The 59,737-nt window shown below is 41.4% G+C and overlaps 1 protein-coding gene across 6 annotated transcripts; it reads right to left on the reverse strand.

Moving 5' to 3' along the window:
- Positions 1 to 16,942: 16,942 nt before the first annotated feature.
- GNB1 (G protein subunit beta 1) lies at positions 16,943 to 59,200 on the reverse strand. 6 transcript variants are annotated; one of them, XM_057417521.1, is made up of 12 exons: positions 59,077 to 59,165; positions 40,777 to 40,828; positions 33,995 to 34,102; positions 32,152 to 32,190; positions 31,357 to 31,463; positions 30,756 to 30,819; positions 28,858 to 29,020; positions 27,115 to 27,181; positions 22,698 to 22,899; positions 21,741 to 21,957; positions 19,053 to 19,164; positions 16,943 to 18,674 (listed from the first exon to the last, which is right to left on the reverse strand). In XM_057417521.1, the coding sequence occupies exons 3-11, from the start codon at positions 34,049 to 34,051 to the stop codon at positions 19,058 to 19,060; spliced, it is 1,023 nt and encodes a 340-aa protein (XP_057273504.1). In that variant the 5' UTR covers positions 34,052 to 34,102; positions 40,777 to 40,828; positions 59,077 to 59,165; the 3' UTR covers positions 16,943 to 18,674; positions 19,053 to 19,057. The 6 variants fall into 6 exon arrangements, with proteins under 6 accessions (XP_057273504.1, XP_057273513.1, XP_057273521.1 ...); XM_057417530.1 differs by lacking the exon at positions 40,777 to 40,828 and adding an exon at positions 58,286 to 58,463 and having other exon boundaries at positions 59,077 to 59,091; XM_057417538.1 differs by lacking the exon at positions 59,077 to 59,165 and adding an exon at positions 58,286 to 58,545.
- Positions 59,201 to 59,737: the final 537 nt, after the last annotated feature.

Below are 59,737 nucleotides of genomic sequence, written 5' to 3' on the forward strand. Positions count from 1 at the left end.
AGAAGGCAAAGTAGGGTTAGAGAAGAGGCTGGCATCGATGGCTGGGGTGGTGGAGATGACGGCCTGCGCAGCATGTTACCATTTTTTTTCTTTGTTTTTGGCGGATGATGAAAAGGAACTTGGCAGTGGCTGAAACATGGCTGGTGTCTGCCGTGGGAGTTCTGAGAATGGAGGCTGCCTTGAGACACATGGCACTATGCACGCTAAGTAGAGGGACTCTTTTGCGAGGCGAGGGGGTGGGGGACAGTGTCAGAATGGCAGGACGGGGTTTGAGACGTAGCATTCCAATGTAGTATTTGAGCCAGAATGTCTGAGAAGACGCTTGGAGGTGCCTGGGAGGGGAATGGTCAGTTTCAGCGTAGGTAGTGCCTGGGAGTTAAATGCCAGGATGAGAAGGTGCCATTTGTGGGGCTTAAATCTAGGGTGTCGTGTCAGGGGCAATTGGCAATGGTCCTTGGTGAAACACGGAAAGATAGAAAGTGCTGTTTGTCCTCTTTGGCTCCTTCTGGGCTATTTTTAACTCTTTTTTTTTTTCCAAATTCTAATGCTATTTGGGCCATTTCTAAAACTTTTTTGTCCATTTCTTACCAATTTCTTGCCATTTCTAACTCATTTTTGCCCTTTCCTATCCTTGTTTAGCCTATTTTTGCCCATTTTTATTTCATTTTTGCCCATTGTTAACCCAGTCTAAGTCTTTTTTGGCTATTTCTAAACAATTTATGACCATTTCTATTTTATTTTTGCCCATTTCTTACCCCAGCATTGCCCCCCATTATCCTTGATTAACTCCCTAAATTCCCCATTGCCTTCCATTACCCCCGCTCCCCCCTAAGCCCCCCCCTCCCCCCATTGCCCTATATGGAATTTTGTGTGGGCATTTTGGGGGTCTGGAGTCTCATTATGAAGGTCTATGGGGAGATTAGGGAGAATATGGGGGTCTGGAGTCCCTATACGGGAGTCTATGGGGGGATTTGTGGGTCTGGAAACCCTACATGGGGGTCTATAGTGGTCTGGAGACCCTTCATGGGGTTCCATGAGGGAACATGGGAGGATATGGGGGGTCTGGAATCACATTATGGGGGTCCATGGGGGTAACATGGGCGTCTGGAGTACCTACATTGGGGTCTATGGGGTGATTAGGGGGCATATGGCTGTCTGGAGTCGCTACATGTGGTTCTGTGGTGGTTTAGATACTCTTTATGGGGGTTTGTGGGGTGATATGATGTGTCTATGAGGTGATTAAGAGGGACATGAGCATCTGGAGTCCCTACATGGGGGCCTACAGTGGTCTAGAGACCCAAGATGGGGTTCTATGGGGGAATGTGGGAGGATATGGGGGGAATTCGGGGGTCAGGAGTTGCTCCATGGGGTTCTTTGGGGAAATATGGGAGGATATGGGGGATTTGGGTGTCTGAAGACCCTACATGGAGGTCTATAGGGGTCTGGAGCTCCTCCATGGGGGAATATGGGTTGTCTATGGGGGTCTGGAGTCACATTATGGTGGTCTATAGGGGAGATTTGGGGGTCTGGAGTCCCTACATGGGGGTCTATGGGGGGATTAGGGGGTATATGGCGGTTTGAAGTCACTACATGGGGTTCTGTGGTGGTTTGGAGACCCTTTATGGGGGTCTGTGGGGTGATATGGTGTGACTAGGGGGGGATTAAGGGGGAAATGGGCATTGGGAGTCCCTACATGGGGGCCTGTAGTGGTCTAGAGACCCTTCATGGGGTTCTGTGGGGGAATTTGGGGCTCTGGAGTCGCTCCATGGGGTTCTGTGGGGGAATATGGGGGGATTTGGGGATCTGGAGTCCCATTATGGGGGTCTGTGGGGGAATATGAGGGGAATTTGGGGGTCTATGGGGGAATATGGGAGCATCTGGCGGTCTGGAGACCCTACATGGGGGTCTATGGGGGTCTGGAGACCCTACATGGGGGTCTATAGGGGTCTGGAGACCCTTTGTGGGATTCCATGGGGTCTATGGGGGTCTGGAATCACATTATGGTGGTCTATGGGGGGGATTTGGGGGTCTGGAGTCCCTACATGGGGTCTGTGGGGGGATTAGGGTACATATAGCGGTCTGGAGTCACTACATGGGGTTCTGTGGTGGTTTGGAGACCCTTTATGGGGGTCTGTGGGGAGATACGGTATGTCTAGGGGGGGATTAAGGGGGACATGGGCGTCTGGATTCCCTACATGGGGGCCTATAGTTGTCTAGAGACCCTTCATGGGGTTCTATGGGGAGATTTGGGGGTCTGGAGTCCCATTAGGGGGGTCTGTGGGGGACTATGAGGGGAATTTGGTGGTCTGGAGTCCTATTAGGGGGGGCTGTGGGGGAATATGGGGGACAGGAGTGCCTACATGGCATTCTGGGGGGGATACGGGCTGTCTATGTGGGGATATGGATATCTGGAGTCCCTAAATGGGATTCTGTGAGGTCAATGCTGGGGATATGGGGGGATTTAGGGGTTTACAGACCCATAATGGGGTCTTTCAGGGTCTATGGGGGGGGGATTAGGGGAGATACGGGGGTCTACGATGATTCAGAGAAAACTCGAACAAATTCGCCAACAAAGGTTTCAAGTTTCAAGCAGGTATTCTTTATTGCAGTGCCAGGAGACACAGGAGACAGCTCTCCTAACCTGTGTCTCTGAATTGCTAAACAAGCCATCCTTATATAGTCACTAAGCATACATATTCATTACATACAGACATGCATATTCATGAGGATACTTACATCATTCTTCTAGAACATTTCCCCACAGGCATACAAAAACGTGGTGCGGGGCGCTGAGGGTCCTTTACTTCTTCCAACAATCTTCAGCACTTCTAGCAGCCCTGGAAGCACACACAGTAGCCATTTATACCAGCTTAATTGGTTACTTAACACCACAGACACAGCAATCATCCTGTCCTTCTGCTCACCAGTTAGTTTAACTGCAGCCCATCCTGGACACCTGCCATTCCCAGATACTCCTTATCCTTACCTCCTGTTTTTCTATCCTCTTTTTCTTTGTCGTGGTTTAAACCCAGTCAGGTAACTTGTTCACTCACTTCCCCCCTTCTTTCTCTCCCCCTACTCCCGGAGGGACGGAGAGGAGAATCAAAAAGAATGCAACTCTCACGGGTTGAGATAAGAACAGTTTAGTAACTAAGGTATAACACAAATCACTACTGCTACCACCAATAATGATAAGGGAAATAACAAGGGAAGAGAATACAACACCTCAGCACCAGCCGACCTATAACTCGCCTTCCCCCCAGCCCCACCAAGCACTGGCCGATACCTCCTCCAACCCTGCAGTCTCCCAGCCCTCCTGGCTAACTCCCAGTTACCCCCCACCCCAGGCATGATGTGCTGTGGTATGGAATACCTCCTTGGCTACCCTGGGTCAGGTGTCCTGTCTCTGCTTCCTCACAGCTTCCCCTCCTCCCTGGCAGAGCATGAGCCTCACAAAGTCCTTGATCAGGGTAAACATCATTAGCAACAACCGAAAACATCGGTTTCACCGACACTGTTCCCAGGCTGGAAGTCAAAACACAGCACTGCACCAGCTACCACAAAGGAGAAACATGGCTGCTACTGCTGAACCCAGGACATTCGTACACTCATTTTGTACTAAGATCATAAGGGCCTAAAACTACGTTGACTACAATGGTTTATACAAGGACTCTCAGGATGTTCTCTAGCTGTACTCTATACTTTTCCTCTGTGAATCGTGCACCTCAGTCATTTTCCATTGCTACTCTTACAAAGGCTTCAAACTTAACATTACTTAAAACTGATTCGAAAGGTTTATGTATTTCATTTGGTGATTTTGTGCCCCCTTGTCTCACTATGGAGTTTCTATGGGGTCTCTATGGGTCCCAGCACCCCCAGCGTCTCTCTCTGAGTCCCTATGTGCCTCTACATGCATAGCCCCCCCAACTGTGTCCCTATAGAGTTTCTATAGGGTCTCTATGGGTCCCAGCCCCCCCAGTGTATCTGTGTGTGTCTCTATGTCCATATCCCCCTCCCCAGTGTGTCCGTATGGAGTTTCTGTATGCTCCCCATGGGTCCCAGCACCCCCCAATGTATCTCTATGTGTCTCTATGTCCCTACCCCCCTCCCCAGTGTGTCCCTATGGAGTTTCTATGTGCTCTCCATGGGTCGCAGCCCCCCCCACAATGTCCGTACGTCGAAAGCCAGGGGGGTGGTGCCGTGCAGGAGCTGGATGCCGGGCCCGGGCAGCAGCGGCGGCAGCTCCCGGAGGAGGGGGCGGCGATGCCGGGGTAGGTGCCCGGCCGGGTCCCGAGACGCTGCGAGCCCCGGGAGGAGGGATGGGGACGGGAGCGGAGCCTCCGCCCGCATCACGCTCGCCAGCGCCATCTTGGGACGAAAAATGGCAGCGGCTCTGGCGAGGTGCGGCCGTTACCACGGCAACGCGGCCGCCATGATGGGTGAGGGCATGAGCCGGCAGGAGGAAGGGGCCGGGCTCAAATGGAGGAATGGCGGGTACACAATAGCGCCTCACCAACATGGCCGCCCCAGGTGCCGTACCTCAAGATTGCGCCTTACCAATATGGCTGCCGCCACGTGCCGTACTCAAGATGGCGCCTACCCAGTGGCGCCAACGGCACCCCACCAATATAGCCGCCCCGTGTCTCCCACTCCCAACATGGCGGCGCAGAGCCGCACTCCCGATGGCGCGGGCCATGAAGTACTCCCACCAAGGCACCTCCCGCCGCCTCCCCTCACGTCTCCTTCTCCCGCACCTCCCTCTTCGCCTCTTCCACGGCCGCCCTAGGGCTGCGGGCGGTGCGAGGCTGGAAGCGCCAGACCTGCAGGGAGGGAGGAAGAGGAAGAGCAGAAGATGGCGCCGCCATCGCCCCCCCCTTCCCACCGCTTTATGCTGTAAAAGTGATGCACGTCCCTCTTTCCCGACACTTTCTAAGGCAAGTGAGGGAATACCGGCTTTTGCCGGAATGGAGCCGACCCGAGCCGAAGCCGCCCAAAGGGCACGGAGCCACCCAAAGGGAACCAGGGCGGAGCTGAAACCACCCGAAGGGGGCAGAGCCACCCGAAGGGAACCGAGCGGAGCCGAAGCCACCCGAAGGGATCGGAGCCGCTCTGAGGCACCCGAGGGGGTCCCAGGGGAGCCGCCACCTCCCGTTGCCCCTCTATTACCCTCCATTTCCTCCCATTACCCCCTAAAACTGGGCACAGCTCGGCACAGAACGGCTCGGTTCGGCTCGGGAGAGAGCCGAGGAACCAGGGCACCGAGGGGGTCTGAGGCAGGCCGGCAGCGGGAGGGGGGTAGTCGCGGCGGGGAGGAGCTGCTGTCACGAAGGGAGCCGAGCGGAGCCGAAGCCGCGCAAAGGGGCGGAGCCGACCGAAGGGAGCCCGGGGAGCCGAAGCCTGCCGAAGGAGCCCGAGAGGCTCCGATGGCGTTGGAGGGAAGCGGCTTCCTCCCCCCATTACCCCCCATTACCATCTATTAACTCCCTGTTACCTCCCCATTGGCTCCCATTACCCCCTGCTCCCCCCTAAGCTCCCCCCCATTGCCCTACATGGGATTCTGTAGCAGGATTTGGGGGTCTGGAGTACCACTGGGGGGGCTATGGGGGAATATGGGAGGATATGGGGGTCTGGAGCCCATTACAAGGGGTTCTAGGGGGAAATGGGGGACAGGAGTGTTTCTTGGCATTCCGTGGGGGGATATGGGGGAAGATAGGGTGTCTATGTGGGGATATAGATGCCTGGAGTTCCTAAATGGGATTCTATGAGGTCTATGGGTGGGATATGGGGGGATTTGGGGGTCTGGAGACGCATAATAGGGTCTGTGGGGGTCTATGGGAGGATTAGGGGAGATACGGGGTCTACAGTGATTTAGAGAAAATTGGAGGAACAAACTCGCCAACAACGGTTTCAAAGTTTGAAGCAGGTATTCTTTATTGCAGCGCCAGGAGACACGGCGCTGCTTTATTAACAGCTCCTCCTAACCTGTGTCTCCGAATTGCTAAACAAGCCATCCTTATATAGTCACTAAGCATACATATTCATTACGTACAAACATGCATATTCATGAGGATACTTACGTCATTCTTTTAGAACGTTTCCCCACAGGCATACAAAAACGTAGTGCGGGGCGCTGAGGGTCCTTTACTTCTTCCGACAATCTTCAGCACTTCTGGCAGCCTTGAAGTACTCTTTCCAGTCAATTCCCTCCTTCCCAGTACTTTCTGAGACAAAAGTGAGGGAACATCGGCTTTTGCCCGAAGGGAGCCGAGAGGAGCCGAAGTCGCCCAAAGGGGGCGGAGCCGACCGAAGGAATCCGAGCGCAGCCGGAAGAAGGCGAAGCCTCCCGAAGGGTGCCCAGCGGAGCCCAAGGCACCCGAAGGGGATGGAGCCGCCCGTAGAGGAGCGAGCGGCTCCGAGGGGGTCCGAGACGAACTGATGCCTCCCATTACCCCCCTATTACCAGCCACTGCCTACCAAACTCCCCTCCCTAACCCCCTATTAACGCCAGTTACCCCCCCCCCCCATTGAGCCCTATTACCCCCTCAACCCCCATTCCCCTCTATTAGAACTATAGAATCACAGAATACCAGAATACTCAGGGTTGGAAAGAACCTTAAGATCATGCACTTTCAAGCCCCCTGCCATGGGCAGGGACAGAATTTTTACCGCACTGTACGGCTCGGCTCCGCACGGGGGAGAACCGAGGAACCGGGGCACCGAGGGGGTCTGGGGCAGCGCGGCAGCGGGAGGGAGGGAGTCGCGGCCGGGCTGCTGTCCCGGAAGGCAGCGGTGACCGTGTCCCCCTTGCCATCCCTCCCGCCGGAGGCACTCGTGTTCCCCGCGGCCGCGCAGCGTCCCGGTCTCCAACGGCGAGAGGAGCCCATGCCCTGGCTGCTGTGTACCAGCACCCAGCAGAGCCGGGCGCTCCTCTTCGCAGCTCCCAGACCCATCGCAGGAGCATTCCTGGGAGAGGATTTTGTATTTAATGGAATTCAGGCTTTGGATGATGGGGGGGCTCTTTAATTTTGGAATTGCTGAACAAGGGAATTCTGTTCTGGCAAATCGGAGTTTCAGAGATTATTCTCCTGCCATCTGGGAAAATCCGGTTTAGCACAGTTCAGACCTATTTAGCCTACCCCAAACCAGTTTAGCCCAGCTCAGACCACTCCAACCCAGCCCAGTCTGGCTTCCCTCAGTTCAGACCAGTTTAGCCAAGTTCAGGCAGGTTTAGCACAGTTCCATCCAGTTTAGCCCAGTTCAGACCAATATAGCCCAACACAGCACAGTTCAGACCAGTTTAGCCCAGTATACTCCAGTCTAGCCCTGTTTATCTCACTTCAGACACTCACCCCAGTTCAGCCCAGCCCCCTTTGGCTCTGTCCAGCCCATTCCAGCTCATAACAGCCCATTTAGCCCTCTTTAGCCCAGCGCAGCCAACTTCAGCACAGTCCATTTCAGTTTAGCCCAGCCCAGCCCACTGTAGCCCAATTCAGCCCTGTCCAGCCCAGTTCACCCTAGTTCACCCCAATTCAGACCTGTCCAGACCCATTTAGCACAGTTCAGCAGGGTTTAGCCCAATTCAGAACAGTCCACCACACCTTAGCCCTGTTCAGCCCAGCACACTTTAGCCCACTTCAGCCTAGTTTAACCCAAGTCACATCTGTTCAGACCACTTTATCACTGTTAAGCCCAGTTTAGCCCAGTCCAGCACAGTTTATCCCAACATAGCCCAGCCCAGTAGACTTCAGCCCACTTTAGCCCTTCATAGCCCAATGTGGCACACTTTAGGCCAGCTCAGTCCAGCCAAGTTTAGCCTAGTCCAGCCAAGTTTAGCCTAGTCCAGCCAAGTTTAGCCTAGTCCAGCCAAGTTTAGCCTAGTCCAGCCAAGTTTAGCCTAGTCCAGCCAAGTTTAGCCTAGTCCAGCCAAGTTTAGCCTAGTCCAGCCAAGTTTAGCCTAGTCCAGCCAAGTTTAGCCTAGTCCAGCCAAGTTTAGCCTAGTCCAGCCAAGTTTAGCCTAGTCCAGCCAAGTTTAGCCTAGTCCAGCCAAGTTTAGCCTAGTCCAGCCAAGTTTAGCCTAGTCCAGCCAAGTTTAGCCTAGTCCAGCCAAGTTTAGCCTAGTCCAGCCAAGTTTAGCCTAGTCCAGCCAAGTTTAGCCTAGTCCAGCCAAGTTTAGCCTAGTCCAGCTTAACCCAGCCCAATTTACCCAGTTCAGCCCACTTTAGAGCCCAGCCCAGACATGCTGAGCCCAATTAGGCCCAGTTTAGCACAATTCAGTCCCATTTAGCTCAGCCCAGCCCAGAACATGAGGAAGGCTCTATTCTAAGGGCATTCAGAAGGGAAGGAGCAGGAGAGGGGAGTGGAGCCTTCAGAGGCAATGGGACAAGTGCTTCTCCACTTCATGAATCCTGACTTCTGAATGGATGTTTCCATCAAGAAAACACAAGAGCATAAACTCTTTTCTATAAAAAGAAGATTATCTGTATTTTAACATGGGCATAAAATTAAGACGTAACTTCCACTAACCTTCACCTACAGCAAGACAGTATGTATAAATGCTCCCTGCTTTCACAGCTACATTAGCAGTGTGAAGCTGCAGGGGGTTCAATGGTTATATGTGCTGGCTTCTGCCTACAAATTAGTAGGAATCAAAATTCATAGCTAAAAAGCTTCTGACAAATTTTAGGGTGTTGTGCCCATATTTGTTTCCTTTCAGAAAATACACCAGAAAATTCATGCACACTGTGTCATGATGCACACATCATATCGAAACCAAAATTTCAAATTTCAACATGTGACCAAAAATCAAACTACTGAGTTAACATGATAGCAAATTACATAGTTACGTTTACAAGGTCAGAAGCCAGACCCCAAATGTCATACAAGTCTAGGAAAAGCATTATTTAGTGCTCAAATATGGCATGATCTTCAACACTCAGCATCTGAAGAGACTGCACCCGATCACTCATGTAAACTGTGAATGAGCTCTTAATGCACATGCTTCCCATCACGATCATGAGTCTCTTGATTTCAGTCGGCAATAGTGCGGGGAGCCATTCTGTTTCATCAATGGATCCTAAACAGTGCTGGACTGAATGAAAGTTGCTGGCTTTATGCCATGGAAAAGTTGGGGGAGAGGGAAGAAAGATCCAAGCAACTTCCAGATGTGATGCAGCTGCCCAGTTGCATAACTTTTCAGAGAGCCCAGACAATTATTTTATGGTCCGGTCTGCCTCCACAGAGTTGAATTTCCATACTGCAAAGCATTAAAACCTCTCAAACAATACCAAGAAAAAAAAGGCTATCATTTGAGTAGGAGGAATAGGCTCATAAATCCCGGTCAAACACAACTAGCTCCTAAGATGATCTCTCTACACTAGAATAAACTAAAAGAATATTTATGCTTTTCCTGGTTTACACCCAAATGCATTACAGTTGACATTGCCTCCAACAACATGAGAACATCATGCTAATCCCACTGTGATCCTGTTGCCATCATCTGCTGCTGCTCAATAGAGTGATTCTGCATGACAGGAAACGATGGCAACTGCCAAGAGTCAACAGCCTGAGCAAGAGGATGTTAAGCAGCAAGAGCTAAGGCAAACGAATACACTTCATATGAACACAGAACTCGCCTGTATTCCAACTCAGCCATTATGTGACCTGGGTAAATCACAGGCATTTCCATGCCACAGACTCCCTGCATACAAAATGGAGAAAACTCCTTCCTCATGGGAGTGTGAGGAACTCTACTGGGAGGTTTTTGCCTTTTTAGCTGGAGAGACATGAGCAAGCATTGCATTATCAAGTCAACAAGGTTGCTCAAAGGAGCACATGCAGATTTAGCAAGGGATTTCATGTTTGATTCCTTAAAAAGGTTGAAAGTGGTTCAGATAAAGAGGCTTCTTTACAAACATCATGCTACTGCATACTGCAATACAGTTGCAAAAGAAAGCTAAACTGCCTGCTGTTGCTAGCAATGCTGATTGCCATTCAAAATGTAAGGAGCAAAGCATAAAAAATAGTGTATTAATAAGTTAAACTATTTAGAACCAACATGAGGACAAAAAAGTTTTGAAGTTCTTGGCAGTTGCACTGCTAACCTTAACTGCAGTTAAGGCTACACACTTTTCCATTCAGTGTGCACCACAAATACTAACTGATGATTGATAGCTGAAGCACAAAGAACTGACATAATAATTTGGAATTAAGGGTAAGGAGGATACAGCTGCCACACTGTAAAACAGGCCCAACAGTATTAATTTATGTCTTAGAAGAGAATGAGAAGCTATCCCTGTTAATTTAAGCTCCACAACTTGTGAGGAACATTCTCTTTTACCAGGATGAGAGCTGAGCTTAGAGGACTGCCTGGCTCCCAGCTGGTATTTCTGGTTAAGTTACTCATGATGTATAGAACAGTGACAAGCTTCAAAGAACAAGAATAATCCTTCTGCTTATGAAAGTTTAACCTTCAATTCTGATAAGCTGTTCCTTGAAGTCTTTCTATAATTGCTCCATTTCCTGTCGCCGTGTCTGATACCATCACTTGATTGAAATAAGCCACAGGAAGAGGAAGATATTCTGTTGAGCAGTCCTCATTTTTTAATTTCAACATCACTTTTTAGAACTGCAACTGACACCATCCTGGCCAATGCACCTCATTCATTTTCTTCCACAGTCAATGTTCTTAGCTCTTTAGCCTTCCTTTGTAAGTAATTCAGTAATACCTCATATGCTAGGAAATTCTTTCACATTACTTGACAGCATGAACCTGGGACAACATTTGACAAGATTTTCAGATTGAACACATCTGATGCAAGCAGCAGATGAAATACAGAATTGTTCAATTAAATGATACAGTCATCCTTGGAAAAGCTCCCAGCTCTTTCACTACTGCAAACTGGTGTCCATCACTCCCCAAGACATCATACCTATTGTTCATTCAAGAGCTCAGATCCCCACTACAGAAAGAACAGCTGCTGTTTAACAGTTAAACAGTTCATGTTCTACAAGAAAACTTGGAGGGGGCTGGAGAAGCCAGAGGGAAGGTAAAAATGGTGCTCCTAAGGAGAGCTCAGTACCTCACCTTCTGACTCCTCCCTTCACCTATTTTTTTGTTGCTTTCAGAAAGAAGCCACCAGGGTGAAAGTAAATGTTAAATGCTTAAACACAGGAAAATACTTATCAGTGTAAGGCTGAATTTTCATTGACTCAAGGAGAGTGATGGTATTTGCTGGAGCTGAAGGTCACCCACTTGCCAGTTTCACTTTTCTATTGCCAGAAGGTGTGACGAATTTTGTCCTCCCAAGCCCTTCTGAAGAAGATAAGGGAAGGTGAGACGGTGAAGAAGGCAAAAAATAAAGTCGGGTAAAAGATACTATTTGAAGAAGGTTTATATTCCCAGGATTTTATTTTTTTCCCCTTGTTTGATGATGTGAGCTGATGCATTCATGATTTCTGGCCTCAAACTGTAAGACTTAACTTACATAACATACTTAGCAACAAAACAAATTATATACACAAATGAGATCCTGTCCCCTCCTGTTGCAGTTGGAGAGGTAGAAGTAATATGTCATAGCCCAGGTGATGAAAATGAAATATCTAAATAGGTTCACAAGATCCACTTTCACAGGGAAGGGTCCACAGGAAAGAGTTTATTTGTAAATGCAGGCATAGATCTGTTAATGCCGCAGGCACCATTTAATGTCCTCTGGGAACTGACACGGTATTCTGAGCACCTTCAGTGGATGAGAGAACACAGTGAAAAAAAAAATATCATGCAGTTATATGGCTTGACTAATTTTAAATGCCAGATTTTGTCTGCCTCTCACTCTAAATGTTGTCTTGTCATGGAATTAAGCACCAGCTTCAGGAAGGTAAGAATCAAATGTGGTTATTCCCATTGGGCCTTGTTTCAGTGTTGTTTATATCATTAGAGAAAGTAAATCACTAAAAAAGGATAAGGAACTATGGTGAAAAAACAATGAAAATTTAGATAAATATATGCAGCTATGTATTATTACAGTATGACTCACCCTGTCAAGCACCAGCCAGTGTAGAAAAGGATCTGCTGCTGCCTACTTGCTCTTCACTCAACATGAATCGTTATTTTGCAAAGGAGACAAAAACTCAATATTAGAATTCTACAGACCTTAAAATACTTTTGCTTTTGTAAACAGGGACTTGGAATTTATGTGATTGTTCTATCAGATACAAGCATATAGCATAGCAATACTCATTTGTACCACAGAAAGTTACTTCACTACACCACTGAACAGAAGCGGACGTCATCAGAATCCAATCCCAGCATGAATACCTTGTCAATCAAACTATCTTAATTAGAAACTTGATATCCCAATTCCTACTTAAAGCAGAGGAGGAAAGCTGAAAAGAGCAAACACCTGCAATTACAGCTGTGACAGGGTGTGTCAAAAATGGTGAGAGGGAGCTCAGAAATTCTGTGAGCAAGGAGAGAGAAGGGCAGGGAATTACCAAGGCTCTTCATGATCTCCATCCATTATTTTCTCAACAAAACTTGGATTTAAAATTGTCTAAAAGACCCTGCTCCAGGTAACACTGGCTGACGTTCAACCCCTTCATCACCTCTGCCATCTCAAGTTTTCACATAAACAAAATTAGAAAATCCACATCAAAGGAAACATTGGGGAAAGCTTGGGGTATTTTTAAGTGCTTATGGAAAAATCAAAACATCTCCAATGGGCTCTGAAGATTTACAAAGGAAGGATTACCTGGGGGTTACCTGGAACATATAATACAGCCAAATTCAGTACAGGCTTCGTCATCCACTGACCATCCACCTTCAGGTTTTATACCACCAGATGGAGCTGCACTGTTTGTACTTCTGTACGCAATTTTCACAGGAACACAGCTTTTTGAATAGTTCATCCTTTTTAACAGACTTTTTCCTCCCTTATCTATTTTGTCATTTAAAAATCTGTTACAGCAAATAAACTTTTCATTTTCCACTTCCAGCTCCACAGATTACATTTTGGGGTCAATCACATCTCACTGCACTAATCTAGAACAAATGGTTTATGAATAATTACAAGAGGAAAAGAAAAAAGATTCTCTTTTTTCTATTCCATGACAAAATTGACTTGGTTTAAGCCTGAATGAGCATTTTGCAGGGCCCATGTTTCTAAAGCGTGAGCTTTAAGCAGCCAGCTCTCGAAGCAATGAGAAGCTCACCCAGCTTTTATTCACATTTCAGTGGCTTCCATTTCCCCCATGGAAGCGACATACTGCATAATTTTACAAATACAATCTGTGTTACTGTCCCATACACATTCAAAATACTCCTTAGAGACTTTTTAGTATGAACATTTGAAGGAAAAGCTGAGTAGACAGTTTCAGAATGATTCAATTTTGGCATCCTTTAATGAACATATTTGAATGGGCCACAATTGTCAGAGAGGAACCACTCCCTAACACCAGCCCCTGATCTGGGACTCCACAATTTCTCTATATTTGACAAAAGAATTTAAAAATCTGAAAGCTAAAAGAGAGTAGATTTAGGTATTAGGAAAACATTCTCCCTTGTGAGGGTGCTGAGGCGCTGGCACAGGGTGCCCAGAGAAGCTGTGACTGCCCCATCCCTGGCAGTGTTCAAGGCCAGGTTGGACAGGGCTTGGAGCAAGCTGCTCTAGTGGAAGGGGTCCCTGCCCATGGCAGGGGTTGGAGCTGGATGAGCTTTAAGGTTCCTTCCAACCCAACCCATTCTAGGAGCCTAGGAATCACCACAGAAAGCAAGAGCTCAAGCTTTCCTGCTTCCACTAAAGTGATTTAACCCACAGAGTAATTGCTACATGAAGAAACAGCTCCCTTGTCTGCATTTCAACACTCTTAAATAAGCAGACATTACAAACTAGCAGGCAGCTAATGGTCACAAGGCCATAAATCTGCCTGTCACACCCCATCTCCTGTCAGGAAACAGAACTTCAGATTGTCTCAACAGTGTTTCCTGGGGCAATGGTTTAACACAAGCAGTAAAGCCTGGAACGACATCCGGCCATGCCAGAAGCAAGGCCTTCAATTTCTCAGTAAAAGTAAATGATAGACCAGACCCACAGGCAATGATTTACCAGCAGATCTGGTTTCACAAGAACAGTAAGAGAAGACAAGACTGCACCCAGTTATGTTTAAGAAAAGTCTGGAAAGAGAGCAGGAATTTTTTAACTCATCAGGTACCAAAAGTAGTAATATTTGAATCAACAAATAACACTGCCAGAAAAAGCAGCATATCTGACACAATGCAAGCCGCTGCCATTCAGGATACAAAATGTCTGCTCCCATCTTTGAGTATATTGGGAATTTTCATGTGACAGGGCCATTCCGAGCAGGGTTGACAAGGGAATAGGCTAAGAATCCCTGTTCCAGAACATTAGAAATGAAATGTATTATTTATTCTCTCCAAACTTTCTCCAGCTCTTCTTCCTCCCTTTCTCATAAAGCCCTAAACCAGACAGATCATATACTTCAGAATTCTCACACATCAGAATGTTATAAAGTGATCAACTCAGATCCACTGAGGAGCCTGATGCTTAAAGCAGAAACAAGACTTTTAAAGATTACATGAAGAGAAAATGAAAAACCAAAAACCAACAACAACAACAAAAAAAAAACCCAGAGCATCACTACGCAAAAATAACCAATTGCTGTTAAAACTTGTTCATTTAGTCAGTTCTTTGATTCTTTCCCCTCAAAATCTGAATTCCTGATTACACCTACACTAAAAACAGTATTAATCATAATATCACACAAGATCCTGGTTTGTTTCAGTCCAAGTTACACAGCAAGGGTGACAGGTTTTATTATTCTTATTTACTTTGCCACTTCCCAGAAACCAGATAATTCTATTTTTAGCTGTTGTGGGCCACGATTCTATCAGTAATTTTAAGTATGTTTCACAGCTGATTTTAAGCATACACCCCAAGGCACTGAATGGTTTGAAGTTAGGATGCCCAGCTCAGATCTTTTCTTCCACTAGCAGTATAACCTCAGATCTTTTAAAATACATTTAATATACAAGGAAATTAAAGGCCATGAAAGCCACAAAAAACATTATAATTAAAAGTCTTAACACTAGGTACTGAAATTAAGACATTTGTTATCTCTTCCTTCACTTGACTCCTTCCCCCCAGCTCCATGAGAAGATTCCAATCCCATGGAAGTCCATGCTATTACCATGACACACTTTCCCAAGCCAGGACCAGACAACTGGAACTCTTTTTCCCACCCCCCACTTATTACTTGAATACCTCAGCTCCATCAGTGCTGTCCAGCATCATCTAACAGGCTTCTTAAACTCATAAATTTTACTCCATCCTCCTTTGCAAAGACTCCACTCCTCACCCCTTCACACATCAAACACTCACGAGCCCACAAGCAACAAACTGCAAGCAGTGCCACCAAGACCAAGCAGAGACAAATCTCTCTCACATATCAAAGTTCTCAGTTTAGGATACCTTGCTCTACAAGTTTCCTAGCAGCCAGGTGAAGCTGCTCTTTTGGAATCACATCTCAGAATTATCTTTAAGTCAGAATCTTTCTGAAGCCCACAGGAGGAGCTACTATATTACTATGACTGCTATAGGTAAGATTACAGACGCCATTTTGAACTGGGTACTGACCCAAGCCCCCCTAAAATTAAAGGCTGTCAAAACCCCAAAGTCAACGACACAAGAGTTCAGTGCTTCCTGCCTTGCATACCCATTCTTCCTCAGCTACAGCTCTCCGAATAACTAAGCATGCAGATTTTAGATATTTAAATAATATAGCTTAAAGCTTCATATTTAACAGAAGCACTGTCTGCAACAAGATGCATTTGCAACTGTTTGTATTTCAAATATATCACACTGCACGTTAGCCTCTTGACACAAAAAGTTGCTATCTTGGCAGGTATTTTATTACCAGCAAAGGCATTCTCAGCACAAGCAAACAGCAATTTAACATATGGATAGAGATTAAGGAAGGTAAGACAGATCATGTCTGCACTGATTTTATTCTAGACTAGACAAAGGCACATATGAAACATCTGTTGGAATAAAAGTATATCACGTGCAGGGAAAAAATAGCTATACCATTTGGAATTGGAAAAGGTGAAATTTGAAATTCCCAAATTTAAGCATTTCCATCCATGAACTACTGACCAGTATTCTGCTGTCCAAAAACCCTAAGCTCACAGTTAAAGGCTGCTAGTTAAGTACTATATCACCATCATATTTTCCATACTCACAGCTTTTAAAAACTTCTCCATTAAGGCCAGGAATTACCATGTTTGGTATGAAACCAAGCCATGGCATTGGAATCTCTCTTGGCTGATGTGAAATGAGGGAAAAAATTCACTTTTGTTTAGGTCAGAACAAGAGAAGAGACTTTACTTACTAAAAATGCAAAATAAAACCCTAGAGTGGCCCAATACCAAGTTGTTAAACCAACTGCCTTTCAACACCTCGTGTTGCAGGAATTTGCTTCTGTTGGTATAAAGTCCTTTTTTTTTTCTTCTGGATATAATTCTGCCTTGTGGAGAGTTTGTTCTTACTGAGCATTAAAATGACAGCTACTTCCCCTTCTCAATACCTACAGTAAGGACAGCTAACAATGACAACATCCTGAAATGGCAATAACACAAGATGTTCCACTCAATTCTTTCCTTATTAAAAGGGCACAGAAACTTTAAAACAAGTTACTGAACATTTTGCTCTAATTTCCTACTTAAGGTGTTGCACTTATATCCCACAAAGCATTTTCATGTTCATATTATGTATACCACACGAACCATTAAAGATCAAAGCCAACTGAAAATACCTAACAATTTGGTTTTGGGCATCACACACTTTTCTCTCATGCTTGTTTCATAACTCAAATCCTGCCAGAAGTCATTTTGTGGGTTGAACAAAAAGCTGCAGAACAGATCAGTCAAAACTCATGTCAAACTGCTTTATTACATCTTAAATAACATTACATTTTAATATAGTATCTATCTTGCATCCAGCTTTCTTGAAGTACACTGACTTTAAAATTAAATACAAAAGGTGAAGAGGGATACAGGGCGTGGAGAAAGCTCTACAGAGTAGTTTCATGAAAGAGAATAAGAGGGAATTCATCTTTTATGCCAAATCCAGGCCTAACGCACAATTACAGCACATTTTTGTACAGAATGTTGCAGAAAAAACAAAATGGAGAAAGCTACTACTGCTGCTAGAAGGAGCATTTCTGGATACAGTGAGAAGATAGGAAAGTTTAACAGAACAATCTGCTGTCCAAACACTGCTGCTTTTAACATTTTATTTGAAAAGAAAGCCAGGAAAACCTGCTCATTACAAAAATGACTCTGATCAGATGCAAAGGACTCATCCTACAAGAGGAACTGGCTGTGAGGATCTCATTTATAAAGAAGATGGTCTAAGTTCCCTCCTCCCACACCCCAGAATCTTTGACAGCGATTGTTTGAACAGGCCGTTTCCTTAAAATAAAAAGAAAAAAAAAAAGAAAAAAGAAAAAAGTGACTTACCACGCTACTCCAAAACGTGCATAGCTTGTACTGGAGTTCTTCAGAGACTTATGCACAGAGTAGCAACAATAAATGAATACAGCGACAATGGTTACAGTTTTTAAACAGGTTATTTCTTCAAAGAAAAAACATCTAAGGACTTAGTCCAATATGCACTTTTTAGCATTTCTACAGCATGCGATTCTAAGAGTAAACCCACCCAATATGGCAAACAATCAAAAAAATTTTTTTTTCCTGTTTAACTTAGAAAGTTCAAGATCATTATTTTCAAAACATTGATTTGTACATCATTTCATACACAAAGAATTGACTTAATACCCAGGTGTAGGACAGGTCTCTTTTGAAAACAGAGATTCCTGGTTGATGAGACTTATAGGATAGTGTTAAGGATATATAAACTGCCCTTTCCAGTGGACAAATCCAAAACAGATAAAAAAAGAAATAATAAAGGGGGGGGATGGGGGGGACAGGAGGGACCAAGGATTGCATTTGTTATCCATAAAAGGTGAAAGGATTCTTTAAACAAGCATTCATTACCTTTTACAGCATGTGCTTGGTTACCTTACTGCTTAACATTATCCTATATATGCCAAGTTTTGTGCAACAATTATCTGTGACACTAGAAAAAAAAAAAAATAGGGACTAAATTTACAGTGTTAACAACCCCCAGATGCTTTGGGCTAGGACTTCCTTGGTTTGCTCAATTAAATACTTAAAGAAATGTATTTAAAAAGGAAACTTGAAAAAAAATCCTGCTACAAACATGACTTTAAAATTTGCAAGTGTGTAAGATAAAGTCCTTAACCTCAACTTGGAAACTACAGTGAAAGCTAACTGTTTCACAATTATGCTCAAGTTTATTTTCTGGTCATGCTTTTATGATAGTGTTTCATTTTTTAATTCTCAAGACAGAAAAGAAAAAATGGTCCCAGAAGGAATGCACAATTTCATTTTGCTTACAACACAAAAATTCTTCTTGGAAAGGTAATTGTGCTCTTCATTTCAGCAACAGGAGATGGAAAAGATCTTGCCCTTTGAAGTTGGGAGGATGGGGGTCCAAGTTAGTATGGTTGGATTGGATATGCTATCATTTTTAATTTTCAACTGTTGGAAACTTCTTCCAGTCATGGAATCCACCGCTCTTCTGACACACAGAAAGACTGATTAAGAGTTGCGCTTTGATAAAGTGTAAGCAAGCGTCAAGCTTTGCCCTCACTAAACTGACACATTTAGACATTATCTCACTATTTTCAAGAATGCTATTTATTTACCAGCCCAGATTCAAAAGACTGTATAGTCATCCCTATCAGGAAAATAAAACATGCCAAAATAGCTTATCACAAAAATGACATTGCATACATTAAACAAATAGCCTTCTGTAATAAGTTGATTTCTTTTTTTCTTAGTGACTTTCCTAATCTGAACTATAGGCTGGTAGCATCAGTAAAACAGCATTGTTTAGCCTGGAAATAAACACTCTGAAATCCCAATCAAGCACAGCCTTAATTAATTGGATACCTACCTACTTCAGTTCCAGATCTTGAGGAAGCTGTCCCATGATCCTGTTGCCACTGCCATACCATCATCAGTCACACCTAAGCAACTGACACGGTTATCGTGACCAGCAAGGACACCTGTAAGTAAGAATATGTAACAAATACGTATATTACTTTGAGACACATGTGACTGGATTATTCAACCAATACATTAAAAAATCCTGAACAGGCATGCTTGGAATTTTTAAATGCTTTTGATTTAATAATCACAAACTTGGATACAACTGGATGGCTCCACAATAGAATAATTCAGTAAACGCATTACTCCAAATTTTTCCTTGTATATTCCCCACATTATGACCTGTACTGATTTCTCATGAGTTGTAAAATCACAGCCCCAAAAACTCTGCTGACAATGTCATAGCAATAAATACAGTATAACCATGCATTGCATAGCTCTATGTATTTCCTCTACACAGTGATAAAGATCAGTTAGATTTTAATTTTTTTAGTGTGCAAAATTGTCAATTAAGCTGAATTATGCTATGAACACTAAAGCATTTTTTCAGCTAATTTTATCTTACTATGTTTACAAGCACTTGCAACACAAACTCCTACATACAATGTATTTGTCAATACTGAAATATGTTACAATTATAGTACTATAAAAAAAAATTACAACCAAGCAGAAAAACTAAATAAGCAACATTTTCCTCTATCCTCTCAATTTAACAGTTTCAAGTAGGTAAAAAGAAAACCTAATTATATTCAAGTGCTTTTCAGTCCACGGCACTCAGGTATTTGTACACTTAAAATTAATCTTTATACATCAATCACATTGTGTTTCGAATTCTCCTCGTTCATATTTTGGGCTTCCTCCTTTCTTTTACCAATCTTCAGTACAAAACATGAATTAAGTCAGTTGTTTTTAAACTAACATGTTTAAAAGTTAGTATTATTGTTAATTGCAGTGTACAAGTGACTAATTCATAGACAAGGATGCTTGATGTTTGAAGAAGTAATTTTTGTGATATACTTGATAAAAGCAATAATGCTGTGTGAGTAACACCATGAATCTCCAAATCCTATTAAATTCATCAAGTGTCTAAGCCTCAGGACAGCATTGTGCACTTCTGCCACATCAGAAGCCAAATCCTGAGTGCTGAAGCACACTATACATTCTTTGGAAATTCAGTGCAATACAGAAGCCTGCTGCCAGAGCTAACATGAGTATGTAGGAGTTACCTAAAATTTACTCTGGAAAAAGCATTAATATATCAACATTCTCTCTACCATCAACATTAATAAGCACTGCAATATTGTAAAACAAAGACAGCACTGAGAAGTCTTATGCATTTGAGCTAAATACATAATCACAAAGGCACTTAATATAGAACCAGGTATGATAGAAGTGTCCAAGTGTCAAATCTGACCAGCAACTTGAAGTCTCAGAACATTTCAGTATGCAAAATAATCAATAAAGTAGTTTAAATCAATTCTAAAAGTTGGTAATAAAGAATTGCACTTGACACGTACATGGACTGTAAACCCAGATCAGTAGAAAAAGACTTGTTTCTCATTTCTATAGGCAAGCAAGATCACCACCTCCTTTTTCTTACTGAAGGTCTTTCAAAGAACAGAAATACAGAAAGACCCACATAATTGTTCTTACAGTACTTAAACACAGTCATTTGTAAACTAACCTAGACATTAACCAAGAGAAATTTCTCAATTCATTTCCACTTGTATACACATTTATGTCTCAATAATCAAAGCATAAGAATCTGGAATTGTAAATCTCAACACACAAACTGATTCATAAAATGCATTCCAGTACTGAAATAGTTGTATCTGGCAAATAGAACCAGAAGTTATTTTAGAATATACAAACCAAGAGTCCACAGCTTCAACTTCTGAGCATTGACAAAAACTATCATAAATTTTAGGAGAAACAAAGAATAAATTCTGGTTGCTGGAGAAAGGAATTAACAAACCCAATGGAAACTATTTCAGTAAAATCATACATTTCTTTACGTTTGGCTTGGTTCCCCCCTCTCCCCCACCTGTGGTGTAACTTGGCTGGTGCTTTTTGTTTGCTTTTAAAATCCACCTAGGATAATTTTAAGAGCCTTCCTTGGGCAGCACAATAGGTTCTTGTTCTTATCCCCTGTTCTAATGAGAGTAGCAAAACATTTGAGACTCAGTTTGTATCTTTTCTTTTTTTTTCTGATAACAATTTTCACTTTTAAAGAGCTGAAGTTAAATTACCTAAATCTTCGTACAATAGATTTCATACTCATTTCCTCAAAAGTTGATCTCCACAGTGCATGCTGTTTTGCTGGTTGTCTCTACAGCTACTGCTACAAGTTATCAGGGGAAAAAGAAACACAACCAACTTTTCTATGAACAGCTATGCTAATATCGAATTGCTTTGAACAGTTAATACAAACAATGCCATAAAGCCTACAAATATAGCCACCAAAACCTTGTTTTTAGTGGCAATATTCCTGTTTGCAACCATCCATTGTTCCTTTCTATCCTTAAGCAGTATTCCATTTTATTTGTTATCATCATTAATCTACTTTCATCACTGGTCATCCTGAAACAGGTTATCACAGAATTTTAAAGTTGAGGCAGGAAACACTCAATGACAACTCACATTCAGAGTGTCCCACTGTGTTTATAACATACCCCAAAAAAAAAAAAACATTTACCTGCTCTATCAGCTTTCAGCGTGTCCCAGACATTGCAGTTGAAGTCATCATAACCAGCTAAGAGGAGACGCCCACTCTTGGAAAATGCTACAGAGGTGATGCCACAAATGATGTTATCATGTGAATAAACCATAAGTTCCTGATCAGCCCGAAGATCAAAAAGCCTGCATGTAGCATCATCTGAGCCTGTGGCAAACGCATTGCCATTTGGGAAGAACTTCAAGGAGGGAGGAAAAGAGACACAATTTCAGACTTGATTCCTCTGTCTCACTGAACTCATCATTTTGTGCAGAGCAAGTAAAAAAAAAAAATTAAAGCTGCAAAGAAGAGCATACACCTCCCCAGAACAGGATTTTTCCTCTTATTCTTTTCTTTTTCTCCACACTGGTTTCATTTGTTTAAGCAACATCATCATATTCCTGCCCCTACCTGCAAATGACTACACCAGAGCTGATCTTAACTCACCATCTCCAATTCTATACCAATCATTTATGTGCTTTTAACAAAGTGTGATGTAGACCCAGTGATAAAATAGGAGAGGCCTTTCTATATGTTTAGCTTTTAAGGAACTTTCATTATTTTTAACAATTTTAGGGTAAACCAAATGTTGAGCTTAAATAACGATTTCCATTAGCCAAAGTCCATCAGTTTTGCTTCCCTTTTAAACCATTACATTTAAATGTATCAGAAGCATAAAATATAATTTATCCAAATGCGTAAAGTGCGGTCACTACTACTAGTAAGTAAGAGAGCATGTGAAGAACAGTCAGTTTTCATTTACCTCAAGTGAACTCAAGCTGTACAAGTTTCAGGTACATTCCCCAGCCATAAAAATTATCAATTAGAAAAACATGCCATAATACCACATCATACAGTACATGCTTAAGAGCTGAGACTACTGAAATGTAAAAATACGAATTGAAATCCCATGGGGTCTCTGCTCAAGTCGATACATACACAGATGGCGTTGATGTCCGACTCATGGCCGGTGAAGGTTTGCCGACACATTCCTTCTCTAACATCCCACAGTTTGGCAGAGGCATCACAGGCACCAGAAACAAAACACCGGGCATCAGGAGCAAGAGACAAACTCATGACATCTCCAGTGTGCCCAGTAAATGTAGTTGTCTGCTGGCCAGTTTCTATGTCCCAGAGAGCACTTGAAAGAATTAAGAAGGCAGATATTAACACAGCAGTGTTCCAAGGTGAAGACAGCAATTCTTGTCTAAACCTGTTAATTTATTATCATTGCTAAAAAGTAAAACTCCTTAAAGTATTAATAAAAAAATAAACCAGTGGTAGAAAAACCAAGTGAAATGATTTAAAGCGGCAATGGCAAGTTTACAGCAAAAGCTGAGTCAGCATTTCCCATTTTTAAAAAGACACTGAGGATGTGCAACCTTAAGTTATGTCTGTGATCTCTGAGCTTTTCTGAGACAGCAAAATCACCAGTACAGTGATAATCAAAGAGTATAAAAGTATGAAATAACACTATTATCTCCCTAACAAGAGGTCTATACACTGAAGGAAGATGCAGACTTTTCAATTTCTGTAATTTCTAGGTAAAGCAGAGCCATCAGGGGCAGATTCGCACAAGGCAAGTAAAAGATGACTTGAAACCGTACTTTGAAGTTCGGCTGAACTGAAGTGTCAAGGACAAACTGCTATCCAGAGAACTGTAGAGATGCTACAGTAACTCAATGTAGCTGAATTCTCTTAAGGGCATAATTTTAACAAACCCTGCAGCAAAACAGAACACCAACCCATATTTAGAAACATTTTTGCATTAAACCCCATATGTATTCAATAGCTACTCGGAATCAGTGAACAGATGGGCATTCAAAGACACTGACACTATGTAGAAGTGCTTATAATAAATGCTGAGAGCAATGTAGAGATATTTCAGCTGCTACAGCCTATGAGCTGACTTCATTTGGACATCAGCTCAGGTACAAACACCTGTAGTATGGGGAACAAACAAGAGGAATTAGAGATGTGTGCACATCTACACGGATATGATACGATAGGCATCACAGAAACCTGGTGGGATGGCTCCTATGACTGGAGTTGGGATGGAAGGTTACAGGCTCTTTAGAAAAGACAGGCCTGGCAAGCGGGGAAGGGGAGCTGCCCTTTATGTTAGGGATAGGCTGGAGAGTATGGAACTCTGTCTGGGGACAGATGAGCAGTCAACAGAGAGTTTGTGGGTCAGGGTTAAAGGGAGAACAGCTATGGGAGACATTACTGTGGGGATCTGTTACAGACCACCTGATCAAGAGGTCTCTGTGGATGAAGCCCTCCATGGACAGATAGGAACAACCTCACGCTCACAGGCCCTTGTTCTCATGGGGGACTTCAACCACCCTGGTATCCGTTGGAGCGACGGAACGGCCCGGCACAAGCAACACAGGAGGTTCCTCGACTGTGTAGAGGACAACTTCCTTCTGCAAGTAATAGAGGAGCCGACAAGGAGAGGTGCCGTGCTTGCCCTCGTGCTCACCAACAGGGAAGGGCTCGTTGGAAATGTGACGCTCCAGGGCAGCCTTGGATGCAGCGATCATGAGATGGGTCGAGAATATGAGATCCTCAGGACAGTGAGAAAAGCGTGCAGCAAGCTCACTGCCCTGGACTTCAAAAGAGCTGACTTCGGCCTCTTCAGGAACCTGCTTCAGAAGGTTCCATGGGACATAGCCCTAGAGGGCAGGGGGGCCCAAGACTGTTGGTTGATATTCAAGGATCACCTGCTACAAGCTCAGGAGTGTTGCATCCCAACTAGAAGGAAGTGCAGCAGGAGGGCCAGGAGACCTCCTTGGATGGATAAGGAGCTGCTGAGAAAATTCAAAGGAAAAGAAGTGGCTTATAAAAGGTGGAAGCAAGGACAGGCATCCTGGGAAGAATACTGGGATGTTGTCCAGGAAGCTAGGGACCAGGTTAGGAAAACTAAGGCCCAGTTAGAATTAAACTTGGCTAGGGTTGTTAAGGATAACAGGAAGGGATTCTACAGGTACCTAGCAAATAAAATACAGACTAGGGACAACGAAGGCCACCTCTGGAAGCTCTCGGGAGAGCTGGCTACACAGGATTTGGAGAAGGCTGAGGTTCTGAATGACTTCTTTGCTTCAGTCCTCACCGGCAAATGCTCTGACCACACCACCCAAGTCTTGGAAGGCAGATGCAGGGACTGTGGGAATGAAGGCCTTAGGCCCACTGTAGAAAAGGATCTGGTTTGATACCATCTTAAGAACCTGAATGTGCACAAGTCCATGGGACCTGATGAAATCCATCCGCAGGTCCCGAAGGAGCTGGCAAATGAAGTTGCTAAGCCACTGGCCATCATATTTGAAAAATCATGGCAGTCAGGTGAAGTTTCCAATAACTGGAAAAAGGGAAATATAACCCCTGTTTTCAAGGAGAAAATAGATGATCCACGGAACTACAGACCAGTCAGTCTCACCTCTGTGCCTGGCAAATCTTGGAGCAGATTCTCCTGGAAGGCATGCTAAGGCACATGAAAAACAACTTGGCAACAACCAGCATGGCTTCACTAAGGGGAAATCCTGCCTGACCAATTTGGTGGCCTTCTATGATGGGGCTACAGAACTGATGGACAGCGGTAGAGCAGTTGATGTCACCTACCTGGACTCGTGCAAAACTTTTGACACTGTCCCATATGACACCCTTGTCACTAAATTGAAGAGACATCACTTTGATGGATGGACCACTCAGTGCATAAAGAACTGGCTGGATGGCCACACACAAAGAGTTGTGGTCAATGGCTCAGTGTCCGCCTGGAGACCAGTAACAAGTGGTGTCCCTCAGGGATCCGTGTTGGGACCAGTCTTGTTCAACATCTTTGTCACTGACATGGACAGTGGGATTGAGTGTGCCCTCAGCAAGTTTGCCGATGACACCAAGCTGTGTGGTTCGGTTGATACACTGCAGGGAAGGAATGCCATCCAGAGGGACCTCAACATGCTTGTGAGGTGGGCTGATGCCAACCTTATGAAGTTTAACCATGCCAAGTGCAAGGTCCTACACCTGGGTCGGAGCAATCCCAGGCACAGCTACAGGTTGGACAGAGAAGAGATTCAGAGCAGCCCTGTGGAGGACTTGGGGGTGTTGGTTGATAAGAAAATGAACATGAGCCGGCTTCAGTGTGTGCCTGCAGCACAGAAAGCCAACTGTATCCTGGGCTGCATCAAAAGGAGCATGACCAGCAGGTCAAAGGAGGTGATCCTGCCCCCTCTACTCTGCTCTCGTGAGACCTCACCTGGAGCATTGTGTGCAGTTCTGGTGTCCTCAACATAAAAAGGACATGGAACTGTTGGAACAAGTCCAGAGAAGGGCCATGAGGATGATCAGGGGACTGAAGCACCTCCTGTATGAAGACAGGCTGAGAAAGTTGGGGCTGCTCAGCCTGGAGAAGGCTGCATGGAGACCTTATAGCAGCCTTCCAGTATCTGAAGGGGGCCTATAGGGATGCTGGGGATGGACTGTTCATTAGGGACTGTAGTGACAGGACAAAGGGTAATGGGTTAAAACTTAAACAGGGGAAGTTTAGATTGGATATAAGGAAGAAATTCTTTCCTGTTAGGGTGGTGAGGCACTGGAATGGGTTGCCCAGGGAGGTTGTGAATGCTCCATCCCTGTCAGTGTTCAAGGCCAGGTTGGACAGAGCCTTGGGTGACATGGTTTAGTGTGAGGTGTCCCTGCCCATGGCAGGGGCCTTGGAACTAGATGATCTTAAGGTCCTTTCCAAGCCTAACTATTCTATGATTCTATGATTAGACAACCTTTGCTATAAGAACTGCTGCTTGCAAGAGCTGTAATGCTTTTAAGAATTAGATATAAGAGACAAAATCTATGAAAAAAAAGATTGAGGTCTTTTTTTGTTCAGTAGCTAGTATTTATTGAGTTACACACCTACATTCTCCTAAAAAAGAAAGGACAAGAAAAAACCATCTACTGTCACTGTAGAATATTTTCTAGGAAATCTGACGAATAGTAACATAAACTGATTTCTGTATTTAAAAAAAAAATTTAAGTATGACTTTTTAAGTAATAAATACTGAAAATACTAAGCAAGTTTGAGAAATTCATTAGTCTAATACATTTCCGAAAAAAAAAAATGCTCATACAAGCTTAACAGACAGAATTAGGTCAGGCTCTTCAGAATATGGGCATAACTAAACAGCCGAAGCTAACAAACTTGAAAGTCCAAGTTTTCCATTACTGGTTAAAAACGTGACATATGAACAATAATTAAATCACATTTACTCTTCTGGATGACAATCAGGTTTACAAAGAAAAAAGCTTCCTTCCATCGTAGAGCTGTGAAAAGTTATTACTATCATGTTAAAGTTTTAGTGCTTACCAGGTGGTGTCGCCAGAGCTGGTGACGATTTGGTTATCATCCAAGAAGCGACAGCATGACAAGTATCCTGAAAACAAAACAACAAGCTGGTGAATAAGACCAGAGATTACTCTTCACATTGCATACTGGCTTGCTTACATGTTGCTGTCTCCTCTCCTGAAGATGGAACAAGAGCTACTACGTAAGCCTAAAACAACATAGACAAGTTTGACATATAGGAGCCTCCAATGTTTTGGATCAAATGTAGTTTGTCTCTTTACAGACCAGACCCAACCGCTACACTAGCACAGTGGTACACTGTGGACACAGTATTGTCACAGCAAACCTAAATAGTTTTCCCTGTGTTCTGAAGAGTGGGCAGGCAGTGGACGGGGGGGGGGGAAGGAAGAGTACCTTCTTTAGAAGTCATTTTACTGGTGTCATCGCAACCACTACCTGGAAGGTCATATCAACACTACATTCTCATACCCTTAACTGCACCCAAAGGGTATACAATTCCTCTAGATTACCTAAATCATGCTTTGGAAGAAAAACAGCTGAAAGAATTAAATAGTATTAAGTGTACTTTAATTCACACTTAACTTCTTCTGTATTAAAAAAAATATCACAAATTATTACTGTGTAACTATTTATTTCTGAGTAACCTTATTTTCCTTCTACAGTCTTTATACCTTTTTTTTTTCTCTGTATAGAGGCTCAACAGGCAGAAAACTAGCAAGACACAGAGACCACCAGACAATTTCCTTTAGGAACTGTTAAGAGTTTTTCTCTGGAGCCATTTACCTTTGTCTTACACCCTTTTGTGGAAACAAAGAGACCATAAAGGTGATATGTAGCTTTACAAGAGACCAGAGTACCTACTAAATAGCCAGTGTTTTAATTTTCAGTGGAGTTCAGGAAACCACCCACCCAAGCTTTCCTCTGAAAAATTTCCAATCCTATTCACAAAGAAATAAAAATACAATCTGACCGTTATCAGAAAATACCCAAAAGCAGTTCACAGTTTCCAGGTCATTACTGCTTGTAAGCTACTCATCTCCATTAACTGTACATTCTTTAGGAAGTGAGAATACCTTCAGCCCTGAATTTGCTTTTAAAGGTACTTCGTGACACTGAGTCTCTTGGTTTATTCAGAAAGAAACATTCTCAAGTCACCCCCCACACTTAAGAAGCCAGCTTTCAAGTACCATGAGGGGCTTTCTTGCTTCACAAACTCTTACCTAACTAATACTTCTTACCTAACAAGATGAATTTTGCTTCATCTGTCACTAAGATAACTCTGCAGCTACAGTTTACATCCTAATTTACCAGGTAATGCTTACAAGTCTACCTGTCTCTCCCCATCAATCATAATACAGTTCACCCTAGAAACAGAAACAGAAGGCAAAAATTCTATTTTCACTGTATTTTGAGGAGAAGGGAGAAAAGGAGAAACAAGAGGAAACAATGAGAACTCAAACTTCTGCAAGTAAATAGAAGCTCCATCAGAAAGCAGCTGTCTCGCAAAAAGTTAAAACGTCATTACACCACTTCTGCTCAAAGACTATAAGCCTTTGGAAAAAAGTTTTTAAAAGGAAAGAGAAAAAGCTATTTAACAACAGGTAGTATGTAGCTAAGGTCCTGCCCAAAAAATAGAGGTGCACAGTGAGGTATATATTTTTATTTAGGAAATTACATTTAAAAGATTAAAAGAAAACCTTCACCATATGATTATAATTGAGATTATTCTGAAGAGGCACTCACCTGTGTGACCAGCTAGTTCCCGGCTGACACGTACATTCCCTTCGCGAGTTTTCAAGTTATAAATGGAACAGATGTTATCAAGACCACCACAAGCCACATAATTACCAGAAGGAGCATATGCACAAGTCATGACCCAAGATGAACGCAGAGGAATGGCATGCACCTAAAACAGACACATTAATGTGTTTCATCTGCGAAACAACAGATTCATTAGCTATCACCAGGAAGATTTTCACCTGTCTTAAGACATACATCATCTTTTTGTCAAAAGGACAAAAAAACAGTAAAAAGTCTTCGGTTTTTTATCAAAGTATTTTGAGGGTAACTTGCTTATATTACAGCTCGTCAGATCAAGTAATGACATGATGACAATCTCAACTTGCCTTTCCCAAATCCAGTTTAATCAGCAATTTTAGTAAAAACTAAATTATTTTATTTCAGTACTCTGATGACTATGGGTTTATTATAGATTCAGAAAAATATTGACTTCAAAGTATAGTCAGTAAAACTGCCAATTCCAGGCCTAGACACTATGCTATGAATGAACAAGAACTGAAATCACTGCTTCCATTGCCATTTAAATCCTTCTTTGGAAACCCACTGCAGGCAATTAATCTTCATGTTTAAAAAACTACCGCATCCTTATCATTCCTTATGATATAAAAAACTACCCCATTTCCTTATCATTCTGTGTGCAAAGAATGCCACTTAAAAAATTATGGAAGCTAAACCTTTTCTCTCGTTAACTCATTGCTTCCTGTTAACTCATTAACTTCAAATTTGTTCACAACACCTTTAGAAAGGGATCATATCCTTACACATATGGAGACCTCATGCAATACAAACAATCTTCTTGCATTTCTCAATTGAAGATTACTGTCTGTTCCTCTGCTGCTAATCTGCAATCTTGCAGCAATCAGCAGTTGAAAATCCAATCCCTTCCACTAAAAACACAATCAGCTCATTCTTGGAAGTCTTCTACCAGGGATCTAATCAGAATATTCACCTTGAGCCATTTTATTTTATCATTAGGAAAAGATTATATTTATGGCACCTGTGTTACTTCCAATGTGTGCTGCAACTGCCGAAAGAATATCTGCAGACTGTCACCTATTTTTGAATTGGTGGCTTCTGGGTGCTACCTAGTCAAATTTAATACTGTTTCAACACCAAGCTGTTTGCTACCTCAAATTCCAGAGGCTTTGTGGTTTGGTCGGGGGGTGTGTGTGTATTACTTCTGTTGGAGCAGGGGGGTGGTGGGGTTTTTAGTTTGGCTGGTTTTAACTCAATTGCTTTGTCACCGAATCAATACTTCCAAGAGGTACATGAGGAAGTTTTTGCAGCTGAGGAGTTCGATTTCTGATCCTAGTAAATGTTTCACCAGTCTAGCAACAACCTCTGATTTTATTCCCCCCAAGATAAGAAAGCTGCTCTCTGCCTCCTGATGACACCATGGATTAACTAGCATTCATCTAAGAATTGAAGATACTGAGATTGAAATCATGTTATATAAAGATTATTTTTCCATCTTATCTTTCAGTTCTTACAGTAATTTAGATCAGATTTGCCTGCAGGCTGTGTTTACAGGAGGAAGGCAAAAAAAAGGAAGGGGTTATTCTTACTTTGCAAACATTATTATTATTACTTGTTAGTAAAGTTATGGATTCCTTAGCTTCACAGCTGGGATTCAACAATAATTCCAGCTTTAAAGTTGTTGCAGTTGTTTCTGCTTCTAAGGATTCACTGCTGTATTCTTCAAATGCAAACTTCATTGTTTTGTAGAAGTCAAAATTTTGTCTTAGGACTATGCAAGTAATGCAGCCAAAGTCATGACGGGTAACATTTCCTTCCCATGTCTTCAAAATTTAATTACACAGCAATATACCAGTTTATCTTACCTTGTTTGTAGTATAGCTGTCCCAAATTATAAGTTTGCCATCCTGGGATGCACTAACTAGAAGCCTAGAGAGGAAACAGGAGATAAAGACAATCACCGGAAGAAGAAGGAAGATCTTTGTGATGGCATCTGTCTCCACTATCAAGGCCAAGGTACTTGAAACAGCTCAAGTACAGTGCAGCATTACCCAATTCAGTCATGAGCACTACCAAAATTATTTTGCAAGTACTCAATTACAATGCTAAATATTATGGAAATGTGTGATGGAACACCTACATGTTAACACCTTCTGCCTTGAGAAAAACCACGTAACTAACATCTCAATTGAGGGAGAAAACTTGCATGAAATCAGTGCTTATGTGCTCTATAAACAGGATTCAGATTCACTGATTTTGGAAATCTACAGTGTCAATATGGTTTCATTTTTACTATTCTTAACATAGGAAAAAAAGAGATATTAAGTGTTTCTGAATTCTCTTGGCTGTCCAAGTTCTCTTGGAACTAGTGGTTCCTAGTGGTAGGAAAAAAAAAACAACAGTCCTGCACAGTCAACTTTCTGACAAGTGATGCCAGGAGATCTGATTTGAATAACCAGCACCCACCTGGAATCAGTCCCCCAGTGCATTGCATAAATTTTAGCCAGGTGTCCCCGGAGCGTTCTTCTAGTGCGCATTTGAATTCTCCCCACTGGGTCAATGTTGGCTGTGATCTGAAACAGCAATGGTGTCATAGACAGAATTTCTCACTTCATAGTTCCCAAAGTAACACATCACACATGAATACCTTTAAAGAAGCATTCCAATGCAGACCCAAGTCCCACATTTTGAATACTGAGTTTTTAAAAACTGCCTAATCTAAAGCTACATCATTTTGTGTAGTACATCCTTATCAAATTAAAGAAGCAGGCCCTCTATTGCATTTACAAAGACACTCAGAAATTACCTTGTTTAGGTCTTATCTTCTTGGACTTTCAGGATTTCAAACCTTTGATCTGGGTTTTCTACTCCCGTGTACATTTCTAGAAAACCCCTCACTGTATCTCCACGAGATGCTCTACAGAGTACAGAATTCCCATTCCCCAAGTTAATGTTGGCCAATAGGATCAAAATGTATCAGTACAGCAAGAGGCAAAGGCATCAGCTCAGGTTCAGCAGCAGTTCAAACAGAAGTGCAGCATTATGTGGATATTACTAAATTAATCTCAGCAGGTATTATGGTTCAGACTGTAATGGTAACAAGACTGTACTACTACCATCTCTGTAGCAGAACACTTCTTACAGAAACTACTGCTCAAGCTGGACAAACAAACAATTTACTTCTCTCTGGAAGGAACCACCTAAAGGCAAAATTAAAAACAAAATGATAAAGGACAATTCATGTTAAACTTAAATACTTACCTGAGCCAGGGTGGCATCCGCACATGCTTTCCTAGCATCCTGCAGCAGGAGAAAAAACAGAAATCAGAAGTTCTCTGTAAGCGGCGAGGAGAAGCAAGACACGCCAACCCAGTATGGGTGATAAGCAAACTTCTACTTTATTTGTGGCGCACTTCGCTTATATCCCCGTGGTGTTAGCCACGCCTACTAGTCACAACAGTATTGGCTGGTTCTACACAGCTTCCTTCACATTCTCCTCCCACATCCGGTATCCGGTTACCTGTGAGGCCTACCCCTTGCCTTGCTCGCACAAGGCCTCTAAAGCTCCATGTCCTTGCTCTTAGAGCCATTCTGCAACAGTTCTCTACCTTCCCTTATGTGTTTTGTCAAGATGATCCAGCACCCTCAAACCAAGGCTCAGAAAGTATTTCTGCTTGCCATCAGAGAGGACCCATGCTAACTACATCATGAATGTAGTATGCTGCCTGCTGTTAAAACACAGAGCATATTGAGCATTTGACTTCCAAACATTCTTCTTTTGAGGAAAAGGTAACGATTTTCACCATGAAGACAGTCAAGCAATGGAACTCTGTGTCCAGATAGGCTCCATCCTTGGAGGGTTTTGAGACTTGACAAATCTCATTGCCGATACCTTATTTTAAGCAGGAGATTGCTTAATGTTGGTTACGGTCTGGCTCAGAAACACTTCAGTAAATATTCACTTTGATCCAATCCATTTCATGCATTATTTGTGTAACTATTCTTTTCTAAGCAATATTAAAAGACAAAAATGTGATTTCCTAAAGCAGTCACATATGCTTGCCCTTTCTAAAAATCCGCATTAACTTTGACATTGTGAAAACATAGAATCATAGAACAGTTAGGGTTGGAAAAGACCTTAAGATCATCTAGTTCCAAGGCCCCTGCCATGGGCAGGGACACCTCACACTAAACCATGTCACCCAAGGCTCTGTCCAACCTGGCCTTGAACACTGACAGGGATGGAGCATTCACAGCTTCCCTGGGCAACCCATTCCAGTGCCTCACCACCCTAACAGGAAAGAATTTCTTCCTTATATCCAATCTAAACTTCCCCTGTTTAAGTTTTAACCCATTACCCTTTGTCCTGTCACTACAGTCCCTAATGAACAGTCCATCCCCAGCATCCCTATAGGCCCCCTTCAGATACTGGAAGGCTGCTATAAGGTCTCCATGCAGCCTTCTCCAGGCTGAGCAGCCCCAACTTTCTCAGCCTGTCTTCATACAGGAGGTGCTTCAGTCCCCTGATCATCCTCATGGCCCTTCTCTGGACTTGTTCCAACAGTTCCATGTCCTTTTTATGTTGAGGACACCAGAACTGCACACAATGCTCCAGGTGAGGTCTCACGAGAGCAGAGTAGAGGGGCAGGATCACCTCCTTTGACCTGCTGGTCATGCTCCTTTTGATGCAGTTTTCACATTGTGAAAACATAGAATCATAGAACAGTTAGGGTTGGAAAAGACCTTAAGATCATCTAGTTCCAACCCCCACGCCATGGGCAGGGACACCTCACACTAAACCATGTCACCCAAGGCTCTGTCCAATCTGGCCTTGAACACCACCAGGGATGGAGCACTCACAATTTCCCTGGAAAACCCATTCCAGTGCCTCACCACCCTAACAGAAAAGAATTTCTTCCTTATATCCAATCTAAACTTCCCCTGTTTAAGTTTTAACCCGTTACCCCTTGTCCTATCACTGCAGTCCCTAATGAAGAGTCCCTCAGCAGCATCCATGTAACTTAATGCATCACATCTGTCCATCTCTGTTCGCAAGCCACACAAATAACCACTCATCGGTACTGTGGTCAGATACCATACATACTCTGATTTGGTTTTTCAGTTGTTCAGCCTCCTGGCGTAACTGGTCAAGCTCACTCATTTTCCTGTGCTAAAGGTGTGCCTCACTGCCACCTCTGAAACAATCAGAAATCTGAAAGACAGACAAGTGGTGATAATAATAATTAGTACAGGTCAGAGCTTGAAATTACTAAGTCGTTTCACCCATCTCAAACAGCTCTTGGGAACAAAAGGCAGACTGGTTTATAAGTATTAGAATACAAGCAAAAAAATTTCTCTGAAATCTCTTCAGAATAAGGTGTTACCACACTTGAATATGTTCAGCTTTTTGCCAGCACAGAAAACAAAATAGAATTTGGAGTTACTCCTTCCCTCCAGGGCTTGTATTTGCATTTTTTCATTAGTGTTTTTCTGATTCAGTTTTGTATAAACTCAAATTTCCCTAGAGTGAACCAGCAGATAACACTAATGTTAGACATGAAATTCAGAACTTCTCTGTAGGTCTTAAGAACACAGTAAGAAATTCTCCTATCAAAGAGCAAGCTCCTTAAGTATTTACAGACTGACACAATCACTTGCAAAATGCTGTAAGAGCCATTATGAGGTTTCTGTAACACAGCAGTTGTGAGAAATGTTGTTCCAAGATCTGGATAAAAGGATCACTCACAAATGTTGTTCAGGATTTTGTATTAATTGCTAAAATGTCTCCCTGAGACTTACTATTCCAATAGTAGCATGTTGTCAGAATAAAACTAGTATTTTTTTCAATGTTAAATTGAGAAGCTTGAGAAACTGCTGCCAACAGACATCTTCCCCCTCTAAGAATCTTGTTTTTCTAGCATCAATAAGGACCAAATTACTAATGCTATCCCTCTGTCTGCTGTACTCCATAGCCAGCAAGATAGAAGCTCAATAAAACACACCTACCAGTGAACACTCTCTTCTACTGCCTGTAGAGTTCCTCAGCTATTGGACTGTTTTCCAATATAATCAGCATACAGATTTCATTAAGCATACAACTTACCTTTGAAAAATCACTGTTCCAGAAAGATGTTGTTGCCATTTTCACTAGTACTGCACACTTAAAACTCAGCTGCTCTTAAACTGTTTCAAAATCTCTGCAGCTTGATATATAACATGCTGATGTTCATCTTTTATTGCAGATCAAGATAATTGGCTCCATTTTCAAATGCTACACAGAGCACCTGGAGTTTATAAACAAACACTGGTAGTGTGTGTTTAGAACATTTTATTAGCCAGAATTGACCCTTTACTATTAAAGCAAATGCTTTGCCAGCAGCTTTACATATTACTCTGTTAAGATTTAATCAGCTTATTTATCTTTGCAGGCACGCAGGGTTTTGTTGGTTTTTTTTCCTAAAGCCCTTCCCAAGGAGAAAGAGGAGGATAACTTCCACATTTTTATCCACTCACAGTAACAGGAAGCATATTGTAAAGGCAAATTAAAGCAATAGAGCAAGCACTGCTGTCTAAAGAAAAGACTTTTCAAAAGACTTACTAAGACTTTAACATTCCCTAAATATTGCTATCCCACATAACCAGACTATTCAGGTCTCTTCACAGTAGCTAGTATTGCAAACTAAAGACCTAAAGGAAAGAATGTCAAATCTTGCCATATCATATTTTATAAATTTATACTCTTCTCTGAAACACGGAATGTTTTTGAAAAGGAATTCTAGTTCCCTCCTGGCTCAAACCCTCCATCCACACAGCTTCAAAGCCCTTTCACTTCATTGCAAAATGAGGTCTCTTCTCTCTACTGGTGCCAGGGTCATCTTTAAGCCCCTTTAAGATTCCTTGCTCAGCTTAGTCAAATCCAGTTAAGGCAAAACCCATCAAGAGTATTTTATTATCCTATAACCACCTTCTTTTCTTTTGAATTCTCAAGATGTATTGTTCACTCTACATCTAAGACAAAACAGACTGTGGCTGGGTCTACCCTACAGTTTTTAACACGCAGTCAGCGCAGTATAGAGCTCCTGTGTAGATCACACACATTGTGAAATAATATATGCTAGTCTTGTCATGAATTAAGAAACTCTGAAGATAGTCCTTACAAATAAACTGCAAATTTTCAGATCTTTTAGTTTTTAGATAATCATTTCTGCTTCTGCCATTCTTCAAGTTAATATATAAGCCCATTTACCACTAAGCAAATACCAGCCTCTCCAAGCAGAGTACAAAGAATTCAGAGATGGTATCATTTCTATTTCAGAGAAAGATATCATGATCCAAAACTTAAGCATTCTGTTCAAGGTCACAGCAACTCAATGACAGGATTAGGATCAAGACTTAGGACACTAGAATTCCAGCTGCAAAGAGATACAGGTAACTACACTGAAGATTTGCATGCAGCTTTATTTAAAAATATAATAGGATGAATAATCTAATGTCAAAGCAGGCATGTTCTCCTGTATTACTGCTTAAAATAGTGCCAATTTATTTCTGCCAGAATTTATGTGCTATGCAACAGAATTCTCTTGCATTTAAATGAAACAATAATTCTTTGTATGGAACAGGAGAGGCCTAAGGAGATGAACACTAATCCTAGAGGAAAAAGTTATATTAAGTTCACAGAACCCAAACCCTGTAGTTTCATTCTGGATTATTTGCACACACCAAGTTCAAAACAAATCATACAAGCTTATTTTGTGTTTGGGCCTTACTGCTTAATATAGCATGCACTGAAGGGTACTACTGTAAACGACCTAGGCCCTACATAGTGTGCCAAAAAAAGCTCCTAAAATGCTCTATTTGTGAGCTCTACAACAAGACAGTCGCTCCCTAATGCTTTAAGGAAAGCTTCCTTGTAATAAGTAACTTCAAAATGGTTTATCAACACTACAGAAACCTTTACACCTACATGCAAGATATCATCTCCATTATCACAGGCAGTGAGGAGTTTCAGGAACTTAACTACTGTTGTCAAAAGCAGCACGTATGGATCTTGACCTTCAGTCACTTGCTAGGCAGGACTCGCATTTTAATATTCACTGCATGACAATTAGTAGCTGAATGCGTACACCCCTTGATGTCTTCCCCATCTGCAACACCACAGATCCACATAAATTCACATCTGGAAGTTAGGTACTTTTAGAGTTACAAGTTAGCTCCTATGCATTCCAAGCAACTCCAAACTGCATTTCTGACAGCACCCATTGTAATTGTTTAAGCTACACTTCCACGTTCCCTGTGTAGTCTTTGTTGTTTCAACATCAACAGGAAGATCCAATTCCTGCCTACATGACTGAACTCACTAGCACTCAGGAAACAAAAATCCTAATGAAGCCTAGGGCATTAAAATATAGGAGTTCTCTGAAGCAGACTAAAATTTATGGGGTAACCAACTTGGCTATTCCTCTATTTCTTTTACACCAAGTCTTAAGCAATTAAATTTACGTCAGAAATATGAAATGAATAGGGAAATAAAGGGTTCCATCCTCTTGTGTACTGATTACTGTAAATCAGCAGAGTTTACTAGTCAAACAAAAAAACTTTAAAAGGGAAAAAAACAACAGGTAAGGTCAGGAAAACCAAAATATTTTTATCTATTCTCTCAATACTTGAGAAATTTTTATACAGATTTATTCTTAGAAATAACAAGAAGAGACTGTTCAATATATGATCTGTGCTCATTGCAAACTAATGCAATTGAGTATCATGAAATAATACATTTTTTGTTTCTTGGAATGTTTAAGGGCATTTAACCCCATTTTAAAAGAACATTTCTAGAAGAAACTGTAGGCTTGATAGCGATGATACTTCTATTTCTGGAGTTTTGAAAGACATTACTAAATTTCTAAATCAAACAAACCTCATGCAAAAAAAGTCACTATTCAAGTTCCACACTCCCTTTATCCAAACTATCACCACAGCTGTGAAGAAATAGGTAGCAGTCAAACTCATGCTTACCTCACTTTCTTTTCAGTACGTTACTGTGTTCTTGAAGGCAGGCTTCTCAAGAATAACACATTCACTTTGCTGAACCCACTCAAGACCTTTCCAGAGGCTGAAGTGCTTAAGTGTCTCTGCTCTAAGCCTAAATCCTCCTAATCTTGTTGACAAGTATACCTTGTAGATAATTCTGCTCTTACTAGAGACAAGAAGATGCATACTTGCAAGGTAGTTCACTGTTCTTCACTACACCACATGACTCAAGTCTCTAATCTCCTCTTAGATGTTACCCATAGAAGAGTCCCTTTGTTCCTCTGTTTTCCACATAGGAAACAAGAGGTATTGAGTTCACCTTTCAATATAAGATCAAACTTCACAATTAGGCCATTTCAAAAAGATTTATCAGGTTACTCATCTCAAATTAACAACTTCTTGGTCTGTTCTTCTCTAAGCTACATGACCTATATTCCTATGTAAGGGGAAAGTTTCTATGTCCAGACACTCAATTATATTGAACAATCTTTGCACTGAATAGAAAGCCATATGAAATCTAAATAACTCCCACAGGCTTCCTGCAAATGGAGATAGACATAAGGTCCCAGTATAATAATTCACTTTAAAGGTAAAGCTCACTATGCAGAACACAGTTATAACTCAAAGGCTAAAGAATTCACTCATTTCATTGTTACAACTCTAATGTCCTTTCCAGAGCTCAAGCTCTTTATCCAATTAAGTCCAGTTACTGAAACCAAGGTATCATTAATCCTGTCACACTTTTAGATGTAGACTACATTATGCTTGTCTACATTGCAAGAGAAGTGGGAAGAGTTGAATACAACTCATCTAAATATATATTCTTGTGTTAAACATGATTCCTCTCTACAGCTGCCTGGTAACAGCAATGAGGCAATGTTCACTAAACACCGTTATTTAATCTTCTCACGTCATTTCCATTATTACAAATGGAAAAAAATCTCCCGAATAGCCCATCCTATAAATAATCTCTACAGATTAAAAGAAGGGAACACAGCTATCATTAAGTATTTAGAACTTCTATCCCTTCATGGCCAAACTTTCTTTCTTACAAGATATTTTTAGCATACACTACAACTACCAAAAACAAAAGTAATCCCACCAAGCCGTTGCTGATGCAGTCTGATAACAGAGGTTTTAAACATATATTGTTAGAGTATTACCCATGCAAAGTAATTTCCTAAGAGGGTTAGCCAAATCGCCTTTCTCCCAAATGAACAGGTTGACTGATACTTGTTCTCTCAATATCTTCCCTGCTAACATACATGGCCCTGTACCCAGTACAGCTGTACAAAACAGCCAGAGAAAAAGCAAAGCACATCATTTGCAAGAACAGAGCCAAAACTTTACAGCCTTCCTAATGAGTTCGTGTTGTGCCTATCAGACAGTCTCATAGCAGGTCATCTGATTAAATGAAACTGTGTTAATCTATTAGATATCATAAATCCTATTAGCAACATGCACAGCAGCTTGTACATTTTCACAATGACAAAGGAATTATACACAATCCACTATTAGTTCCAATGTTTTGGCATCATATTGACTTTGAAAAGCTGAGGGGGTTTTGTTATTTAACTGGAAGTATATATTGAGTCCTATTTGACTTTTATTCAATAGAAAATACAGTAAGATCAGAATTGCTTGTGGAACAAATTTGAGGTGCTCTCTCTCCCATTTACATGGTCCACAAGAGAAGACAAAAAAAATTCAGGGGTGCCTTTTGATCCTGAAGAGCACACATCTCCAGATAGGGTGACCACAAAAAAAGTAGAGAATTCTAGAAGTTAAAAATCATAGAAAATGTATGCAGGAACACAACACAAATGTAAAGAATCACAGAAACTTCTGTGATACAGCTTTATTTGAAGGAAAAATTAAAAAAAAAAAAAAAACAAGCACAAAACACAACCCTTTCGAATATGCACTGAATATAGCTCAAAAACATTGAGTTAATACCCAGCACTGGTTAAAACGAACGGTTAAATACAAAATAGCACAGAAAAAAAAAAAAAACACTAAAAATACTATAATGCCATTGAGGAAAAGCAATGGTTTTTCTACACTGGGAACACTGTGTCCAGTTTCTGATCCTCCAAATAATAGAACACTGGAGGTATCTAGGGCTGACCAAAGTAACTAATCGGAGAGCACCTCAGAAGACAGGTTTAGAGAAAGAGACAGGGGCTCACTTGCTGTTTGCTTTTTGAGAAACAGGTAAACATCTAGTAATGGGAAGCAACAAATACAACCGAGCAAGTACTTCCTAAACAACATATGGCTAACTAGTGATGTTCCTAATAGACCGAGAGGTTTCACAAGAGGCAGAAACATTCGAAGTTATAGCCTGGAAGATAATGAAGGTTTCACTGTTCCAAAAATATTAGTAGTAATTATGATTGCAAAGAATATGAACTTTGAAGCTTTTAGGTTCTGTTTAAATAATACTGACACATTGAAAAGAACATTCTGACAAGAGCCACTTTGCTCAAAAGAAATTTGGCCTTTTTTGTCAAACATGGCAGATAAATAATTTTTCATTCATGAGAGAATGACTATTGTAATCATTTTATTTACTGCAATTCCCTGACCCACTGAGATGAAACAGTTTCTTCTATGGTCCCCCTCTGCTTTGCCAGCTCCATTTCTGAATGAAGGCAGGCACCAGTATCTATTATTTAGCAAGTTTTCTGCCCATTTTAAAATTCTTCCTGTTGGTACAAGAATACACATGCTAAAGCAGAAAATAGGTACTTCAGGCTTGCACATATTAACAGCTAAAAACATTAAGTTAGCTACTTAAAAAATAGTATGAGTTTCTCAAGCACTAGAAAAAAGAAGTTACCTTATTTCTTTACTTACATTTTCTCTCACTACAGTAGAGAGCCAGCTTCTGCTGTCAAACATGTAAATTCTGGAGGGGAAAAAAAAGGAAAAAAAAAAGAAAAAAAAACAAAACCAGAATTTGTACAATTGTCAAGAAATAACATCAATTTCTTAACAAGTCTAGCAGAAATTAAAATGTTATCAAAGCACAGACTATTTTTTGTTGGCTAACAAACAGCCAGCTTGTCCTCATGAAGGAAATGGGCATTGCTTTAATATCAACAGGACCAAAAGACTCATATCACTTTTAACATTCTTCTCTGAAGAAACTCTTGCAATTCTCAGATCATTAAGTCTCCTCCCCTAGCTGATACAGAAGTCCATACTATTAGAGAGCTTAGGATTGTAGCAAAACATTTTCTCTCTCATACAAGACTAGTTTTTACTGGACTACAAGGTGTCCCCTCTCCTCAGCCTGCCTCTTCAGAGCACTGAAATTATTTCTGCTCAATACTGATCCTGAGGTATGCTAGCTTTCTAAGCGCAGTGAAATACCAAGGTACCTATTTTATCAAAAGAAGTTACATAAACCTCCTACTAAAGAGCTCAAGCCAGAGCATAACACTCTTCTAGAAGAGTTATAACTCCTAATCACTAAAGATGTTAACAAGTAAAGTATTAACACATTAAAAAACCTCACACACTTGCAGTCTGGAAGACTAATGATTTAACACACAAAGTGGCTCTTTAGCAAGCTGGAAGAGTTTCTTGTAAGAAATTCTGAAGCAATTTTTTTTCCTCTAGCAGCACAAAGTCATAATTATAGTTCACCCCAAGATTCAAAACATCAACAACCGCTTATACATTCAAAACATCTGCAATTTGCTTGTACCACACAGCAAGGCAAGGGCTGTGGGTGATGTCAATGGACGCTGAGTGTACATCTTCAATGCCGGTGCATTGGGACAGTAGAGGATTATTCTAAGCACAAAGCAAGAACATACTGAAGTGAAATGATCTTAAATCAGAAAGCCAGTCTACAATCTCATGTACTTTAAACTGAAATGATTCCAGATAACGCATCTTTCTGATTTTACAGTTCACTATTAGCTGGAAAACCTACAAAACCACTTCAGCGCCTGGTATGGAGGTTAAACTACTTAGGATATGGATCACCCTCATCCAAACTTATTTTTAGAATAAAAAGTTTAATACTGTGATTATGGAATCACAGTGTAAGCAGTTTTGTTGGCTACTGACAGAAAAAAATCCACACTTTTAGACATAAAACAGTAACTCACACTTAGAGGCCAAACTCTAACCCCCCAAAGACACAAGCACATGACATGACCATTTGAAGTTCTGAAGAAATATCAACTCTATTCAACTTTCAGAAGTCTTGACAGGAAAAATTTGCCCACACTGCAGAGATGAAAACTGATGAAATTCTGAAAGTATTCTCTCAAATGTAAACAAGTAAAATCATGCTGGAATGCTAAAAGCACACAGAATACATCATAGCAAAGGCCACAACACACACCATTATTATCCTGTGCTGTACCCTCATTAATGCAGGAGAGGTGTTGCAGATTTCATATGCCTTCTGCAAAAAAGAAAAACAAAACAAAAAAGCTGCTTTAACCAGCCTGCAAGAAGAGTAAGGAAGCGTAACAGCAAACTGCTCCACAAAGCTTGGTTTTGCTTTTAAAATCAGGTTAAGTTTCCAGTTGGGTTTGCTGAAAGCAACCTGTAACGCTGCAGAACACAATCCTAGCAACTGAGGTATTTTCAATTAAAGATGGAACTCTTTTTAAGAGCAAAAGTAGACAAGCAACTGAAGGTGTGGAGGGGAAATAAAATCTGCATTGTCACAAGCTTCCATTTTTAGCTAAAACGTAGCCTGGTAAAAGCAACATGAAAATTACAGGCCAAGTCATTCACCGCACCACAATCCTGGTTCAGCATAGAGTTCTTGTAACAAGCTTTATACACTGTCTTAATCAGCCCTTAGAGCCCTGCTTAGCTGAGAGTTTGAGCTTCACAACATCACCAACTGGGGTTTCTAAAACTGGAGAGAACAAAAAGTACCACAGAATACTCTAAGCTTGGTTCAAGCAGTTAAGTCATTATACCAAAGCACCTTGAGGTTGGCCAGCCCTACACATAGATGGTGTACCCAGTGTGCCCACATTCCCAGTTTTCTGTTCCAAGCAAAGCATCATCACTTCTGGGTAAAGCTTCCCTACTACAGCTCTAACTGCTGACAGCCTAAAATTCCTTTTTCCTTCAAGATTTCCTTCAACTTTCCTTGAGGTAGTTACACTGAGGTAACAACCCAGCCTAAAAACTTAACTCCAAAATCCATCAGAAAACAAGCCTTCACATGAAGGCTCTCCTGGAGAGTTTCATGAGGTTGAGGAACACAGGAAAGAAAAGAAGAAAGGAAGGGACTTTGAAAAGTAGGGAAAGCATTTAGAAGTATTTTACTGCAACAACATAGCAAATCTGAACAACTCTCCAAAATTAAGCAACTTCTTAAATACATTCACTGTAGCCCTCTCCAAAGCCATTAGCTGTACAAACATATTTTTCTTCTTGACCTATGGATTCAATGACAGACTTAAACCCTAAATATTCTGGATGTTAATTCCACCAGCACACTTTCTTAAGACTGCTTTACACATACTTTGACTAAATGCCAAGGCCAATATTTGAACTGCAGCAAAAGCATTCCAGCTTCTTAAAACATGCCATCAATTCATACATAACCTGATATGAGGTCAGGGATGGCTCATCAGACAAGACACCTGCCCACCAAAGGTTTGGCTCAGACCTTAGGACAGGGTTTGGCCAGTCTTCATAAGCAGCTGGGTCTGTGCTCCTCCAAGCACTAATTCCAATTCAGACTTTTCTTGTTTAGCACAGATCTGTATTCTAGAATGCCTAGTCTCTGCTGTCGCCTCCTGCAAGAGCAGCTTTGAAGGATAGCCAATGGAAGGATAAAATAATAATTACAAATTCACAAATCTAAGTATGCTCAACTGAATGGATACAACCCCTTCTCTTCTATTTGATGTTTTCTTTCTGGGAATCACCTGCTGAGTCTCTAATTTCCAAGCACATAAGCTTTGAACAACAAGCAATACCTTACTAACAGGTTTGCAAAGCAGATTATCCTAGCAGGGACAATACTAGATTGTCCAACTCCTTCAAAAACTTACTGCAAACACTTCTGCAGTCAAAAGCTAGTGTGGCTGGACTGTTTCTGTGGGAGGTATTGGCTGCTTCTTGCATTGAAGAATTGCCAAGTTTCCTTCTGAAGCAGTCATTGTGCTCAAGAGACGTTTTTCCATATGTTAATGTGAATGAAGTACACACAAAACAAGCGAGTATCAGGTTGATAAGTGTTAATGGTCATTATGCAAGTTATTACATTAGCAGTTACATTACTTTTTCTACTCTGCTTGGTACATCTAAAAGACTGCATTAGAAAAAAAGTTTCTCACAGCTGCATAAAACACATGAAAATTGATAGCTAAAGAATAAAGATCAGTTCTAGGATCCCTCCAAAGTTCTGGCTGCATTTCTTCATCCAGGCATAACAGATCTGCAAGAGACATCTTCTGGTCAGTCAACATGGTCTTCCATCAAATTGCCTTCACCTAAGCAGTGAGGCCAGAAGTTTCAGTTTCAGAAAAAAGAAAAAAAAAAAAAAATCAAGCTTTTATTTCCAAAAATTCAAGGGAGAAGCCAGACACTAACATATCCAGAAACCTTCTAAGACCTTATAAAGCCCAAATTCAAGAGAGTTTCACATTCAAAGTGCCAACTTGGAATTGCTGTCTCAGAAAAACACTGCATTTCTGTCTCCTCCAAAAGCATTACAGAATAACTCACAAAAAGGCCAACTGCTATACGCACATTCCTCAACATGTAGGAAGTTACTGCCATGGAGTAAAGCAACCCAGCTTTTACTGAACATCACCAAACACTAGCTATCTATGCATAGACCATCAGCTTTTGCTGGCATGCCTAAGACTTGAGGGCTCATCCCTCCCCATTTTTCATAGAATCATAGAATAGTTAGGGTTGGAAAGGACCTTAAGATCATCTAGTTCCAACCCACTCCTGCCATGGGCAGGGACACCTCACACTAAACCATGTCACCCAAGGCTCTGTCCAACCTGGCCTTGAACACTGACAGGGATGGAGCATTCACAACCTCCCTGGGCAACCCATTCCAGTGCCTCACTACCCTAACAGGAAAGAATTTCTTCCTTATATCCAATCTAAACTTCCCCTGTTTCAGTTTTAATCCATTACCCCTTGTCCTGTCACTACAGTCCCTAATGAACAGTCCATCCCCAGCATCCCTGTAGGCCCCCTTCAGATACTGGAAGGCTGCTATGAGGTCTCCCCGCAGCCTTCTCTTCTCCAGGCTGAACAGCCCCAACTTTCTCAGCCTATCTTCATGCAGGAGGTGCTTCAGTCCCCTGATCATCCTCGTGGCCCTTCTCTGGACTTGTTCCAACAGTTCCATGTCCTTTTTATGTTGAGGACACCAGAACTGCACACAATGCTCCAGGTGAGGTCTCACGAGAGCAGAGTAGAGGGGCAGGATCACCTCCTTTGACCTGCTGGTCATGCTCCTTTTGATGCAGCCCAGGATACAGTTGGCTTTCTGTGCTGCAGGCACACACTGAAGCTGGCTCACGTTCATTTTCTCATTAAAAAATAAGTATTTAAAAATAAACCTTTTGGACAGTTTGCCACTTTTTCTAAATAGAATACTAATAAGCAGACAACAATGCTAAAGATGATGGTAGGGACACATGCTTGTAATAGACAGCTCTAGAGTAAAGTGGACCCTTTCCCTTTCCCACCAACGGTAAGCAAATTCAAGCTGCTTTAATGGAAGACAGCATCCCTATGTTGCCAAAATACTCATATTTCCTGATGCTAATCCCATAACCTACATTTAAAAAAATCATACTAATGCAATATTTAAGCATAAAAATCTGGACTATAACAGGTCACTGCATTAATCTTTTCTAAATGCATTTGCAAGCTATGAGTATCATTTAAAAATAATCTCAATTCTAGGAACAACAGAGAATTTGTGTACAAAATAAAAGAACTGATTATTACAAGTTTAATAGATGCCTAAAGCCAAATGCTTAAAATAACACTATTTTTAAAAGAGGGGTCTTGGGACATCTCTGAAGTAGTTAATGAATATTAGTAACTGTTGCTACCTTAGCGAAGTAAAAATATTTTCACCTACATCTTTTCTGCCTTGTTCTTAAAGAAATTCACATTTAAGATCATTCTAACACTTCCTGATAAGTGGCAGGCATAGCAAGCTAACTTATTTTAAGAACAAAATTTAATGATATTTAGTGCAAGTTTTCAAACCACTAAGCAGGTAAAATTTAGAACCTGCTTGTGCATAAATTTCTAGCTACATTTATCAGAAAAAGAAATTACTGAACACTGTCATTTAATAAAGTATCCCCTTACCCAAACCCAAGCATTTTTGTTGACCCATACTACTAGGTATCTCCCTTTAGACCAAAAGCCAAAACCCAGGCAGCACCGAAGGAGCATATATCACAATTAACGAGCACAGAAATGACTAAGCATTTATTACTAGATGCTTCTATAAGCAGAGCCTTACAGTAACTGAACAGTTGTTTCTCACTTCAACCATCACCTTTCATTGCTTCCTTCAGCTCTTTTATCAGGCTCTCCAGTTTTTACTGGCATCTTTACTTCATTTGTAAATTCTCCAGAATCTCTGTTTAACTGAACAGGGCAGAGCACACGCACAACAGGGATATCGCAGTCCTACTTCAGTAATGTCACTGACACGCCATATTTTTCACTATTTAGCATTAATATTATTTCCATGAACAGAGGAGTATCTACAAGGGTAAGACTATGTAACCAAATATTGCTGTATGCAAACACCTTCTCTGTAACACACAACTAACTATTCATGAGCTGAAGAAACAAAATGCTAGGTCTGACAGACTAAAAGAAACCAAAACCACTTTGCACTTTAACTGCAAGAGACAAATCAAAAAGGTTTTAGTTACCCTGTCTAGGAAATACATCTTTTTTGCATAAGCCCTTTAGGGTCAAGTACACTCAAGGCCTTTACTTAAGAGGAAAAGAGCCACACACAGCAGGAGCTATCTAGAAAGCTGATAATAGTGAGGACGGATTCATAGTTTGGGTGTAAAGTGTTAAGGAAGCAAAAAAAGGGGGGGGGGGGCACCAAAACCCAAGGATAAAACTATAGCACAAATCAGTCAGATATGGGAAGGCTGCCTGGTGCGAAGCATTATCAGCAAGGTGTTTGCAGAGAGGTTGAACAAAATAATGGCAAAATAATCTAAAAACAACCCAGAAACAAGAAATTCATTATTTTTTCCATAGGGGACCTAAAGCAGTGGTGCCACAGTACCAGTTCATTATCTTATCAGAAAATGTGTAATCTCTCATCTAAATCAGCTGAATCTCTGGGTAGCAGGCTTAGGGCAGTTCAGAATGCAAGCTACACATAGTACATGGTCTCCTAGAAGCTAAAAGTGGAAGCATGCTGTTGTAGAAGCAGCTTGCACACCATCCCAGTGTGACAATCAGTGACAGAATCATAAAACAGCAGAGGAAGACACATTACACACCTAAATATGTGTGTACTTGCTTTTTTTTTTCCTTTTTCTCTCTTTTTTTTTTTTAGTAAAAGTCTGCATTAGAAACACACTTGCTCGGGTAACAAAACAAGTTTGTAATCCACAATTTAAGAACAGGCAATCCCATTATGAAAAATAATTCTTGCCAATTCTCATGGAGCTGCCAAAAGACGGTTTATTTAAAAGTCACTTCCAGATATACCAGTTTTCCAGTAGGTCTTCAGGACATTTTCTGTGATTTTAATATATTCAGGAAGTCCTCCCAAAGACTGATGTGTTTCTCTATCACATGACCATGTTCTGCTCAAGTTCTCCCCAAATATTTCACATAGATGCTGAGGAGAACAAGGCTTGGCTGGACTGTGCTTTCACAAGCAAATGAATACCTGTATGCAAAAACTGGCACATAGGCAGGTGATCACACCACCTCCTGCTACCAAAATCCCAGAGATTATAATAAAATCCATCAAATTGATAAATTGCCACTATCTGGGGATTAAAGCATAAAGAGAACAAGTATTTTCCAAAAGCCTGAATAATATTTCTCTCAGGCCTCCTTGCCAACACATCTGTATTGGCATGATTTTTTCAACTCTGTTAAAAATAATGTATTGCTTCAGATATTACCATTACAGTGACATCGGTAGGTACATTAGAATATTCACCACAATATTTATTACGTTAGAGGAGGAAATGATCTACATGATCACTTATATATAATACAAAAAAACAGAAGCAAAAATAGCAAAATTAGATATGAAAAATAGTAGTAGAAATCAGTAAGACTGTGTACATGCATAAGCACAGAAAATTAACAAATTGCTATTTTGTATTTCCACAAATTTCAGTTCAACTATTTTATCAACAGAAGCTGAATCATCCATTTCATGCTACATATGCCAGCCAGTAAAGAGTCAACTGAGTCAAAGGAGCAATCGGCTGCTTCCTACTTACACCCTTAAAAAAAAAAAAAATAGAGCTTTCAGAATGCTACATTTAGCAATACTTTTTACATCCTTAAAAGTCAAATCATTAAAATTTGAAGAAGTAGCCAAGCAAGTCAACATACTTTTACTCAAGCCAAGGGAGACAGTTCCTGATACAACTTATCACATATAAAACATGGTCTTTTCTGGACAATTTTGGTTCTGAAAAAGCATCCCCCACATCCATGCATGTAGGCAGACTTCAAATGAAAACTTTCAGATGCTGACATGTCTCACTGCACTAAGGCCCTCAAAACACTGATGAAAACCACATTATGTTTCCAGAGCAGCAAGATAATTTATACTCTATCAAATCTGAACTGTGCTTTACCATGCAGACCAAGAGTCCAACAGAAGCAACCCCTTTTGGGACAGGCTGGACAAGGGTACCCCAAAGGTACCCTTAGAGACAGGCTGGACAAGACTCGATTGATAACTACCGCCTGACTATAACTATCACATCCTGCCCCAACAAAAATGCAGTAGTTAAGACACTTGAACAACAAACCACCTGCTCTCTTTGTGCCTCTGCTACACAGACTACACAAAACAGCCTAGGAGATCATCTACAAGAAAAATATTAATTCTTTACAACAGTGCTGAAGATCTTAGCCAAGCTTCAGCTAATTACTTCATTGAAATAAGAATTTAAGTGTCCAAACAGCATGCTGATCTTCAGTAAGAGATTAACAAAGATTCACAGTTAAAAAAAAAGGAAGCTACACCATGAAATAACTGCTTTCCAGCAGCAGTCTGAAGATAAAAAGTATTTCAGTGGACCACCTTAAAAAAAAAAAAAATCAACAAAATGTATTACAAGCATATAGCAGAAAAAAAAATACTCAGAAGAGATTAAAATATGGCATAACTTTTCACTCCAAACAGACCAAGTAATACTTTGTTCTCTAGCCCTGCAATCAAGGTAACCCATCTTTAATCAATGTGCAAGCAGTTCCATTATTTTTGATAGCAATGATTTATACACCTCCAGTAGCTCATTAATTTCTCCCAGCAATTGCTCTATTTTGATGTGTACCTTTGATACAAAATAAGATACAGAAGAACAGGAACAAGTAAAGCAAGGTTGCCAGACTGAAAAGTAGAGTAACATAGGAGACCTTGAAGCCATTAGACTCAGAAGTACTGTTTAGGAGCAGACAATGCTACAATGCTTAATGCTGATACAAAAAGTACAGCCCAGGGACAGCACCACAACAAGAAAGCAAATGCTTGCTTTCACCCTTGGATGTTCTTTTTTTCTATAATACAGTATTAACTCTCTTAAAATGTCAGGCATTAGTCTTTAAGTAGCAGTTGTATTCCTCTAGATAGTAAGCATGTGGTTAGATGGTCAAAATAAAGAGGAAAATATGAATAAAAGAACACAAGTACTACTAGGGATAGGAGCCACGGTGGGCATTAAGAAAGAGAAAACCTGAAACATCAGAAGACAGAAAACACACTAGCTGTAGTACACAGTATATCAACTCACTCCCTTTGAAAACAGAAAGGGAGAGAGCTTTAAAGACTGGTCACTTCGACCTTATTCAGAATATTAAGGATTGTGACTTGGGAAAAACATGGTTGTTTCCAACTCCAGCTTCCACCTCAGCTTGCTTTTCTAAGCTCCTTCATGTTCTGTAAGAGCAGAGCTGCTCATTAACTAGAAGCTGAACTATCACAGTTTTGCAGCACAGCACATGGCAATAAACTATTTGTCCATCTTGATTTCCTTAACATGCAAAGTTGTGAATTGGCAAGGCAGCTGCTTACAAGATGCCTGTGCCACCCTTCCTGATGGAAAGCAGCAATAACCAGCTTCCCCAGAGTGAGTCCCTTTGAGTTTAGTTCACAACAGCAAGGAGAAGGAACAAAACCATGACTACAGGATAAATTAGACTGAGAAATCAAAACTGAATTAATTAGCTAGGTGACACAGCTTAACATCCCATCTTACCCCAAGGAAATCTGTCCAAATGCTTTATATTTGATCCCCATAGTAGCAAACACAGTGGATTTCCCGATGCCTGATTTAGTATGAGTTCCATCTTTTAGTACGAGTTAAAGGGAAGAGAGAGGAGTCAGGCTAGAAGCAAACATGAAGATGACTGGGCATCTTCTCATGCCTAACGACGCATCCAAGATTTCCAAAATGTCTCAAAGAGCTTCATTCTACATTCAGATTTTCAAAGTTTATATTGGTTTTAAGATTTTCCCCCCTTTTCTTCAAGATGCTTCACTCCATTTGATTAGGATACAGTTTTCTAATTTCAAAATCATTGCATAACTTAACTTGAATATCCTGAATCTGTAAGTACATCAAATTCAAGCCTAATGAGAGACTTTGAATAATCAGATACCTAAATACTTCCACCTGTGGACTAGTTTGCCTAGATACTAAAGCCCCAAACACAGGTCCTGCAGAAGTTCTGCTTCCCTATTTATCAGCAATGAAGCTTTTTCCAGAAGAACATATTCCCTGAAACGCTGAAACTTCACATATCATCTACAGGCACAAGAATAAATGAAGTAAGCTAAAGTAATTAATTTGACTTCAATGTCTGAAGTTTTTATGATATTTGACTTTTCATACATGAAAAAAATACTACCCCAACTTCTCAAGCATCTATTAAAGACACGACTTTGTCAAGATTTTAAAGGTTTTAAAATTTTAATTCTTCCTGTCCAGAATGATATAATTTTCTTCAAGTATTATACAATCTTTTAACCAAAGTACTGTTAACTTTAACAGTTAAGTTTTCAGGCACTAGCCAGATAGTATCTGACAACTTGTAGTGAAAGCCAGGACATAGTAACCTGAAGCACAATTAAATTGCCATAAGTATCAAGCAAACTATTCCTGATCTTTGTACAGACCACACCTTTGTTAAATAGACAGCAGTGTACCTTCAGCATTTCACCAATTCACGAAGATTTTGCAACAGGAATATCAACTATATGTTCCAACAAAGAGAACTCTTTAATTAGTACAGTATAATCCTATTTTCAGTACCAGAGGTTTCAGCAGACTATCACATCTACTTTGTTTTTCTAGACGAACAGAAAAAATAACCTAACAAATGCATTTGGAGGAAGGTGTGGTAATCTGAAGAGTTTGGAAAACTAAACAGAAAAAGGCCAAGAGGACCACAAATGGAATTCTTCTCAGCATCCTGAAGCATGTACAGGCCTGCGTTGTTGAGCACTGTTATTTCATTTATTGGGAAAAAAAAACATAATACTAAGTTTCGTATTATGCAATTATAACTTACGGTATTTTTATTCACTGAAACATAAGTTTCTTTCTTTTTTTCTATTTATTTTAAGATTCAAGCATTGTGATGTTTGACACATTGAACCACTTGCTGTTAACCAAGATATATCAGCTCAACAATTTAAATAAACCTAAACGGAACAGGACTCTACATGTATGGCAAAAACCAGACTTACTGCACTAGCTTTTACCACAGATCTTAGAAAATATTGGTACTACACACATATTAAAATAAGAAATAAAGTTTGGGGCCTTCTGGTCAACGCTCATTATGCCATGAACAATCCTGCTTGGCCTCACAAATTTCACTGCTGAAGATAACTTTTAAGATCTCTGCACCAATAAAAAGGCATGCTCATACCATCTTCTGTCTGCTTTTAGCCTTGGAGCTTTGACCCACCTCCTGTCCCTCAACTGTTTTGGTGAACAGTTGGGCTGACTACAAAGTGCTCTGATTTTAAAACAGAATATACCAGGATGGTTCAATTTCTCTAATCACAAAAGAAAGCCACATTCCACATCAATTACAAAAGGCCAACACCACCTCAGGCAGCAGCTCGCAAGGCACATCTGGACACATACAAGCATACTATATAATCTCTGAAAATATTTCTAAACTCAACAGCCTGCTCAGTAACCCTCAGCAAAAGAAGCCTCTTAAATATACCTTGTGTTATCACAGATGTCCCACTGAGAAAGTGCGTACAGTAAGGCACACCCCATTAATACCAGGCACATACATTTCAGTTTCCATGGAAGTCAAACTGCAATTTTGTAGTGCATAATTAGAAATTCTTCTGTCAGAGCAGCACCAGAAATTTGTTTCAATATTTCATAAAAAGACCCCAAAACAAAACCCCTTCAGCTTCTCAATTTATGTGTTTGCAAATAATTTTAGATGACCTCTATTTATTTTCAGATTTCAATAAATCCTAAAATGTCAGGATGAACACAAAGCACATGTTACTGAACAGGCTTTTAAAATGGTTCCCTAAATCTAGCCCAAGGTAGGCAAGAAGGCCAGAAAAGCAGTAAGAAAATAAAGATGTATAACAGCTCACCCATAGCAGTTAAGCAGAAACTCCTTCTTTCTTACAAAGAAAGAAAACAACTGGCACCAAGCTGTGCAACTGAGCCTACTGTAGCAGAAGAAAGACCAAGCAGTAAGGCATGGACTTCCTGTCAGTGATGACAATTTTGTAGGTGCTTGTCTTTCTCAAAGTCATACAGAAAGCCTCATAAAATTTCTTATTTTAGTGCCCCCATAATCAATACAGTTGGATTTTGTAATAAAGATGAGCAAAATCATCACTGATACCTGAACTGGTAAAAATTTACAACTACTGTGATAGACAGCATGCAGAGTTTCCAGAGAAGTATTTTGGGTTTAGTGGCTTTTTTTTTTTAAGCGGCTCTCTTTATTGGGGGGGGGGGGAGGGAAGGGGGGAGAAAGAGCTGAAAATAGTCATAAAAATCTTTACATAGTTTTTAATATAGGACTGCATTACGTAAAGTTACAAAAATCATCTATCAATCTAATTGCAGATAATATCTTTTTTGGAAGCACTGGCAGGCATTACTGAAGCTCAAGATAACATCAAAAATATTCTCATCTGAGAAAAACATGATAAACATAACTGGAAAGAAATTTTAGGCAAACCTCCCTCAAACCACTGTAGGAACACAGATTTAGTTACAAGTCAATTAATCCTTTTAACATACAGAAAGTATTTCTTCTCTACACATAAAACCTTTCAAAACTGCAGAGATTTGACAATCAAACAAAACTGATGTGATGAACAAAAATAGGTATTTTAATGAAGTAACTGAAGTATTGTCTTCATAACTGCTTTCTCAAACACTTGTCTCATCATTCCCCCATATCCCTGGTGAACTAGAATACCAATAACCAGGTCAACATATAACATTTTGGATAGGATCCTTATTTTCTACCACTTTAAAATTTTGATAACCAAACAACTAAGTGTTCAGACTACTGGTGAAAATCCTGGACAGAATTTAAAGTTGGGATTTCCAAGACTCCCCACAAATTACACTCCCATGATGCATCCAAATTTTATTTTTTTTTCCTTACACAAACTACCATGTAGACATCTAATTACAGCATCCCCAGTAACACCAAGTGTAAGATATATATAGCAAGCATCACGCTATCTTAGCTGTTTCCAGATGGCATGCATAAATATTGTCACGTCATAGCTGTAGCTGGGTTCAAGAAAGACTCTAGGATGTCTGAAGACACTGGGCAGCACAAACACATAACTAGTACACACAAGGTTCCAAGTACAGTCTTCCATACAAGCAGAAATATTTCATTATATTTTTAAAAAAATCATAACACATTTTATATCACTCTAATAAATGCAATGGACACTAGGATTTAATACAAATTGACATAGTCTTAGAATATTAATTTTAAAGAACATTGTATAGGTCACCAATTAAAAAATACAAAATTGAAAAAATAAAAAAAAAGAAACCCAACCAAACAAAAACAAACAGGCCAAGAACATCTGGTCTTTATGTTCACAAAACCACTTTTAAATATGCATTTTTATTCAAAGGCTAGCCACCTCCTTTCTTTCTACTGAGAAGTTTTCTGGTAGTGCTTTAATAAAAATGCAGTATTCTGCTTCAAAACCTATTTTGAAGTGTTCATATTCCTGTACTAGGAAGCCTTCCACAGTAGTTTACACTGATTATTTTGGCATCTAAAGTAAAGATAGTGTTCATAGCCACCTCAAAGCTTTTAAAAACCTCTTAACATTCTGCTGAGCTACCAGTTGGCTCAAGTATCTATGGATTCTGCCTACATTTCTGTTTGGTAAAAAACAAATCCATGCACAGAAAATCCCCAGTATACTAGACACCCTGTGAAGAAATAATAAATTGAGATACTACATTAAATAGAAAGTAAGGGGCTTGGGGTGTTTTTGCTTTTTATCATGACTGTGGCTAATACTAATTCCAATGTTATCAGTGGGTAGAAAAAAAAAAAAGGAAAAAACCCCACATTTTGAATAGAATATGTGTTCTTTTCATTTGGAGCAATGAAGAGCCTCTCTTAAAAATTCCACTTTATCTTCAGTCACGTGCTTAAACATTTCATTAAAACAAGCTAGTTGCTTTCAAGGTTACAGATTCCCCCCGCCCCCCCAAATAAACACTAAAACAAAAATACTCCCAATACTGGCATGAACATAGGCATCAAAGCCTTCAAAGACAACTCACCTAAGCATAATTTAACCACTTAAATGCACCATTTGTCATTTCAACTTGCTAGTAACAAATTAGCACTAAATGCCATTCTTGAAACAATACGGTATGCCATATGGCTAAAACTGGATATTAAAATTGAGGATATCAATTACCAATCCACTAATGCTGAGAGCCAAAATCCATGGACAGTAAGAATTTAATCCAATTCAGCGACATGAGCTTGACATACAGAAGACAAATCTACTGCTGGTTTCACAGAAGGCAAGCCATCCCAATTTTTTATTACAATAACTACAAAACCAGCTGAATTTAATACTTCTTTCACATTCCTGGGTACAACATTAGGCACCCTAAGAACCGGCGAAAGCCACACGAGTTGGAATTGGCATGGTTTCACACTGATTGAAAAATCCTAACTAAGTAACTATTTGAGAAGAAACAGTTACAGTTGTTTTCCACAGGACCAAATCCAAGCCCCAAAGCACCAGGAAGTTATTACACACTGTAGCCAGGAAGGTCTTGCTTAAGACCTACGAAGTCCCAACAGCCCAACAAGGACCAAACAGGTATTTCCCCTATAATTTTAAAAGGGACCTGAAAGTAACTCCTTTAATTGAAGAACTTTCTTATTCTAAGTCTACTAGTTTAATTGTTCTAGGTTTAAAATTTCTAACAGCTGTAAAGTGTTTATTCTTGAATTATATTAAGAATAATGCTACACAGAATTCTACATACTTCCTAATAATACAAAACTTTACTGGTTACTTACACAAAAAGAATTCTCATTAAGTCCAAATATAACATTTTCAGATATGCATGAGATATGGACGTTCTGCTAATATTTACTGTAGAATTCTACCTTTATATGTTGCTGAAGATTTCATGGTAGGATGCTTGCTACGCACTGACTTTGCATTTATCCTTGTTCAAACCTTGCAGCTCCTATTTATCTTACCGAATAAGAAACCCCTCTTCACCATCCTCCTTTCTGATCCTGTGCTGACAGGCCAAAGCAGTATTACCAAAAAACCTGTACAACTAGTTTCAAGTTTAGCAACTCATTAAAAGTACCATCAAGTGGAACTAATAGTTTATTGGACTCTTGATTAAAAAATTGTTCTTGACATAAGAGAAGTAAAATGCATTCAGCTAATTTCAGCTTTTAAAAAAAATAAATAAAACCAAAACCCAACACAAGCAAATCGGCTGTTCTGGTACCCCACTTCCTTCTGTATGAACTACAGCTGGGCCATTACTATAACAATCAGTTGATTATACATTAAGTCACAGATAAGAAGTACTAAAAAGGTTGATATTACCAAAGGTTTGGAGGTCATCCTAATACAGGAGACATAACAAGCATTTCTTATTTTTCTGGCTGGCAAATGTATTATTTTAATCCTGAGCCTAGTACATCAAGTATTATTGAAGCTATTTTATTTAGGCTACCAAAGTTAAGAAGTTTGGAGTAATAGTGAAATGTCATAAAATTTACAAACTGAAAGTCCATTTTTCTTGAGATACTAAAAAAGCACACATGAAAGGTTTTAGACATTTGTAACATCATTTTAAAACACAGTACTTCACAGGCACAGAACTGGTCTGATATCCCCAAAACCTCTCTCATTCTTTCCCATTAAAAGAACAGTTTCCTAGACTATGACAATAATTCCAGGTAAAAGCAGTTTTAAGAACCTCCACAAATTATTAACATTCTGAAGCAGATGGGAGACATCCGTATTACAGAAAGATAGCTGTCTGCAGGGGCTCTGAGGATTACCTGGCTATAGAGAACCAGCAACACTACACAGCCCCAGCAGAGTTTTTGTATGCCTGTGCTCTAGGTTTAAAATAGTTTTTCAGCAAGAGGCTTAATAAAAGCCACGAACATTTTGACGGTATTAAGCAGGCACTGCAATGTAAAAGAGAAAATCATGTCACCCCTTTATCCAGTAAGAGCCTATATGAACATCTCAATAAAACTTTACTCCTCCCACCTAGTTCCTATCTGGAGAAGCTCACAAAAATTAATTAAAAAAAAAAAAAAAAAACAACACCCACCCCACAACCAAACAAAAAAAAAACCAAACAAAAACCCCCCACATATTTCTTGCAGCAGTGTTCCAAACACTCCTCCTTCCCTCACCCCTCAAAAAAAGAAGAAAGTAAAGAGAAGGAGAAAGTAAATGTAAAATACAATTACGAAATAAGAACTAGCTTGGCAAAGCTGTGGTGAGGAGGAGTTGAAAAATGAGAGCTGCCTTGCTGCAAACGCCATCTTGTTGCAGCTACTGGGCCCAGGCACAGAAAGATCCATTCATTCACAGCGAAAAAGAAAATCAAACACACACCCTGCCTAATCTACAGCCACCAAAACAACTACACTATTATCACCCCTTCTCCTCTCCTAAAGCCCACACAGGAAAAAATAAACTCTGATATATGACATTTAGAACAAATTTAGGCATTAATGTGTAGTCTTCGTTTTCTCACATGTATTTCACATCCACATCGACAGCATTTTGTCTTGATTCACATCTTTGCTTTAAGTAGATCAGCTTAGAACAGGGGATAAATCTCTCACGATTATTTTACAGATAATTTACAGCAGATATTTTACAGCAGCAAAACGTCTAATTTTTCAGTCTTAAATCACCTCTCCAAGTAAGTTAAGCCAACTGGCCCCAAAAGCTATTTCAATAATCACTGAAGTCTTACATTTACAGCCTTTCCTCCTATTTTCTGCTGTGGAGACAATACATAATAACGTGGCAGTCGGCATCCTAGAAAGGATGCCTTATTTAAAGCAACAAGCCTAAACCATGACTTTGTTGGAGAATAAGGAAATATCACATTCGTTAAAATTTCAGTTCATCTCCAGGAATGATAATTGAGGTCTTATAATCGGACATTATTCCGATTTTCTTCTGGGGAAGATTTTCTCTCATATTTACATATAACACTTTATACCTCTTCATTTCCTGCAAAGCTGCAGAATTATAAATCCTACACCTTAAATATCCCTTGTATGGAAAAAGAGAATAAAAATAGCCTTTCAGTAACGAGCTGGGAATCGAAATAACATTTTCAATAACGTTTCCGAGGAGAAAGCTCCATTTTTCTATTGTAGCAATCACCCTCCATGATCTTCGTTATCGCTGCTACGGGCACACAGAAATATGCAGTACCGTGATACATGGGAGAACAAATATGAGGTTTAAATCCATCCTCGGTTGGGATTTTAAGGAGAACAAAACCTCCTGCACCCTTCCCACCGACAGCACACACAGCAGGAGCCCGACCTGAGAAGCCCCTCACCGGGACAGGGCTGCTGGAAGCAGTCTTACCCCGTTTATCTCACCCCCGTCTCCTCTTAATCAGTTTTCCACCATTACAGAGACAACACCATAGCTCGCTCTTGAATCTCTCCAAATTATTCCCCCTGTCGGCTGGATCTCTTGGGAAACTCGCCTTTTGTGTCTCAACGCGTGCCAAAACACACCTCAGACCCTCTAACAGAGACCACTACAGAACGATTATAATTAAAAATGGAACCCGGCAAGATCCAAGGTCTCCTCCCTTTTCGCTTTAAAGCCTTCAAGAGAAAAACCGGTCCCACCCCCACCTTTTTCCCCCCTCCTCCTCCAGTTACAAACACACTTCTTTTTTAGGGGAGGCTGGAGCACCGAGGAGGTGGCGGAGCACGGGGGAGGGGGGCTATTTCCAACCCCACTATGCCAAGAATTGGACAAACCATGAAGCCCGCCCTTCTCTGCTGCGGGGGCCGTGAGGAACGGGTGGGCGAGGAAGAGAAGGAGGAAGAAGAGGGCACCGCCGAGGAACGGGGAAGACGGGGGTGGGGCACCCCGGTGCCCAGGCGACGCGAGAGCCGAGGGAGCGGCGGAAGGGGAGGACGTGAGGGGAAGGGGAGGACGGAGGAGAAGAAGAAGTGCGGCAGCGGGGAGGAAGGGCGGGGGAGGGGAGAGAGAGAAGAAAGAGCCAGAGTCGCCGCCGGAGGGAAGATGGCCTCAGGGTGGGGCCGGGGGCCTGGCGAGCCGGGCGGCAGCGGGAAGGCGCCGAGGCTGTGGTACGGGTCCCCGCGCGCCACCCGCCGCCTCCTGCCCCCTCAGACGGTTACCTGCCCTTCCGGCCGCAGCTCATGAACCGCGCCGGTACGTCCGTCGCCCGCGGCTCCTGCCCGCGTCCCGCCGGACTGGGGCGGGGAAGGGTGGGGGCGGAGAAGGAGAAGGAAGAGGGGGGGGCGGAAGAGGACGGGAGCCGCCCGCTCTCTACCCGGCTGGTCCCGGGAGGCAGCAGCGGCAGCAGCAGCGCCGGCCGCGGGGTCGCGTCGGAAGGGGAGCGCCGCTGGGGGGGGGGGGCGGGTGGGTGTCGCTGGGTCCCGGCTCCTCCTCGCACGCCGAACGCCCGCTCAGCTCCCCGCAGCCATGGGGAAGCGGCAGCCTGGGCGCGGTTAAACCCCCTCCAAGCCGCCCGGGAAACCCCGGCTCGGCTCCTCGCCCCGCCCCCGGCACCGCCCCACCCTGCCGTCGACGGCGAGCGCGGGAGGCCCCGCGCCTTGCACCGAGGAGGGCCCGCGGACCGGCGCGCGCTCCCGGGCGGGCACCGCCCTTCAGTCAGGGGCGGGGAGCGCGGGCCCTTTCCCGCCGCTGCCCGCCCGCTCTGAGGCGGTCCCGCCCCAGGGCGGACAAAGGCGGCCGCCGGAAGGGGCTTTCGCTTCGCTCTGCCCCGGCGCGCCCAGGCCGCAGCAGTGTACAGGCTGCCGAGAACAAAGGGCAGAC

The sequence above is a fragment of the Pezoporus wallicus genome, unplaced genomic scaffold, assembly GCF_028554395.1.
Source record: "Pezoporus wallicus isolate ANWC-B61680 ecotype Strahan unplaced genomic scaffold, APGP_CSIRO_Pwel_v1 contig_13766, whole genome shotgun sequence".
NCBI classification, from domain to species: Eukaryota; Metazoa; Chordata; class Aves; order Psittaciformes; family Psittacidae; genus Pezoporus; species Pezoporus wallicus.

Excerpts from the sequence above, each read along its gene's own strand:
- GNB1 (XM_057417549.1), bottom strand. The coding sequence starts at position 34,051 with ATGAGTGAGCTTGACCAGTTACGCCAGGAGGCTGAACAACTGAAAAAC. Across the intron at positions 31,464-32,151 it reads CGGATGCCACCCTGGCTCAG|ATCACAGCCAACATTGACCC; the intron begins GTAAGTATTTAA and ends TTGCTGTTTCAG. Across the intron at positions 21,958-22,697 it reads CGGACATCAACGCCATCTGT|TTCTTCCCAAATGGCAATGC; the intron begins GTATGTATCGAC and ends CCCTCCTTGAAG.